Source organism: Myzus persicae, unplaced genomic scaffold, assembly GCF_001856785.1.
Source record: "Myzus persicae strain clone G006 unplaced genomic scaffold, MPER_G0061.0, whole genome shotgun sequence".
NCBI lineage: Eukaryota > Metazoa > Arthropoda > Insecta > Hemiptera > Aphididae > Myzus > Myzus persicae.
The window spans coordinates 9,792-74,840 of NW_019104329.1; the positions used below are offsets into that span (position 1 = coordinate 9,792).

The window sequence follows — 65,049 nt, forward strand, 5'->3', positions numbered from 1 at the left end:
ATGGTTCATTCTGTAACCAAAAAATATAAAAAATATTATAAGCACAGTTTTTATAGTTATTTTAAGTTTAAATTTGGACGAAATTACATCTGAAAACCAAGAATAACGAATAAAGTAATTTTTTGTAGTTCAAAAATCTTTTTAGTGGGTTCTTGAAACCTTTAGATTGCCTTTAAGTATGTTACTGTATTTTAAACACACGATGAAATTTTCAAATGCAATTTTTTCGACAAAAATGAATTTAACCTACTGTAGTAGATACTAATGCCTATAGTTATAAAATAAATTACTTAAATTGAGTTTAATTACAATAATATCATAAAATATACCTATTAGTTGAGTAATATTATGCTAACAGATCGTCTTTACTTAGAATCGTTTTTCATATACAATGATTCTATGTCATTAAATTCAAATTCAACATATAAATATTACAGTAACTCTCTAGACACCCATACTTAATGTACAGCAGAGCGTCACCCACTTGTAGGTTTTTTTTACCTTGAAATTAATGCTCCCCTTCGTATATATAAGTGATATATTATTTATGGCTATAACGTACATACCTGTAGCCTGCAGGATCATAAAATACCGTGTCATGTTTTCTAACCTTCCACCCTTCAACCATGATTATAATCGGACCGGTTCCGGTAGACAGCACAATATATAGTACTATAGTGGTCGTCGTTATAATACATATTATATAGTATAATACTCTTACCTATATGATGCGCAGTGTATACAGTATATACTACATACGAGTACATAATATTATTGATTTTCGTAAATTATACGCCTGCTTAACAACGTGACTGACTATTAATACAGTATACGGTTGAGAACTATATTTATTATATTATATATTATATAGTAGATACTGGATGGTCACAGGGAATTAAAAACTGTTCATTACTGAAAAAAATGTTCCTTCCTATAGTACCTACGTCTACATTATGTACATTATGCATCTACATAATGTATTAATGTGTTACATAGATTGAATTTATGCATGTAAAATGTATACCTATTTTAAAGAGGCTATTATTATTAAAATGCCATATACAAGAATATATTATAATTATTTAACATTTTAATTATTCTTTTGTCATTGTTCATTATACTTATCGGTGAAATATTACGTCTTAATATAGTATTAACTGCCGTATCTAGTGTTGTGTGTACTGGGTAGAATTATACAAAATTGCCGTAATAACAATTGACAAAATGTTATGCAAATAGCAACATTTTACACTTCGATTAGATATTTTAATCTTTAAAATGTAACAATAATATTATTAGGAAAAGATAATTTTTGCTATGGGTAAAATTTGGATTATTGTACATAATATAAAATTAGTGTGCCATACGTTTTCCTATATTAGTATATTTATTAATATAATCAAAATTACTTTATTTTTATAACAATATTATGTACTAACGTGTGCGCTTATATTTGTAATTATATGAGTACACCTATAGTAAGTTATGGATAACTTTGTACTAGCTGTTACATAGAACAAATTTAAATCACGGACAGTACGTAATATTATTATAATTTATAGGTACAGAAGCAACACAATTTAATAAAGTAAAAAATATATATATAATTATATAAAGGTGTTATATATTAAATTAAAATATTTGTTTTAGAAGTAATTTGTCAACAGTCAAAAAGGACATATCATTTGAACATTTGATAGTTATATATTGCATCAGTTTTTAAGTAATTTAAGATTTAACTCAATGTATTTGCGTGTCTATTATTGTGCGTGCGTGAAAGTGTTTGCACTCAGTAATACATACCAACTTAGTACCTATCTCAGTGGGTGTGTATACACTCAACGTCACAACTCATTAAACATTTTACGTATATGTATACAGTATAAGTGAGTATATTAAATAACACATTTAAAACTCTATGTTGTAAAGCAGCAGGTAGATAGGTAAATATTTTTAAAAACGAGCAATTATTAAAATGAAATGTAAATTTATCAATGAGAGTGTGTGCTACATATTTTATCATATAAGTTATAATAAACAGAATATTATAATGATTATGTGAAGCAATACTACAGATGCGTGGCAGCATCAGAGTTGGACCCGAAATTAAAATTCATATGCCTAGTAGTGGGCGCTTATAAATTGCGAGCAGGTAGTAAAAATAGTATAGTAAATTGCACCCGGGATTCTTAGGTTTCTTGTATGGGTTCTGTAAATTTCACCCGGGATTCATTGTTCCTAAAACGGGTATAGTCAATAAATTGCGGCCATAGTATCTAAATGTGTTCGGAAAGGTATTTTTAGAGCCAGAAAATGTTTGCGATTATTTCAACTATGAATTAATGCCTACGATGCCTGAAGATTTTCTTGCTATATTTTAAACACTTATATTTTATTAGCCGACTTCAAGCCGAATACATGACAATCAGCTTTTTCAACATTAATTCAGAAACTAATGCCTGCGTATCTTTCCACAGTCATTTTAATAACAGCTATACACCTCATTCTCGTATTTATAATTGTTTGATAAAATATTAGAGTTAGAATCTAAAATTTACGTACAAATTATTAGTATAAATGAACCTAATAAATTTCAAAACACAAAATCAAAAAAAAAGAAAAAAATTGATTCAATAATACAATGAAAACACTATTACGAGGGCGGAATATGTGTTGTGAAAATGATGTCTATGATGTCTTACTACTATGCTGATATATAACTTATAATTTTGTTACTCTTAACTATATTATATCATTAACCTATTTTTATTATTATTTACGGCATAAATTTACCCTAACAAAATATATTTAAAACAATTTATTAATCTCATATTATATTATACAAAAATGAAATTTCCATTTTTATTCACTTATTTTATTTATTTCAAGCAAACCAAAAAATCATTTTTTGGGGGGGGGCAGTGATAGTCACCTAATCATGGTGTTCTCGGGTTAATGCAAATTGTTTATCATAAAAAAAAATATTTCTTTTGGGCCTAATTCATTACACAACAAATTTATACCTGGAAAAAATCTGGTGCAATTAGCTAGGTATATAGAAATTTATACCTGAAAAATACCGGGAGCAATTTACAATTTTGTCTATTCGTTGAGAGCAATTTACGTTTGCCCTTAGTACCTAGTTGTAACCCAGATTTTTGTTTGTGAGTAGTATTGAAATACTATGTACTACACTAAAACTAAACTAACGTTTTTCTTCTTATTTCAACAGACTTAATCAATTAAAAAACTATGAATTATGATCTATTTTTGACACCAGGTTAATTTGTGATTAATAAATCATAACACCCAATAGATACACGAGGAATTAAAGGTAAATTGTTGTTTACTGCAGGTGCAAGGATGATAATGTGAACGCCCAATACATATTTGCTTGATACGAGAGTTGAATATTTTTTTATGACACAGTAATATACACCATAAAAATATAAATTAGTTATATTTAACTTTAAAAAATTATATGTACAAAAACCATAAAAATAACAAATCTCTGCTTTTTTATAGGTTCATAATAATTGATAGTATATTAAAGTATTTTTACAACAGTTTCTTTTCTTTTTTTTTTTAAACATTAATGTTTTAATAAACCATTATTTTTAAACATTTTTAATGGATTATTGTTGATGACTTTGATATACTCCGTCTAATTTCGAACTAATTAGTTTATTAACCGAGTTGCCTTTGTTAAATTTAGACGAGGGAAGAAAAATGTAACCTACAATAATTATTACCCGTAAGTCTGTGTATACTCGTCTGTATAAGAATTTTTAAGAAATTACCATATTCAATTTTAAATTATTGTTCTTATATTATAATTAACATAGTATAATAAGACTTAGAACATAGAACATAACTCTTAGCATCATGAGGTCAAAAGCCATTGAATGATAAATCAAAAAATAATTACTTGGAGTGTACGCTATTATAAACAATATTTATGCCTATAACAATTTTTGAACATGTTTAATTTTTTGTTTGAACAAGATATAATATTTACTACTTTTTTTTAGCTTATTAGCTTATTAGCTTTTAGTTATACTATTATAGCTCAACAATTTATCTACTTAATATAAATGTAATTTAAAGTGGAAGACGGGTCAAGAGGGTCAGCGGATGAGAGTATAAAATATTATTACCATATTATAATCGCACGTTGTTATCGCCATATTATTGAGTACCTTAAATAAGGACGATTTTACTGATCGAAATTACCCAGGTAATTTACTACCAGTAATTCTTAAGGTACCTGTTATTTTGTGCGGCCGTGAAGAATTCTCAGAATAGTTTAATACGGAAAGGATTCATAAGTACCTAAATACCTTTTTTTTTTATTTGACTTATACAATCTATAGTCTATACAATATTTAGTGTAATAATCATTAATCATAATAGATGGTTAGAAAGAAGACAAAATATAACAGAGGGACTTGAGTGGAGAAGCCGCCCACTGGCGACACTCCAGACCTACCTACCTAATAATCATTTTAGCCTAATTCCCTAGTATAAAATAATTACTTTTTCAATATTGTCATGGATTAATTGATTATATCAGTCCATTCCGATAAATATATATTAGATTTATTAATATGTTTTAAATAAATAATAATGTATTGTACTCTTTTTTTTTTTTCATAACTCAGAATATTGATGCACATTTGATGTACGATAATTTTGTGCTGGTAAACAGACGATGCGCAAATGATATACTGAACCCGATGTTTAAAATGTTTATCATTTTCTATGCATTTTAAAATGTATTCAAAATATGCTATCTCGTTTTAAGTTACTTAGAGACATTTTCAATTTGTATACTTGTTTTTATATAAGTGTCAATAAAATGTGGATCGTTGAGTTGAAATGCTTGAAAAAAATAATTTAACATAATTAATACAAAGCTAATCATAAGTTATTATAATAGAAGTTTATAAATATTAAGATTAATTGGCACATTTTTGTTTTATAAATATTTTAAGTTTTCAAATTATTTTACAGTTAAAAAAATTATAAAATATTATATTTTTAGCTAAGGCTTAATAATTTAAAACAAGGATTCTCATAAATAGTTCATAATGTTACTAAAAATTTTATAAATATACAAACACAGTACTTTTTTATAGGCATTTAAGTTAAAATTTTAACGAAATCACATATTAAAACTGAGAATAACAATGTTTTGTTATTATATTGTACCTAATTTAAAAAATATTATTCGTGGATATTGGTACTTGAAACTTTCAGAGTTTATTATTATATCTTATACACACAATAATGTTTTCGAATGCAATTTTTTGGCAAAAATAAATAGCACTTAGGTATTGGTGTAGTATGATTAATGCGTATAATAATAAAATAAATTATCATAAAAAACAGCAATATTATAGGCTGACCGACAGTCCTCGCTCAGATTCGTTTTTCATATACAATGGTTTTATATCACTGAATTCAAATTTAGGTATATAACACATCCGTTACAATTTACAACGACTCTCTAGACTCATAATGTACACCAGTGCGTTTCCCACTTACCAGTTTTTTTTTTTTTATAATGACTAAAAAATAAAAAATTTCAAAGTCCAATTATTATATTGTGCAACTTCCAATTAATAGTACTGATAACGCTTTTAATCTCATATACAGACAATAGCTAGGTTCTGTAGTCGATGATAAACTATAGTGATGGGTACCAAAACTAATCTGCTATACGTTTCCAATGTTTCCATAACCAATTATATTTTTATATTAGACATTAAAAAAATGTAACCTATACACTTCATATTATGATTTATCAAATTTTAAAAACAAAATACATCCATATAATATAAAACGATGCTTTGTGTTCATGATATTATCATACTGTGCGTTTAGTAATATTTGTAATGCTATGAAGATAGACCTTAATATATTCAATTATCTAACTCTTATCTCTAAGATAAAATATTTTAAATGTTAATATAGTTTTTTTTTTAACTTAGGTAATATAACACCACATGAATTATTAGTCTCAAACGATTGAAATTGTATATTATTTTAACCACACATTCAGTATAGGAAGTTTACTATATAGGTCGCAATTCGTCGGTATATTTTATTTTATGGAGTATACTGTATGTAATATAATTTTCCCGACATCGTGGCGTCGAAATTCTCGATCTCCCGCCGACAGTGTTATTTTACATTTTGGGTTCGCCCGTGATAATTTAAAAGTATGCCGGTTTGACACGCCACATTGTAGTATTGTACGCATTTACGACCCCTGTCACATTGTAAAATCCAATATATTTGAAAAGGGCGTGCCCAGGAGAATAGCAGCTGCAGATGACGACGGGTGATTCGAACCAGGCGGCGAGGCATTATGGGTGTACGATATTAATGTTATTGATTGCAACGAGAAAGCGTGACGTGAACGCACTATAGCCTTCTTTTCAATATAACCACCCTCCGAGGAGAGACGCCGCCGAATTCTTCCCTGGGATATATAATAGTATTATTATATTTTATACCGGTGCCGAAGGAGTTTGCTTTGAACAGCGCCCATACAAAATAACACGCATTTCTACCACGACGCACATAGTATTATCGTGGTATTATCTTATTATTAGAAACCTTCGTCGACCCTTGTCAAATAAAACACTTTTGTTCATTCGGTATTTGTGTAGGCCTTCTTCGCTCCCCGGTCGGCTAACGATCGTTATTTCTATATACATTTTAAGTGGAATTTCATGTTTGATTCGAAAATAAAATACAAAGAAAAAAGATAAGAAAATGTTGTACTATAAAATAACGACGTGCATTTCGAGGAAAAAACTAATGGAATAAAATTAATTAAATAGCTGCCAGCTTTATAATAATATTATTATATTATATTATTATATTTTGATAAATTCATAGTTAAAAACCGGCTAAGTCGCTCTACTGTCCATATAGATATCGAGTGCACCTCGTCATTGAGTAGGACGTAACTGCCAACTGTTGCAACAGTAACAGGTGACTGCAATGAATGCGTTAAATTTGAACATAATAATAAATCATTGCCTACAAAGTATGATTCTTATTCGGAGGCAGTCTCTCAAATTGTATTTCTAATTTATTTTTTATTCGTTATATTATTTGGTATATTAAATTTATTTTTTCCAAAAACTTTGTATACATTAAATTATTAATATAAATAACAATTCCGACGCATCGTAATGCGGTGTGAACAGGTTTATGGTATAAATAGCTTAATTGCAGTCATAATTGGTATAATATTTTATTTTTATAAGTATTATAATATACATAAATGATATGGAAAAAAGTATCAAATCCCTCTTAGACAACAATTGTATTACTTTTAATGTGTATAAATAATATATAATAATATGTTACTTTGCCTGAATAATGTTATTTATTACTACATAATAGTTTATTTTATGTCTATATTATTCATCACGAAACCTGATAAACTAAAATGTCTCAATATATACGACTATTTGGTATGGACTAGTAATTGATATCAATAAGGTAGCTGCGATTTCAGAAATGTTTATCATCATAAATGTTCAGCCGCCAAAATAACTATTTTTAAAACTACAATACTGTTGTTTTTTTTATCACTAATTAATATTTACAAAAATTTGTTGCTATATATAAAATTTAAATATTTTCAAATTATTTAATTGATATTCACTTAGAGATGTTTGTATAAAATATATAATCATATGATTGATATTTTCAAACTTTCGTACATTTTGTATCACTTAATTTACTCATCTTCTTACAGAAGTGTGTTACATTTATTTAAAGAAATCCATTTTTGTAAAAAACTGTTGAAACTGAATCAGACAATTTTTATATTTTTAAATAGCTATCAACTTGCTTTATAATAAATATACATTAAACAATTAGTAAAACTTCATATTATTCTTCAAGCGTTCAAAAACCATTAGTACACGTATTACGTCGACAGCATAATATAGAAAATCCAAAAAAAAAAGTTAATTAAAACCAAATTGTATATACCATTGTATGAAAATATAATATCTGCATGAAAAAATTATATTTTTTATCATTTCATGTGAGAAAATTAAATCTTATGAAATGCGGGTTAGTGATGGATGTTGCTCTGCTGTATAGTATGTTTCAAGTGAGATGAGTCACTGTAATGGATGGTGTTAAATTTGACTTCAATGATATAAAATCATCGTACACGAAAAACCATTCTGAGTGAAGACTACATAACTACATACATGCAACCATGTCAATTAAATCATTTGAAATTCTATATTAATTAGCCACAGAATATTTCAAAGATAAATTAATTATAAAAAAACAAAAAATGTTTAGTTTTAAAAATAGTGCTTTTGGCCACCTAAAATTATCAATTTATACCATTTGCGTTAGCTAGAACCCAGACTTAAATTGTTAAAAAAAAAAAAATTAAAAATATGAATAAGAAAAATAATATACTAATTATTAATTTAATATCATTCATTAAAGTATACTTATATTTGTATCAGCTATGTATTTAATAGAAATGTTGATGAGAGGAGCGAGGGAGTGAGTAAGTAATCTCGAGACGTAAATAAATTGTAAGTGTGAATTGATAAACACTATAGTTATAAGTTATAACTTCTTATGAGTCCTCCAGTCTTCTACAAGTTGCAACTATATTATACTATTAATTATACATGGGCATATAATTTAATTGAAAATATTACTCTGTAAAGAAAATTATTGAGTACCTAATTAAAATAAATTACTTTCTTATTAAAATAAACATTTTTTTATTTAAGGCAATTATAATTAATATAGTCTTAGAATTAAATGGGTTTCTATAACACTGATTAAAATAATTAACGCAATGCTCTTTAATATGCATTATACATTGAAATACCTAAATGTTATACTATTTACTGTTTGATTATTACAAAATAATAAAATATTTTCATGTAGTTTAGTTATTCGCTGTAACACAATTTTTGTTTAACGATTCTCGATACAACAATATAACTTCTATCAAATCATTACCTTATCATTATCCAGACTTATAGAGTATTAGTAGAATCAAAGTGAAATAATGAAGTAAATCTTTAGTTCTTAAAGTTAACGATTAATGTATTGTGCATTATTTACTCTCAATTATAGACGTATATTATACTGTCTTTAAATTGTTAGTAGTTTAAATGTTTGACTGTAATAATTAAGCTACGTAATCATTTAATTTCCAAATAGTAATAACTAATAACGTTTTACAACTACTAATATAATAAAAGACCACAATAATTTCTTGTCAGCAAGTAACTAAATTGCAATGATTAAATTTTAATACTGAGGTATTATTTAAGGGGCAACATTTACACAATTTCTAATCTCGTCATAGCCGATCGTGATTTATGTGTTAGTTATAAATGATTATTCCTTTTAGTGAGGGTGAAATTCAATACGGGTACCCAGTGGCGGCTCGTGCCTAGGTGTGCAGGTGTGCGCACACCACTTAGATTAATATAGATATAAAAGTGAAACTGTAAAATAATAATGTATAATATTTCATTAGTTCCAATAGAATATCTATTAAACTGTATTTATTATATAAAAAAATAAAATTTAAGGACACAAAAACACAGCAATTATTATTATTATTATATTCCTAAAATTTAATTGAGTTATATGTAACAAATACACACCACTTGGTGAGCAGCTCATTCTGAACACCGTTTGTCCGTGTAAAAAACGTTTGGTTGTCAAATAGGGGAATCGGCAATTATATGTGACCATGGTCGACAGCTCCTACTGCAAACTTTTTAGGCGGTTGCACACGATAAACACACACGCGGTGAAAGATATCAACGCAGCGCGTGACGCGCCTCATTGCAAGCTTTAATAAATTTGATTTTTTCAATATTATTAGTTACTAGTAATGACATGTTATCTGTCATTAAATAAAATAAAATATACTATTCTATCCTATCAAATGTGTAATATTATAATGTATTTTATTTTTCTAAAACCGTGTATCAAAATTAAAAATGCTAATTAATATTTAATATTTTACTAATTCCTTTTATACTTAGAACTGACTAATTTTTTTTTTAAATAAACTGTTGCAATAATTGCACACCACCTAATCTTTGGGCAACACGAGCCGCCACTGCGGGTACCACTATCGTACGCGTATACAAATGTCAATAACTCGATAACAATATAAAATTCTCTATAAGAATTTTAAGACAACTTATGCATGACAAAATTAAAGTTATAATTAGCTTTGTCTGATTTTTATTCTGGACAAATATTTGAATTCAGTAGAAAATTGTCTGTAGATCATATGAAACACATTTGGTTTTAATTTTAATTATGATTCGAAAAAATTCACACTTTCAAGTTTTTAATTGCAGTTTACATTAATATAACATTTAATTTTTTTAAATTGTTCCAATCAAGTTATATACAATTTGATGTCGAGTTCAATTAGTTTTTGATAGTAAAAATCAGACAACGTAAGAAAACTTTAATTTTGTTAAGACTAAAGGTCTTTTGAACTAAAATTGACTGCTGCAGCGAGGCGCCTTAATACAAAGCAATAAACTATAATCCCAAATTCAATTTATAATATTTTGGTAGTTTATTTTGAATAGTATGTTCTTATGAATCTATATTAAGAGGGCTGGGGCGTAATCCAATCCATTCTAAGGAGTAAAAACTAGGCATTTTATATTGCAGTACATTTGGGCAATGTCAATGTGTTGGAAGTAAATGAAGATAATTGTGTGTAATTCGTAATAGTGTACTCTCCGAACTACACTATCGTCTATTCGTCTAAAAACCGGTTTGATGTTTTAGCCGTTGTCATTGGACATGCTGCAATTTCCCCGAATCTACAATAATACTAATGACGATAACATAATAATATTATTATTATTCATTATTATTTATGCCTAATTAAATGGTAATAAATAATAATCAATACTATCTTAGTAAATTGATTTACAATACTACAATTCTAATACTATAACTACTCGGCTACCGTAATGTTCCGCACAACTTACTATTCCCGAATAACGCATAATATTATTGAATATCTAAGCATAATAAATATAATATCTCTAAAATATAAGACCTGCTATTACCTAAACCTTTATGTATTATAATATATTCTGTACATATTATTATAATACTAATAAATAATAATAGATATTTCAATACCTAATTTTATATTTAGAAAATTAAAAAAATTATCACTCAACTTAATTATATTAATTCAATAACTGTATTTTATACAAATTATATGATAGTTTTAACATTACAATTTTATCTGATAGTTATAAATGTGTTTAAAAAAATTAATTTGTTATTGTTTTTGTTCTCGTGAAATACTTATTTATTGGTTTATTCTTCAAATATACACATAATATTGGCCTCACTAGCTTTGTGTTGAACAAAATTACATATTGTGTTGTAGTCCTAAAAATATACATATTATCATGTATGTTCAAACTTCAAATTAACGAGAAAAATCAATTCCTGATAGTTTTTTCTAAACCGCTCTAATATCTTTTAGAAAAAATATCAGTTCCTTCTCATGTTAATATACGTTTATTGTATATTATAAGTACTATCAGGAATTGATTTTTCTACATGACGAAAATAAACAATCTGGAAGTTTTATCTAAATAAAAAGTATATTAATATAATTTAACTAAGTGAAAAAGTCTTCAATTTTAGATATTGAAATTATTCTCTGATTGATCTGACTCACTTATAAGCTGAATAAAAAAAATTGAAATATTTCATTATTTATAATAAATGTATTAATTACCATTTAAAAAGTCGGTTTTTATAGTTCATACAAAAATGTTTTAATTATTGTCTACTATACTTAACTCAAAATTTAGGCTGGATTGCAAATTTTTAAAATACCATAAAATTGGACTTCATAACAAAATTGGTTTATAAATAATCCACATAATATATAGATTAACTTCATTAATATTATCAAGTGGATAGTGTTTTAATGAAATTACAAAATAATAAGTGCAAAACATTTTATTACAGTTTATAAGTTATAATTATACAAAATATATAGTAAACATCAATTCAATTCGTTTTCAAAACGCTGTAACGAATTAGTAATAACAAAAATAGTATTATTATAATAAGAGAAAAACAATTTCTAATTATTGAGCGGCTTCATCCTTTTAGCGTATGGCCGTGCATGCAGTCTATGTGCGTGAAAAGTGTCCTAATAACAAAAAAAAAAAAAAATATTTTATTTTAAATATGAATTGCAATTAAAATTCACCACCATTAACACGTGGTATATTTCAATATCGATAATAGAAAGTATATTTTATAATCGCAGTTTCATTTACAATAATTTGTAAGTTTTAATCCAAAAGTCCCGAATGCTCATATTGATATTTTATGTATAATAGCAGTAATATGCCAATTCGTATATTATACATTGAAAATAAAAGGTATATAAAATATAGCTACGGTTGTGTATTATTATTGTTGGACTTGGTGGTACTCACATAGTGTTCCTTTTCGGTTTCTATGACTTTCCGTTTATCATCCAAAGACAAATCTTTCAACATTGCCACAATCAGGTCAATGCGATTTACCTAATCATATTCAATATTGAATTTAGTTTTACGTTACAGAAATATACTAATTAGTAATTTCTATTTTGCCTACGTCGTCAGTATATTAGTTGTTCTTAAAATTATAAANTCTATTTTGCCTACGTCGTCAGTATATTAGTTGTTCTTAAAATTATAAAGTCATTATATTATATTGCTCGGTCCTTGATAAAATGATCAAAATTTCGTAAGTATTGGACACCTTATAATACTGTTGGTGTCTTATTAATAAGCCGTAAAACTGTTGTACATCACAAGTACCTTTTTAACAATCGCTTTACGCTTTAGGTTAGTCCGTCTTTTGACCGCATCCATCACTGTCGGTTCGCAGTCCATATCAATGGTTTCAGTCACCGGCTGGTAACAGTAAGACGGTGTCTTTGCACTCCGTTCTTGATGTCCATCCTCCATTTCGATCGTCAGTTGGCATGTCGAAGATTCACTGTCGCTACTGACAATAGACGATTCACTAGGAGATGGACATATCCCGCACGCTGCGACTCCAGTCGACTTACATGTGGGATCTACGACGGCAGTCGATTTATTGGCAGGCTCACCTAAAAATTCTAAGAAGGCTTTATTCTGAGTTTTCGGGCGGTTTCCCAATATGCTCTTCTTTCGGTCGATCGTTTTGATCTCCGTAAAGTGAAGGAATGCCACTTCTCTTGGGTCCAAGACCGGAACGGGCTTGACCACGGCAAAATGTCGTTTTCCATAATGCCTGATAGTGGATAATGAATTCAGACGCTTCTTGGAAGAATCTTGGCCGTTAGTTTTAAACTTCGAAATGCGATAGTACATTGTAATACGAATGTTCTAATGGATTATAGGAAAAATATTGAAAGCAGTTACACGTCTCTGTTCAATGATTTTTATTAAAGTGATCGATGTCAAATATATTTTTTGTTTCTTATACATTCTTTATTGCCGGTTTCTATGTAAGTTAGCCAACAAAATAATCGTTGATTTCATTTCAACCAGCAAACATAAAAGAGTTGTATTCTTAAATTTAATATTGTTATACATTTATATCAATATAATAAAATGAACTCAGAAATGACTGCACAAATGAATTGAGAGTGGTACAATACAATTCTTAAAGATGCAAAACTGCATGCTTAATATGACTTAATGCCCATAACATATATGGCTTATGTTATGCCCGTTCTATACATAAAAATTGATTTCAGCAGAAGCAATTTAGTATTTTTAGTTTAATATTACAGTATATAAATGTGCATATTATTAAATAAGGATATTATCCGTATTGTCTATTCAATTTTTTTGTATCTTTATTTACATAAGTCATACTTTGGGAAACAATTTTCATAGTCTCTAAATAGATTTTAAACTGCTCTTACTTATTTTTTCATGTATGAAGAATGAAGATATTTAAATTTCAAGAATTCAAATCAGAATAACTAATCCGATTGTTTAAAAAAAACCTAAACATTTTTAGTATGAGAGCTAATTTAAAAACAATTATATATTCCTATTTAGTTATGAAAATGAAAAAAATCATAATATAATTATTTAAAAAAATACTTGAAAAGAGTTTGTTGCTTGATTTAAAAGTATATTACGTCAAGTTGGTACTTATATTTTATGTAAGTATTTTACCTCAAGTTACAAATTGCAAAAGTTTTATCAATAAAAACGTTTAGAAATTGTAGTTTTAGCTAATAAACGTAACATGCAACAATTTATTAACCTGGTTAAATTAATGTGGTGATTTTATATAATATACTTTACTTTGTTGTTCAAAGAATTAATTACTATACACTTCTGTTTAAGCACGTAATTAATTGTAATAATATGCAAAAGATGTGTTAGTCAAAGAATAATCTTAAATTTTTACTTAAAATCCCGATATAGATTTATTATACATTTTTATTATTTTAAAACCATACATAAAACCAAAAAATTAAAAAATTAAACCAAATAGAATCACAATTTTTTTTTTAATTTTGTACAAGATAGTATTTAGTTAATTCTCAAACCTAATCATTATAAAATAATATTATTTATGAAGCATATGTTATTATTGATCAATTGGGACTTCATAAAATACGATTAATTAAGACAAACATCGTTGAACCAATAGCTACACTCCGGTACGATCATAACCGTATTATAATTAGATTATTAAAAATCGACTAAAAATAAACTATGGTTGGTGCTGGCAACAAGAGCTGTATAATATAAATAATATCATAAATAATATTAGAATAAAATAAAATAAAACAAATTACAAGTTCAAAATCCAAAATTATTTATTGAAAGGAAACGTGGGAGTGGTTACGACTCCAATTGAAGACAAAATGAGTCAAATATATCAAATGCAGAAACCTTTATGTGGCGCGTCACTTTATGTTATTATTATTATGATTATTACAAGTTATCCGAGTAACTTTATTTTTAAAGGAAAATATTTGTAGAAAATGATGAGAGTTTTGAAGTGTAGAATTTCTCTCTTTTTTCGCCCTTCACTCGACGTGCGTTGTTTGTGAGATTCTGTAACGACCCGATAAGACGATACTCGTACATATGTGCCACAGCAAAATGGAGTTTGTGTGCAAAAATACAGTAGTCGTCGTCACCGGCACTGCCTTATTGTATACGTATATCTATTATATAACATATATTTGCGTATACATTTTCACTCAGAATCATCCGAGTCTATATCGATATTGCATTGAGTTGCATTCAGTGATTACTGAATACTGAATACTTATTAGTAGTTATTACTAATACACGATGATTAGCGGTGGGCCTGTATGGGTTGTTAGATTATCAATAAGACAAAAACACAAACTGCGATTAAAGATATTTTTCATTTTTTCATTGTGACACGGACTAATATAATATTATAATAAAACCTGGAAATTACAGTATTAGTAGTTGTAACAGATATGTAATAATATGTATCGATATCGAATATAGAAACATGGTTTTACCACCACTAGTCACTAGGCGTCCATGCGGGAATTCTAGATTTCGGTGAAATCGACGAAAACGTCGAACTAATAATAAATTATACAAAAATAAACGGGGTATTACACTATTACCACATAACTGTCTAGTCCTTCTAGCGTTATCTTCTATATAGATATTAATTCTTAATAATAAGTATAATATAATAATAATAATGTATAAAACAAATATAATATTACCAAAATAGTTTATAATAATTCATAATAATATCTGTAGCTATAAGTTATATTCGTAATTTCATAATATAGGTATTTAAATTTTACATGAATTAAAAAAATTGAAAACACATTACATAATAATTAAAATTAAAATTAACTTAACTTGTTTGAATGTAAAATTAACTCAAGTTAATTAAAAGTTAATTTAAATGCTCCTAAAGTTATTAATTAAGTTAATAAACATAAAAAAAAAATAACTTATTAACGCGTTAATGCCCAGCCTTGCTAATAATCATTAACTAGTTGTGTACGATTCCCGGAATAATACCGATTACGTTGATATGGGCATCATACAGTGACGCCGGATATGTACGTCTGCAATGTAACCTACGAGCATGGTTATTATTACTAACCTAACCTAACGAACAGCTAAGGAGTAAGAATTAGGCAAATAATGTGGCAGGTATATTCTGGTCGAGTCAATGTGTGCGAGTATTTTATGAACATTAATGTGTGTGCGCTGGGGCGCTGAGCCACAGCTTATCTGAACTTGTTTTCGCACTCGCAGGGACATGTATACTCAATGATTATTAAAAAGACTTCAGTTACTTTTCGAGTAGAAACATACCTAGGCTGTGACGAAATTGTAAGACTCAGGGTGGTGCTATTTTAATTCTGCAAAAGTCTTGACATTTATTAATATATCCTCTAGAGAACGGTTGAGGATTTTTTTGAAAATTGAATTTATTCAATACATATTATGATTGAACAAAAATATTGTAAAAACTGAAATGATATGATTTTATAATATTGTATAAAGTTCAAACTCTGAAAAAAGTGGTCCAACGGTTTTTTAAAAGGAATCTTGAGAAATTGTATTATTTTAACAGCATTAAAATCGAACAATCCAAAGTCTCGCCATTATGTCACAGCGGAGGGTTTAAAAAATTTTTTTTTTTTGGTCTGACTTGAACCACCTTGCATTAGTCGTGCATTTACGGAAATTAGTAAGGATTTCGAAATATTTTCTCCTCAAAAATGCGTTGTAACTCTTTTCGTTAATTCATTATTTTAGACGTTTTAGTGAACTGTAGCTTGTAACACACATTAAAAAAATGTACAAATCATGTATTAGTTTCACATACAAACGCATGTTGTAAAGGGGTATTATATAGCTTTGGATATAAAGCAGTTGAGAGAGACTATGATGTCGAACAATACGACTTTCAAATTGTATGTTCAACATCATGGCATGTATAATTCATCTACACCAGATACAACCAGCATATAAATGTTAGGTTACAAGCCATTTGGACCACTCAATGGATAGTAATTATACTTTAGAATATATAACCCTTCTTAAAAAAATTTGATGAATCTAATAATTTCCTTTTATTATTAAAATAATAATTCGAATAAACAGAAACCAATTCAATATTTAATAATGTACAAACTTAATTTCTGATACTATGACCTATTTAGATTTTTCGATAACAAATTATTCAAGGAAATATACAAGACTGTATTAAGTATTTAAGTACGGATGATAAATAATAATAATAATAATAATAATAATGGTTAGTAAATAATGGTGATATGATTAATTTCCATAATACGAATAACATACATATAAATATATTATAATATATAACAATAACAAATCTCCAACTCTATCCAAAGTTCTAATCAAAGTTATCATCTCAGTATGATAAATTTATCATCTTAATATTTTACTGTTTCCAACTTTTAACATTGTACATTTATAGTTTGTATCACACTGTTAAAGTAACTATTTTTTTTCTATTATAAATTGTGAATGTACCGATATTATTATTTAATATTAGTAGGTTTATTGTAATTAGCATATCGTACATAGTCCGTTAAGAATATAATGATAAATATACTGTTATTGATTTAATTTGTTCAATTCATTGATTAAGAACTTATTATTTATTTATCGATACTTATTGATTATTTCGACTATAATTTTATAAAGTTGAACAATAATTGCTTGAAAATACCGACAATTTATGATAATATAACCATATTTTAGGTACACTTTACAAGGAATGAGTAAAATAGTAAATATTATTATCATCGTGACACCTGAACTTGCAACCGCGAAACTTGTTTAGTTGTGTTATTATTATGCTATATTTTTTTATTGTAATTGAACATTATTATTATTGGACCTATACATCAAAATACAAAAATAATTGTTTTAACGTTTTTGCTTATATACTTACTGTTTATCAATCTGAATTACAAATATGAGCAGCTTAGATGGTTGTGAGAAGGATGCTTCTGAAACATGCCGTAGCTTTTCTACCAGGAATTTATAACATAGTTCTACCGCAGTCGTCTGTACAGCTACTACTGTATGCCCGTGAAGGTAATTGTTTTCGATCGCATGGCCCTGGTACTACGGGCCGCAGTTAATGATATTGTTTTAAAATGCATATCAATTTTTATAAATATTTTATAAATGTATGGACAGCTCAAGTAATAAAATCCATAAGTGAATAATTCTCTCAGAATTTAAATATATAATGGAATAATAATAATAAAACAATTATTCAGTTTTTATGAGTACAATACATTCTTTTTTTTCAGAAATAGATTTAAAAGTATATAATATATATCATAATCGTAATTAATATTTCTTATACATGTTGCCTTACAGGATGCAACAAGTGTAATAGTTGCACCCAAATATTCTAATTGATAACGCTGAACCGTCAGTCTAAAGACTAATGTCTAATAGTATACTCTAATAGAACTATTGTTAGTTGTTACAATAGGTAAATTATAACTCTGACTGCTTTACACCTTACATGGTTACGTGGATTTTGGTACATGTGTAAATTACTATTTCTTAAAATGTTTAGTTCGTGCAACTTTTTGTACTCTGCGATGCGTGTGTGTCAGTATTGTCACCCATACGGCTATGAATATAGGAGCTGCACTTGATCAATATTCAGCGAGGGTGCAGTACTGTGCACATAAGGACTCACTAAACTAATTAAAAGAACTCAGTAAGTACTGAAATACGATGTATTCTAGTGGCGTGTTGAAGGTAATCTTAAAAGTTCTATAAAACGTCTTAATAAAAGTGGTCAGTTTCAGAACGTTATATAAATAATAATTTTAGGCGGGTAGGTAATTATTTTATTTTTTTAATCTATGTAGGTATTAGACTTAATCATATTTAAGTCTTATATTACCCAATATATCATCATATATTTATGTAATAATATGATATAATGTACTGGTGATGATGGATAAGGCATTATATTTAATTTTGTATTTTAAGTATTAATATTACATATACATTATGACTAAAATTCTTAATATGTAATATTAATAAAGCATATTTGAGATTTGACATACCCACTAATAACTATTTTAAAACTAAGGAACATATTATGAAATTGTCACCGAACTACTGACGTCTTTTTACTTATAAAATATGTAGAGTATAGGTATAAGATGTAATAATTAAACATCTGTATTCAATCGAAAACTGTTGAGTTTTCTCAAACAATTTGTATTTGAATCAACAGCCTAGTTATAAATATTAATTTCTTATGATGCATTGAAGCCGAGGGAGTGGACGATCAACCGAACCGAAATATAAAATTTTAAACACCTATTATTGTAAGCAATTTTTCACACTTTGTGGTACGAAAATATAAAATATTTATAATTTATATTAATACCGATTTCTTTAAAAATATATAATAACAAATAATTGTTGAGCAGCTGCTAATCAGGAAACTTCCCGGTATCTCGCTGGCCTAATCTGCCCCTGTATTGTATACATTTTTAAGTACAAAATGAATTGGAAGTTTTCTTGAATTTGACTTTTTTTTTAATTGGACTTAAAATACTTATAAAAAAATGTGTAAATGTATCTTTAATATTTTTTAATTGGCTATAATAAAAACTTATATTATATAATAACTAAATATTTATATTAAAAAAATGTATACATCAAATTTCTATTCATAGATCAAAAAGTATCAGAATATTTTGAAAATGATAACATGTATAAAAAGGTCAATATAAATATTTTTTGATCATTTTAAATATTTAAGGATTTTGTTTTAACTTGCATCAAAAAACAATATCGATTTTTCAAAAACTTTTTTTGTATAAAAATTAAAGTTTCATTTTATTTTGTTTCTATTAGAAACTACCTTCAACGTTGTAACTTTGTAAGTTGAACATCGAAGAGTTTTTTCTAGTATAAGTATATAATATCTCATTTGTAATAATATGATTCATAAGTCATAACTAGTCTAAAGAAAAAAGTATAATAATATATTCATATGCTTATCAACAAAAAGCAACAGTGAGAACTTAGACAGCTTGGACTTAATAGCTCTGCATATATCGGCTTCTACCCAAATATTTAAAAATATACTTACTTGATGTAAAAATAAAAATATGAAGGATAGAATTTATTCATTATAAATAATTACTAATTAGTCTTGATGATATTTTCGTTTGCTAAACATTTTTATTTTTTTAAATATCACTAATTCCCTTAGTATAAAACTTAAGTATTGTACCTACTGGCTACTTCGTATTGCTTTAATTCAAACTTATGAATAAACCTAACCTACCAAACACAAATTAATGGTGAAAAGTTAATTGCTTAAAGGGGAGTCGCAAACATGTTATTATTATAAATATTTAATAGATAATATATTTTATTAAATACTTTTTATCATTGTACCTACTTAATTTATTATTTTAGTTATGCTAAATAATTTTTTTGTAATTTTTTTTTAAATATGCATACTAATTTTTATGGTATTATTGGTGTATTGTTTTGATCAGCCTTCGGTGTTCGTAGCAATATTATATTGTTGGTTACTACGAAAAGGAACGTAATATGAAAAAAAATTATCTGACTAAGTTCTGACTGCAGATAATATATTATATACTAATATCGATAGGTTCGAAAAAACAGGAGAATATATTCACCGCTCAAAAGTACCTGATAACTACAAATGCTGTCAGAAATCACCAATAAAGCAATTTTAAGCAGTTTTTTCTGTACCTAAAAAATCTAAAAAATATATGAATACAGCTGTTTTTTACAGACATTTTAAATTCAAATTTGGACAAGATTACATATTAACACAAATAATAACGTTTATCATTTAATAGTAATTCGGTTCCAAAGAGCTCAATTTTACATAGGTATATTTAATATTTTTCCAGCATCACTGATAATTTAAGAATAATATTAATTCGACTTACCGGCTACCATATTAATAATAAGTAATAATAATATAAAATATCCAAGACTGATATACCGTCTCCGCTCAGAATCGTTTTTCGTATACAATGATATGATATCATTGAATTCAAATTTAATACCATCCATTACAGCAACCTCTTAGACACCTAATGTGCAGCAGCCAGCAGGACGACATCTACTTACCCGCTTTTTTAATTTTCAATTGCTTACAATAATATCTAATTTAACGCGTTCCAAAATACTAGCCCCTCCCCTCAGAATAATAATTAATTTGTTGGGACAAAACCGGTACAACACTTGTGTGGCAATATATGATCAAGTTAAACTTAAACACATAATATGTCATAACGTAGGCAATATAGCATAAACCAGCTGTTCTCAACCTCTTTATATTCGTGTACCACTACGTAGTTTGAAATATTTTACGTACCACCTGAACTTTTTTCCTTATTACTAACGTTTACTTTTATTTTGTATATATAGAATTTTAATTTATAATATTTTATTGTTTTATACTATGATCTTTCCGAGTACCACAGGTTGAGAACTGCCGTAAACAAATCATAACCTTGATCGTTCATACGTACGTCAAAAAATAAACTATCTATCTATTATTATAACTATGATCCAGAATTGAATACATTTGCATATCTATAATATTATTTTCTAATGTTAGACAGTAATAACTTATTATAAATTAACCAAAATTGATCTGTTACAATTTGATTATAAAAATATTTTACAATTTCCGTAGTTTTTGTTATGCCTTGGGAAGCTATTGACTGCTTTAAAAAAAATCAGAAATAATCTGATAACGTATTTTAATGATGACATACACTATTCGATATTATAAATTATTAGGTAGTATAATATATGTAAATATAACAATACATCGCAATGTAGGTAAATATTTCCGGAGGTAGGTAAATATAAGTTATAACTACTGTGCGCGACAAGAAAACCGTAGACATGTTATAAAATGTATATTTTAAGTGCACTTACATTTCCCATGTTTGACTCTGTAGGTAATGTTAAGAATGTAATCATATTTAGTAACTGGCAATCATATTAAAAAGCGTGTAAGTGGGTAACGCTCTACTGTACATCGGGTGTCTAGAAATGGAGACATCGATCTCACAAATATAGTATTGATTCGGACAATTTTTTAATGCATTATTTGTAATAAATATCATAAATAAAAAGTAAAGTAAATGTAGCCGAATACCGATGAAACATTCTGATAGAATAAATTGATAAATACGATCTACATAACTATGATAGTAGGTACTTATTTTAATCGTTACATACTATAAATTATTATATTATTATTATTTATTAGTTTTTAATATATGAATTCAATTTTATTTTATTGACTGTAGTCTGTAACGATAAAATGAAAGCAAAAAAATTAAGTAGGTATGTTATGGTATATGAATTCACAGATGCAAGACAATTCGTTTGAGTCAAAACATCCTTCGAGTCGAAATAATAATGTTCTTTGGGAGATCATATCAAAAAAAGAAGATTGTTTACTTAAAATTATGTTTTGCGTTATCTTCACTGGCTCTTACAGCAGTGCGTTTACAATAAATATTAATTGAATTTTTTTTTTTTTTTTGCTAATGGATTTGAAAAAATTCCTTGACAATGCGTCATATTATACTTTTCATTCTCTTAATTTATTTTTTAGATGGTTTTGATAGCTGTAGCACACAAACACACAATACCAACATAAATGTTCATAGATATGTAGACTAAGTAAGTAATTATAACATTATTAATAATATTAAAACTATCTGTCTTTGATTTTGTTGCTTTCATTTTCTTTCAATTATCTGTAAAACTACAAAATAATCACGAGTTGCACTCACATATTATAATATAAGTTATAACATCTCAATTTTTTGTTCAGAAGTACCAATTTTGTATTGTTGGATTGAATATTAGGTGAATTGACTGGAAATGTGTAGGTAAAGACAATATTTAAGTTTTTTCGCTATATTTACATTTTCAAACGAATTATGAGGAGTTTTATTATATTAGTTTGGTGTTCTCTCTTAATTCTTGACATTACATATTGCCTTGTTATTATTGTACAACAAACAAATAGTTTCCTTGCTCGGTTTTTTACACAAAACGTAGTTATTAGTTGTTTCAATTGGGTGCATTTCCTATTTTTTTGATAAACTGTATAGCTGATTGATATGTCACGAGAAGTGATGTAATACAATTAAAATAAATATTATAAGTTGCGAATGATATAGGATAAAGGTTGCAAGTCATACAAGAGTCACGAGCTACGTGATATATTGGTAAAAAATACAACAGGAAAAGGAATAATATTTGGGTAATAGGTTCTCACCTATCATTTTATTAGTATACACTATACACGTTAAGGCGCGAGCAACGGTTTGGACACCCCTGATATGTGATATAGGATATTAGTTTTATCTTTCACAGAATTTATATCGTAGTGTCGTACAATACTATAATTATTTATTAATCTAGCATATTATATATAAATCATTGGTTTTACATAAGCTAGTTGTGATATTATACATACTCGCTGTGGAAAGATTGAAGTATCCAATTCCTGATTTTGCAGTATTTTAATCAAATTATTTCGTACTCAACCCAAATAATGTGTGTATAATTACATCTGAATATAAATGTAAAATTAATCACTCAAGAAATAAATAATTATATTTTATCTATTTTATGTCCTTTCATTGTGCAAATAACAAATATATAAATACACAATAAAAATTAATAATACCGAAAAAGTAATTTAATATCATAATAAGTAATAATATCGTGTTGGTATACTAGGAATTCTTTAAACCTATTTGAAATAACTAATGAGTAATGAGTAATATTAAATCAAAGAGATTTACATAGCTGCGTGATTGATATTTAATAATAATAAAAGTTTTAGTAATGGTAGATAATTATAATAGTACGACACGCAGCTGTGTAAATAATATAATATGACCTATGAGAACTATTGTTGTACTAAAATTATAAATTGCTTGGACATCTAAAAATATTCATAACTCCCTTAAAAATTCAAATATAATTAAAAAAACCATAATATGGCCTAGATATTAATCTTACCTTTAAATTGTATAAAAGATCAATTCACTCTAATTTTTAAACTGATGGAGCTAACGTGATCTGCTGAACTTACTATTTGCCGTGTTAAACACTTGTAAGACGGATACAACAAAATATGTTCGTATAACGTCCTCTTAAAAATAATACAACATAATATATTCAACTTCAAGGTGCCACCAATGTGCCAAGGGCGTCTTCCTCTCTCATGTCCTTCTATTTATTTTTATTTTTATTTTTATTTTCATTTTATCTAATTTGCTTATTGTATTACTATAAATATAGATTGTAAATAAACCTACTTTTGTAATAATAATAAGAAATATAAATGTACATTCGAATTAATACATATCTAGTTGATACTTGAACATTTTTTTTATTTACATGTCGAATGACAAAATGCTGTTTTTACTACTATATAAATCCGAGTACACAATCTGAGCAAATCTAATACAGCATCGTTCACCGTTCAGGGAACGAGCATTTGTTGTCTCTGTCTTACAAGTGCGTAACATGGCAAATATACGCTCAGCAGGTAGAGTGAATAGAATAATTATGAAACCATAAGGTAAGTACATTATGTGCTTGGATTTTTACGATAACTCAGCTTTTAAATGAGTTATGAGCATTTTTAATTTATTATACACTCAAAACTTGGTAAAAAATTTAACTATTTTAAAAGCCCCATATTAACACAGATAGTGTTCTTATAATCAAGTTTCATAAAAGGTAAGTTCACTCTAATTTTTAAACACAGGAGATTGGAGTTTTATTGGTTCAAGTGCTTGGTAAATTATCGGTAACTTTTCTACTAGGAATGTATGAACGTCGTACGACTGTTGGCTCGCTACAACAATCAAGCTATACAACAATTCAGTTTACTGTATTTAATTATGCTAGATCACACATGGGTGCATGGCCCTGGTAGACGGTATCACACAATCCATGACTGATAATTCTGAATAATAATAATATTATGTTTTTGAGTATTTGAGATTTTATTATGATTTTTTAAATGCATGGATTATGAAAAAAACCTACTAGCATTGATTTTATAATAATATATTACAATATAAATATAGTCAACCAAAGCTATAAAATACATACCCATTATGATGGTTTAATTATAATAATGAAAAAATAACTGGGAATTCGATCCGTTGAGGTTCTGAGTGTACCTTGTCATCGATTATGTCAATATAATGGATGTATTAAATTTGAATTCAATAATAAATCATGACATAGGTACGAAAAATGATACCGAGTGGAAAAGCAGAAGGTTCGTGTGAGTCTCTAATACTTTGAATTTATAAGCAGCTGTAAGTAAAACCTACCAATGCAAAAAAAAAAATTGTAAGGATAAATTAACAGACACACAATCGAGATGAAAGGACTCTATAATACGCTTGTAGATATTATAATAAAATTGTAGAAGTAATAAATAGAGCTAGAATTTTGGTGAATTGCATTTTTTATCTTTAAATGATATACAGTTCTAACCAAAAACAAAATTTGTTTCGTGATATAATAATTTAGAATTTTTAATTTTCATTATATTGCATTCGTCCTATTTAGTGTGTTAAATGCATTTTAATGCATTTTTTAGCTCATTTTTTAGAATTATTAAGTAAATGTTGTGTATTTTAACTAGTTATTGTTTATTTTAAGTTTTTTTAATATGTGTTGTATAGGAAATCTCAATTAGTACCTAAAGTACCTTTATAAAAATAGTATCTTTGAACTTATATCGTCAACATACCATAATATTATAGCAGTTATACCCGTTTTCAATAAAATTATTGTCACCTGTCAGCGACTCGGGAAAATTGAAACTATATTAATAAAATAATATTAAAAATATTTTAAAACTGGTATATTTGTCGGTGAATTGGGATTCGGCAAAGTGGGTTTGAATCAAAAAAGTAATATAATTAATTAAATGTAAAAGTCAAATTTGAATATATTTGTATATTATAATTTACTTCTGAAAACAAATTTTTACCTTTTTTGAGCATTATAAAAAATGAATAAATAATAATATTTATTTTAAAATTATATTTTTTTTCTCATATAAGTACATTTTTTAAGTTCATTTCTTAGAATTTTTAGGTCATTTTGTATTTTTTTAGTACATTTATGTGTATTTTTATGTTATTAAAATTCTAGCTCTAAGTTAATACTATTAACTCAGAAAAAACTGATTGTTTTCTTTTGTCGTATATGTTTTTCCTATTTAATAATTATATTAAAACTTTTATCCACACAATTAATTTTTACTGTTTAAAAATTACATAAATAAGGATGTAGAATGATCAAGCCAAATCCAATAATACACGACTACACTAGAGTTAATTATAATATAGTCACATCGCATCATTTCGTCTCATACGTCATAATTTATTATTTATGGCCCATAATGAATATTTTGTCACATTTCACATACATCCAAAGTTATAATACTTATGGCTATAATACATTTGGGCATTTTATCCAAAATGTTAAGGCACTATTTTTTTTCTGGTATTGAAACACGTTAAGGCATTATAGCATACACAATACACATATATATATGTATTGGTGTTTATTTAGGTGCCTGCGTAAATTATAAACCATTTTAGTGTAAGTTATATTATATAAGTTTATATGTTAGAAATCATAATATATTATGACTTTGAATTAAAATTAAAAATCCATCATAATGAAAGGCGCGTTGCAATTTCTTTTAATTATTATTCAATCATATAATTTATATTATTATTATTATTATTATTATTTTACTGATAATTATAAAAAATTTACATACTTAATACATTTCTCAAGTAATTTAATTATTGGTATTATATTATTAGAAGTGTATATTGTCGTGAAACGTTTTTACATGATTTTAAATTATCAAAAATATCATTTGTACCTTTATTAATTATTATTGTATATTATACTTCTTTCATTATAGTGACTAAACTTAGTATATTTAAGACTTTTACTTAATGTTAGTTACTGTAGTAATAATGATATTTTCGATATGAGGTGCAGCGTCATACAGTTCCACAGCTAGGCACCCGGAGATTCCGCTGAATCGCATTCTATGGCCACGATTCGGACTAATGCGACCACCTCGCGCAATTCGCCGTCGTTCAGCGTGAGATGCAATTGCAACGAGCACCACGCGCAACGTACACCTTATTTGCAAACTGGTCCCAGATTACTGTTTGAGTTCGAGGTTATCAATTATCACACAATATGTCAAGACATATTATGTCCTCCACCTCTATAAATATCAGACTCAGACGATTGATGAATATAATACTAAGGTGGTGCGTCACAAATGACTTCTTCAAAGTGCAAAAAAAATTGCAATGAATGAGTTTTCTACAATAAAAGACACTTTATGTTTTGACTACCCTCAGTATTGAAACAGAATTTATCAATTGTTTAAAGATCTACTAAAAACATTTAACTTAAAATCAAGACGATTTGGTGGAATAGGCCATGAAAATGTGTACAAGACTAATGAGTGAGAAAAAAATTAAATTAAAAATATTATAAAATATTTATATGCATAGCATTTCAATAAATTATGTACTAGTATGTAAAACCTATTTCAATTATTATTTTATTTATGAGCTGCCCGACTCACAATAAAAAAATGTCATTAGCCCTAAAACATTTTTCATTACAAATTAAAATGTTTGCCAATGAGTCAGGCAGGTATTCGTCTAGACACATTAAGTTTAGTGATGTTTAAGGAATGTGATTATTGGTAGATAGCTAATGGCATTAAGTAGTCGTTTCAATGTATCATATCGTATGTCGAATTGTTTAAATTGTTAACAAAAGTAGTAAATACCTACAATAAAACCTTACTATTTCTTTTCACGAAAATCATGTTATATTGTTATCAAGATAAAAGTTAAAATAATATTCATTTACCTCGAATTTAACCATCTATTGCCTGAGTCATAACATGTGTCAAACTACAATACACATACCTATCCAGTTATTATTCACTTGAAAAATTAACAAATGGGAAACGCCTAAATTATACACCGAATATAGTTTAATATTATTATTTACCTATGTTTCGAAAATAACTGGTGATTTTAGCCACTGTTTAATTAAATTAATATATACCTGACATAGACACTTACTGTCTATACTCTATAGGTAGGTAGGTTGTAGCACCTACACATAATTGGTAGCAGACGTGGACCTAGACATTTTTAACAGGGTTTGTTTGAAAAAAAATTGGTTGGATATACATACCTTTCTATTTTATGTTACGTAATTTATTTTATTGGTAACTTAGTTGAGAGGGAGTCCCAGGGCACACAGAACTTCCCCTGAATCCGTGCCTGATAGGTACATATTTGTAATTTGGTACGAAAACGTAAGTACACAGTTAATTTTAAGTTTTTCGTATTCGTATATTATGTGATGTAGGTAGATAGCCAGATAGGTACCTACTATATAGCTCAATACTTAGTAACTATTAAATTGGGTAATAACTATTATTATATTACTTACATCGTAATGAAATTTTATTGATATTATTATTATTTTTAAGTAAGTTGTGACCTTTTTGAAACTATATCAATAAAAAAATAGGAGGGGCATTAGATAATAATCTTACATTTAAATTTTATAATAGGTAAATTCACTGTAATATCAAAACTATTTGAAGTGTTTGGGGAAGTTCACTGTTTATCGATGATGGATAATAATAACGTACAACTTTAAATACTCATCTCTCTCTTTAAAGTTAAAATATAATAAAAAACCCATGAGAAGACCTCCGTCTCTAATCTTGCCTTAAATTTGAATAAGAGGTCAATTCACTCTAATTTATAAGCTAAATGAGCTAAACGTGATCTGCTGAACGTAAAATTTTATATGTTACGCTCTTGTAAGACGGAGACAACACATGCAGGTATAACGTCCTCTTAAAGAATAGCTATAGTGATTCCCCTTAAACAATCAAAATATCACTAAAAATGTTTCAATCGCATATGAGGTGTTTATCAAACCAACATAAATACTAATGTAGGAACCTATATACGACAAAGGTTGTAAGAGTATAAATTAACGACGGATTCCAAAAAAAAAAAAAAATGGATTTTATCATTATACTACAAAAAATATAAAAATTCCTTACTCATACGTGAGCTGGTTGTCTTTCAAGCGCTTGGGTGGGAGAATGGTTGGTGGGGATACCGAACTATTATACTTCATAAAACTGTTTGTAAAATACGGGAACCCCGTCATTTTGAATCAATCGGCATTTTTCCAAAAACGCTCGTATACGTCTTACAAGATTCGAACTTAATTACTTTACACTTCGTTTACACCGGACATTCAACAAGTATTTATATTTTAATATTACGCAAGCTGCATGTACATAACTACATAAGCATTAAAATACATACATTTTAATCACAGTAGACACCTAACACTAATTATACTTCGGATTTATTGACATATAAATATTTAGGAAAGAATATATTTTACATTTACTAAGATAATTTTTCACACCATTTACTTTCCTATAGGTACTTTTGATTAAATATTGTATTTAAACTCCATATTTTGTTTAATTTATAAATACTTACTTCAGCTACCGGCGTCTAACTGCATATTTAGTTATTTGGCATACGATTACAATAAAAATAATACGCGGGCTGTAGTCGAAATGTTTTTACAATTCGTTATGAAGATAATTAAAAATTAATAGGTATCCTTTAAGTTTTACATTTTATGTTATTGTATACCCATACAACAATAACAAAAAAATAATAAACTCTTCCATTTTACATTTTTTGTTTGAGGGAATTCTACAGTTCTGCACTATATCGTTTTTTGGAGCAAAATATAAAATATATATACGCATTCCAACTTACTGCCTTGAGTTTTAACCCATAACATTTTTGAAGTAATATTTGAATTTATAACTAAGTCTATTTTGAATCGTTTGAATAAGAGTTATAAAAAAAAATATTAAAAACTGTAGGTAATTTTTTCCATTTAAATTTCGAAGAATACTAATTTTTTTATGTACATACTTCAACTAAGATTTTTTCTTTTTAAGAATAATAAATAATATAGATCAAGGCCCAAAGGTTTTCAAAATTATTATTAGAGTAGAACTCAAATCGGTATCTTGGAATTCTGTAAAAAACGGTAGTGTGGGGTTCCCTTAAAACTTAAGATAACGTTATTGACCACCGTGTACTCAGGGGCGTCATTTCAATATTTTATAGGGTAGGGCACAATAATGACTGGCCCTATAACTTTAACACTTTTAAGTATATATGAAAAAAAGGAGCCCGGCCCATGCAGGGCTCTATAAGACACTAGGTACTTAAAAAATTAATTATTAGTCAAACACAGTATACAGTACACACTAACCTAACCTAACCTAAGTTAAATCAAATTCAAAATGAAAAATTCAACAATCGTTATTGTTGAGATAACGAATATAGTTCCATAGAATAGAATAATAATAATAATAACGTATTAATTAATACATATTTTGTATTAGTATAAGGTCTATGGATATACCACAAATTTCTATTTTTATATTATGTAGTATATTCTAGCATAGTCAATAGATTTAAGATTATATTGATTATAGAAAACCCTGCCCGCTTAGACCACAGTGGGCCACCGGCCCATTTGGCTACTTTAAAATCTAGGGTTGGGAAAATACATACTCTTGCCCCCCCCCCCCCCCAAAATGATGCTCCTGCGTGTACTATATGTATATTATATACTATCATTGTATATATACAATTATGATTTTAGGTGCCTTATGATAATTTATGTGTACATAATGTCTTAACCTGAATTTTATTGTAACATGATCTTTACTAAATGGATTTTATAACAAAATAAGAAAACATATCATATTTTTAATGTAAATGTAGGGATAAATGGTTAATTCATAATTTGTAAATTGGTTTTGTACTTACATGATAATATAAAACCTTAAGACAAGAAGAATAAAGACACGTTAATTAATAATATCCATCTAAACTCTAAAGACCAGATGTTTATAGAATAGGCAGTGATCTTAAATAATTATTCATCTTCGTTAAATTTTGATGTGTCCTGTACTTTACTGTACTTTATAACTGAATTTTATATAAAAATATTATTCTTAAAAAAATGTTGATAGTAATTGTGTAGGTGGGAACATTTAATAATCAATATAATCTATGTTATTTTACTTCTATGATATAAACTGTACAACTTATTTTGTCAAATACCTAAACACTATAATATTATTATTAACTGAAATGTCTTAATTATTGCTGATTTTCTTTTTCTAGTGGAGGAAATGAAGCAATTAGCCAGAGCATTAATTAATAAACCGACATACGATGAAAGACATGATTTATTAGAAGAAATGTTGGATTATTTGTCGTTTGAGTTTGCTGATTGCTACTCTCTGTTGGTTAGAGAGATAAAAAAAAGGGAAAAGCAGGCTAATACTCCATTCCTTATAACTAAGTGGAAAAGCACTTCAATGGAAAACCCAACAGTTAAGCTCCACGAATCATTGCTTTTAGTAAGACAGCACAATATTATTGCAAAAGAACGGCATATAGAAAATGTAACATGTATGTTTAATCAAACGATTGAACGAGGTATAAATGTTAATGCAGCATTGAAAATATGCAGAATAATTAGGGATTCAAAACACTTAGAGGACGTCTATGAGTAAGTTAAGAATATATAATTTTCCTAATGACTGTTTTACTTGTTTTAGAACTACAATCATATCAAATCTCTTGTCTAGGCGCACAAAATTTAAAATTCTAACGGTATATCGAGTATGCCAACTTGGAACCAATGAAAAAGAAGCTTATATCAAAAGTTTATGGGATGGTGGTTATAATGATTTTGAACGATTGAGTATCCAATGTGACCAACAAAAAGACACACCTGTTTGGCCAACTGCGCTGTATCCTTACAAATTATTCCCAGCAATTTAATTGTAAGATTTATATAATGTATTAATTATATTATGTCAACTTTTCAATTGGGAAAAATAAATAATTTTAACTATTTAAAAATATGTTTCCACTAGAGGTGGACTCAATACAATTTCGCAATCTAATAGCATACTGCAGTGTCTGATCGTCTGCAAATATTTCCAAAACAAGCGATTCTTAATCAATCATTAGTCGAACCAATAATGTTGTGGCTCAATTCAAAAAGGCTACTTAATTATAAATGGTTTTTTTATTGAACTTAGCTTCAATGAAATTGTAAGAAATAACAGAAAATATTAAAGTTTTTATAGTTCTAAAGTTAATAAAAAAAACTATAACAAAAAAAGGGTTAAAAAATGCTTTTGAAACAAAATTATTTAGAGATTAAAAACCAAAATGCGAAAAGTTGATACTGCTAATTTATTACAATTTTATTAATAATTGATATCGAATTTGAAAATACTAATAATTTCCAATATAATTTCAGTTTTTTTGATTTTACAGTTACTCCAAATGAACAGTGTGAATACATAACTTATGTCCAAGATATACTTATTTTTCCTATGCAAAATAATGACTGTACCGGTGACCAAATACAAAAAGACATAATGGCAGCCATGAACAATCTTCTGGACAAACCTATTAGTCTATTCAGGACGTCAATTAATATATATATTATATTTAAATTCTATGATCTATGACCTCCAGAAATTTAGCATTCACAAACGATCAAGTTAGAGAAACAACAATTTATACTGAAATGGTGAAAAATAAATGTTAAATGTAAAAACACTAATCCCGGATTAAACGAAAAATCAGTAAATTCATAAAATAAAATTAATCACTTTTCCCTCAACTCATCATAAAATAATTATTTTTTATCCAAAAATTAATGTTTATATATTTTAAATAATTCTTAATCTAAAATTATATATTTGAAGATAATATTTCAAATCGTTTGCATGCAGATAAATGATATTCAAAATAATATCAATTATAATAAAGATTATTATTAACGAATTGCATAACATTTTTGCATCAAATTAAAATGTAGACACATAAATTAGATGTATTATAAATTATATTGTTTTTTTGTGTTTCGTTATAATTTAAAAATATCAGTTATGTTGCTATAGTTTTATGTTACTTTTAATAATATATTTACTATTATTTATAATTTTTAGATGGTAATTTGATTAAAAGTGCTATTAATTTATATTATTTTTTTTAATTTTAATTTTCTTATCTTCTAATATTTAAAAATGAAGTTACGTTTGATCATTCTGTATAGAAATGATTTTTAACTGGTGTGTATCGTATAATTACATTAACGTGTGCTACCAAATGTTATTAATTTATATCGTAGGTACGTTGTTACATTATTGATTATTATGGAGTAATGACGAAATGGTAAAACCACAGTTAAGATTCTATAACATTCTCTATTCACATAATATAGGTTTAAAAAAATTATTTTTTTTAAATCAATTAATTGTTTTAAGTGTGATGCTATTTTTATTGATCTAAATTCGGGTGTCACGGTCGTTGTAAAAAAAAGGTTGAGAAGAACTGATCTATAGGCTCAAAAACTACTAGTAGGTTGGCACTAGTCACTAAAAGTTATTCAATAGGTTCTTATTTCCAAGAGACTCGGGGATCACACATATATTTTTATGTAGCTATATATCGCGATTGGTTACCCGGGCAGATGAGGTAAAAATGTAAAATCATGCATCAAATAGTCATTTTTTATGACCTCAATTAAAGAAACTATATTTTAAAATCTAATATTTGTTTCTAGCTTACATACTCAAAATATACTAGATTGATTTAGACGAAACTCTAAGAGATTGTTTTTAAAAAATATTTCAGAAAAGTTAAAAGAGTAGTTTAAACTTTAAACCACGTTAAAAAATATATCATGACGTGCAAAATAAATCCAATTCGTAATTCAAAAGATAAGAGTGTTGTCTGTGGTTCCAGTTATTGACACTTCCACCCAACGCTTAACAAGTCTGGTAAACAAACCTTTTTTAAGGATTGCGTCCCGGACAAAATTCGTGTTACTTTTTCATTTTACATTTTTTTTAGTGGTACACGGTGGTTTCCAAATTGATTTTTAATTTTGTAAATACTTTTTTATATTTGTATCTAAAATAATAATAATAAATTATATATTTATCATTAACATAATATTATGATATGAAACCTAGTTTTTATCACAATTTATGGCACTGCATGTTGGTTTCTAAAATGTTTTTTTCAGTATGAATATTTTGCTTAAAATAAATCTATATATTACAATTTTATAGACACGTTCCAAATTAATTCGTAGTTAGTTACCTACTTGTGATATAATAAAATTATAATACTTTGACTGTTTGACTACTAGTTTGACACAATCTCATCGATTATAAGAATAGCAAATCTACGAGGTATTTTAATTTTGATATAAAAACTAAAAATTGGAAAAATATTAGATTCTGAGAGGAGCGATGATGCATGCAATTTTCACAGAATGAAAAAATATTAGTAATTTCTATGTAAAATACAAGATAATATTTTCGAAATATTGCGATTCTTTAAATATTTAAGGTTCAAATTTGTAACGAAATAACATATTAAAATATATAATTAAGATTTTAGTTATTTTGTTTAATTTAAAATTATTATTCGTGGGTACTTGAAACCTTAAGATTACATAATGATCATATTGAATACAGTGTACACACAATGACATTTTCAAACGTATTTTTTTTGCCATTTTAACATTTTTTAGTACAAATTCCTAATAGTAAAATAAATAACATTAATTCCAATGATATCAAACAATTTACTTAGTAATGCCTATTATAGGCTGTCTTCGCTCAAATTCGTTTTTCGTACCTACATAATGGTCGTTGAATTAAAATTTAACTCTCATCCATTACAGTGATGCTCTCCAAATGTACAACAGAACGTACCCGGCCATTTACCCGCTTTTTCTTTAATTGATTTTCTCAAAAGTTGCCAAATAATATCGGTCAATATTCTTGCACGTAATAAAAGGTTAAAATAAAACTTATGAATTCTTAATATAACTATAAGAGCCCTACAATGGATTCCTGAAATATAACAATTCAATTCCTCATCTTATTTAAAAAATTTAAATCAAAATAATAATGAACATGTTTTACAAATGGTTATAAGTTATAACAGTACTAAAATAAAATACTAATATAGGTATAAGACGTGGAAAATTATTTTTATATATATTGCAAAAGGTTTTTTTTGTGGGAAAATACGAAGGATTAATAACGTAACAACAGTACCTAATTAATAATTAAGATATGCGCAGACAATATAAACCACAAACATATAATGTTAAGCTACTAAACTATGATATAAAATACAAAAAAATTGATAGGTTAAGTTATAATTATAGAGATCAAACCACAAAATATGATTGTGACTGTAACTACCGTGTGCTAAAAATTAACATATTGTGAATTGTGATATAAATGTATTCCATTGCACAACATAAAATAGTTTAAAATTAGATATTATAAGCATGCGTATAGGCAGAAGTTTCAATTCGTAGGCACTTCCCATGGTCTTACAAGATCAAATTCAGCAGATAGGCAGCCAAGTAGTTTATTTTCTTTGTTTCTCAATTTAGCCACTAATTTATATTTTCCATAATAGAAAATTTTGGGAAATTTGTTGTCATCTGCAATAGCTTTAATATCTAATCCTGCTGTTGTATATATACCCTGTAAATATTCAATAATTAATTATAATTTACTACTTATAGACTATAACATAACACATTACGTTTCTAATTAAGTATTATTGAAGATAAGTAGATTTTTAAAATCACTATTTATAACTAACCTACGATAATATTGTTTTCATCTTGTACACTTTCACGTTCAAAATAATCACATAAATTAAATCGAAATACTGTATAATATTATCTTATGACTTATAGGTATTAAATTAATAAACATTAAATATTACCGATGGTACAGGACAGTTTCCGGTTGGGATTTTAAAAGCCTTTTGTAATGAAGTCCAACAATTTCCCAAGATAGCCTTCATTTTTGAACAAGCCATATTAACTATGTAAACAAAAGAGTTTGGTTTCCAACCTCCGGTTAAGCTCCAAGAAGATAGGTTATAGTCAAACTACAAAATAAAATGAATGCATAAGATACAATGTTGTAGGTAATCTTGTATGATATGACTATAATGTAAATAAATAAATAAAGTAAATAAATCATAATTATTTTATTTAATCATTTTTTAAGTGTAACTTAAAATAATTCAAACTTCTTTACAGAGGGTACGAAAAAATAAATATATATCCTCTTTCACGACACACATAATACCAAAATGGTCAATACCATGAGCTATCAACTACAATGTAACAGATTCAATGACAAGTCAGAGCATCAGCTTATTTATTACATTTTTTTGCCTAAAAAATGTTTTAATTTATACTTACTTATTACTTATACACAACAAGCATTTTTTTTTAAAAGGTGTTCAAGTGGGTACCTGTGTAATGTACAGGAGACGTCCATTGAATCACTGTAATAGTGGAATGGATGTGTTAAATTTGAACTAAATAATACATCATTGACCTTTGTTCATTGTATACAAATAACGATTCTGAGTAGGGGCGGTCTGTTGGCCTATGTCAAGTATATTTCATATGTTTTTGGCACGGCTATTGATACTATGGTTGCGGGACGTTCACTTGTAATAGTATCTATAGTCATGGTTTTTTGATATTACTCATATCATAATACTCTTGAACATTTTATAATTTTTTAATTACAAAATAATTTGAACATTTTCGAGATTTTGATTAAGTTTTTCAAAATTTTAGCTTCAGGCACTCATAAAAAACTATTGTGGATTTACTCTCAGCTCTTTTCTTCATTTCCACTGACAACGGCTTATGAGAAACGTTGTGTTACATTTTCAAGTTTTTTGAATAAATAAGCAAAACATATTTTAGCAACAATAAAAAAAAACAAAGGAAACTCGACATTTTCTTCATGCCTAGAAGCCTCAAAAAGAGTCACCATATTTCAAAGATCGTGCATAGCAATTGGTAGTAAAAACTTTCAGTAAACTCATTTCATTTTTAAGAGTTAAACCAAAACCCAAAATCGATTTTGTCAAAAGCCATAAATTTCAATTTTTCCTTAATTTTTTTTTTTGTTTTTCTAGACACTTTTGAAAACAGCTCAAAATTTTTACATTTTGCCTTCTGGATGGACCAACTAGATTTACTTTCCCACCAGCAAACGCTTCGCTCAGAATTTAAAAATTAACCTAAGTTACTTAGACTGTGAAACTTTATTAAACATGGTGCCTGATATTTAAGGAAAAAAGCCATCTTATTAGAAAATATGAAATAAGTATTATATTGGTATTGTTTATTTTATAAATATATTGCGTTTTAATTACCATACAATAAGACTTGAGAATAAAATATAAATGTTGAGTAAACTTACTATTAATGAATCGTCTAAAGGTGTTAGGAATGTTAAATTCCCTTTCACTTCCGTAATATTTCTTGTTTTTTTACTTAAATATAAATTCATTTTTAACTTTAAATCTTGTGTAGTTTCACAAGGATGCATTGTGTGAAATACAAATCTATATTCTCCCTGTAATAAAATTAAACAGTTCATATTTAATGTATTGATTATAAAAACATTATATAATATATAATCGTGTTTAGAACATTCAGGAGCTATATTATTTACCAATGGCAAGTTTGGCCTATGAATGCTTTTTGATCGGGTCATATAAAAAATTCCAACAAGAACAATAATTTTGGTTAGGTACATTTTATTTTCTCACAATGACTAGGTAATAGAAAACAATATTGATAGTTAAAAAATGTGAGAATGAAAATTATAAATTATTCCCATTTTTTTTTTTTAATGATGCATGCATGAGTGGTGTCCTTAAATTACAATATATAGGATGTACATATCTATAACTAGATCTACCTATGTAATATGTATTGTATTCAATCATTTAATTTTTGTGAGAGTTATAGGAATAAATAAGTGACAACAACACAACGTTATATATTGATTATATTGAATACAATATACAAATAATAATTATGTTTGTAAACCTAACATAAATGCCTAATTTTTGTTTAATTAAGGTCCGCTATATGGAAATTGAATCTAATTTTCTGATTTACATTATTAATTATACAAGTTACATATTTTATAAAATGTAATATGTTTATATATAAATGTTTACCTACCTAATCGTAATAAGACGTCACATGGGTAATATGTTATATTAGTTTAATATTGTTACTAACTAGGTAGGTACATTATAAACATAATCTCACTATATTTAAAATAAAATGTATTTTTACCGTTTACTATGCACTTTACATGAACTTTAGCAGACCTACCTGAAATGCCTCGTGTGGAAACTTAAAAAACCCCTCGCGGTCTCCTTGACAACGACCGTAGCTATTGTGGGACCGACCAGATCGATAATAATGAAATAAGTAAAGAAGTTATTGCAAGAACCCTATTCCGCAACACCCTAGCTTATACCTAGAATGGCACGTGCCAGGCGTCCAGGCGTGCACATAATAGTGTAGGTACTATGTCTGTAATTGTGGGTTATTTAGGAATGTGAAAATAAGGTCTGAACAATGTTGAAAGTTGTTTCAATGCCCAACAATCTACAAAAAAATATGTTAAACATTGAGATAACTTTCAAAATTGCTCAGACCTTATTTGTAAGGTACATACAACTTTATTGGTTTCATTATTATCGATCTGGTCGGTCCCATAATAACAGCCGCAGCCGTTGTCAATGAGACTGCGAGGGGTCTGGGAAATTCCGACACGAGGCATTCCGGGTAAATGGCTGTATGAGCTAATACCTCTAAGTGTGGGAGAAAGGTCACAGGAGCTGTTAATATTAGATGTTAGACAGGGCCGGAACTACTTTGGGGCAACCGGGGAAATGTCACGTGGTCCCTTACATAGGGGGCTCCTGGCAGGGAACGGAAAAATATTCCGCTTTATGAGCATTTTTTGAACTAGCTAAGCAAAGTCTATTTTTGAAGTAGACCGTTTGGCATTTCGTCGGCGTATCTGTTTGCCGTAGCATATGAAAATATGCGCCCTGATAATCAGTGTAAAATTACCAACATGATTTGAAGGTAAAAAATTATGGGGTAATGCAAAGCACACATAAATAGTGACCGACGACCAAGTGCTATTTTAATTGTGGTCTCATAATCTATTTTAAACTAAAAATACGTTCGTAATAATACACGACAATGAAGGAATAACAAAATGATAAACGAAATAATAACAAAAAATACGGAGTATTTTCTACGATGCATTGATAGTCGTCTGTACTTGTTTGAGCGCATGATTGTGGTACCAATTTATTGTGATACCCAATTATACACATGTTTTTCTATAATTGCTTCAATTACAGCAAAAACAAAACGCTAAGCCCTTACCTAGGTGGTGCCTCAAAAAAGAGAGAGAAAAAAAGAATAAACGAAAAGTTAGTTAACCAAAATTACATTGTGATTGTCAAAAGCTTCAATGGACAGCACAGATAAACAAAAGTTTGTGAACTCACATCTTATAAATTTAACTATTCATACCTATTTCTTAGCTTTCTTGACTCCGGTACTCATTTTTATATAAGTTATTTACTTATTTAGTTTTAGCTCAAACCTAAGCTGATGAATTCTACAATAAATTTTCAAATGACGTGTCACCTTCGTTTTCTTAATAATTGCTGACCATAAGGTCCATGTTTGATAAATAAATTATTCTAATAAAATGTTCCAAAGAGTTGGCACACTTTTTGTTCATTCAAAATGCTTCAATTTCATCGAGCTACGAGTATGCAAACGTGTGCACGAGCACGGCCTTTCATAATATGTTTCTGGCTGTTTCCGTGACTAAGCCAAAAGCTGGGCGATGCTTAACAAGCTGAACTTGATGAAGAAATATTTGCGAATCACAATTACACAAGAAAGGCTGAGCAGCTTGTCATTACTGTTCATTGAATATCAGAGTGCACACAGAATTGATTTTAATTAAGTTATTGACGAATTCGCTTTAATTAAATCGAGAGAATAGAGTTTCTAGAATTGAAGTTTATAGACGTTCGTGAGATAAATGGATACGCGAATTTTCCATTACAAATATAGAGATACAAATAGGTACCTACTCAAAGTACTTATGATTGTAATAAATTTTTGTGACTCGTTATGAATAAATATAATATACATATCATGTAAAAATGTTAATTGGATTTTTTTTATGACCTGTGCATTGAAAATTATTGATAAAATTGGCTCCAAATTTAATTCTACCCCGCGTCTCCATCAGTTCAAGTTCCGGCTCTGATGTTAGACAGACACTTAGATATACCGAATAAAATTTAACGTATATAATATTATGTTCTAGTATAATGTATTTTACTTTACCAATGACCTGATAGTAACTAGCAATACACGACGAAAGCGATAAAACGAAACTAGTTCGGTATGTATAGGCATATCGAACAGACAAAACTGCTAAAGGATTATTATAATTATTATTGTTATTAATTTTGTTGTAATCAGAATGGTGGTACACTAATATACTTATATAATAATTAATAGTACCCTGTCATAATATAGATGTATGATAAATTGATAACACACACACGTCTGGGATATCTATTTACGTATTTTATACATATAATTTATGTACCAATATTGGCAATATTAAAGATTAAAGAATGGGCAAGTTACTTAAAAATTAGTATCGCGATACATCGATACTAGATTATAGACTATACTACAAATCCCGTTTTCATACTGTTAAAAAATATTAATTATAATGAAATTACCTTTAAATATTCTTATGAAATTTTCATCTTCAACTGTAGACAAAGGTTTTATACCAAGGACAATGTAAAGTATAATATGTTCGTCTAATTTTTTTTGTTTATCTACGGCACTTTTATATTCAGTTAGTTTTTTTTGTTTTGTTGAAATTTGAGAATCATCATTTGATGTACTTGCTCTTTTACGTCCACCAACTTTTAAGTGTGAGTCGTATTTTTCCAATTTAGTCATGTGTAATCTCTAAAAAATATAATTAATTGTAATTATTAATTAATATTAAAAACTATATGTATTTTAAAAATATAAATTATTTAATATTATGGTGTACATATTTTATTGGTGCTTACTTTCAAACGCAGTCGAAAATTTGACGTAGAAATTATTGCTTCTTAATAATTCTTCTTTCTTTTTTTTCTCTTCGCATATTATACATTTAGCTTTTACATTAGAATTCACGTTTGTTATTTCATCAGAATTTAATATTGTATAAAATGTCCCGTCTAAGGATTTTGGAACATTAACCATTTAATCATCCTTATTTTTCAAAAATTAATAATTCAAATCTTAAGACAATGCACAACACTGGACAATAGTAAGGGGTCACTACTCAAACACTGAGTAGATGCATTATACGCCTGACACTGACAGAAAATATAAACCAATCGTCGGCGACCGGCGAAATACGAAGTTATATCGCTGATATGTCTACAGTTATATTTTATCGGCAATCAAGAGTCTTCAAACACCAGTTACTTAAATCTAACTTAGATTATGATTAACTAGTAATTTGAAAGTACTAACTACAAATTATAAAACTTGTTATTGGATAATTAGGAAAAAAAGTTACATAAATAAAACATAATTTTTGAATGTCGTTTTATGATTAAGACACTAGATACAAAAGCATTTAAATACACAATACAAGATAGTAGATACATTAAAATAAAGTATCTCGATACAAGATTCAATTGTATCTCAGATACGTATTTTAAATACTAGTATTTGAGTTATTGCCCAATGCCCAGGCCAGGATTGTAGATACTTAGCCACTTAGGTAGGTATTGCAGGTAACTTGTCTTTAGAACAACACAATAGTACAATACTAAATACTTGTCCGTGTAGTATTAAGATAATATATTATATAGGTTATCAATACTTACATTATAATAGTAGGTGTTTAGATGTTTACTCGATACTCGATAATCAATACATTTGATTATTTGAATAAAATTAGTCCTGGTTTTTTTAAACTTATGTATGTATAGTAATATACAATATATAATAAATGGTTAATAATATAGATTAGATTAATAATAACTTAATAGCAATAGTAATATTTTACTTATTAGGTAGGTACCTATTTTATCTACATATTTTTTTACATAGCATAAACTACAGTTATTAACTTAATTATTATATTTAATATTTATATTAGTATTGTAGTAGGTATTATTATACTACTATACTAGATATTGAATTATAGTAATTGTGGTATAATTTTAATGATTAAATCTAATGTACAAATGTACAGTAATTTAAAAGTCGTATAATTAATTTAATTTGTTTTTTATATGACTTATTTTCTTTTATCAAGAATATTAGTAATCATTTCGAAAATTACATCAGACGATTTTTTCCTAGTAAGGTTATTTATAAATTCAGCAGATGAAAATGTACGTTTGACTGCAGGTATTAAAGCACAGCCTAAACGAATAGCATTTTTTGTTTAAAATAATATAATTATTAATTATATTTATTAGTACAAATTTATTTTTATAGAACATGATCACACACCTCTTGCACCGGCTGCCCTACATTTATGTATAACCTTAGGATGACCATTGCATTTACCTAACCTGAATATAAAACTACATAGCCTTTAAAAATAAATGTTTCAAAGTAGATATTACTTTAATGTATCAAGTATCTTTCGATGACATATTTTTTACTCGATACATTGACTAAAAAATGTATTGCAAATTACACTACAAAATATACTTCTCACAGCTGCATTGGGATATAAAATAGCAGATACAATAATTGTATCCAAGATACTGCCCAACCCTACCCAGTGGAACCGAACCTAATTTAAGGGGTAGGTATACCCCCTTGTATTAATAGTTTTGAAGTATAAAACATTGTACAATTTTATAAATAATAGGAGTAAGTAAATAGGAGCGGAGGACGTAATATTACAGATAACTCGAACTAGTCTATTCATATAGAGTTTCGTAGCGTGCACAGTTTGATTGTGGTAAAAAAGCAGATAACTATGTATTTATAATTACTATAAATTCCCAATGGTACCTATATAGGTCAAATACATTTCTAAATACACATATGGAAAAACTAGGACTTAAAAAGGAAAAACGAAACCATAGTAAATCGCCTCAAAAAGGCCTCACATTCACAACACATAACCTCCTCATGGCCAGAAACAACTCTACCCCCCCCCCCTCCCTTACATGAGAATTATGTGGATTGAAATTCTCATTCAAACATTTAATAACTGAATGTCTGAAGTTCGAAAACTCGAGAAATAAACACCACATACCTCATCTTAGAGGGTCTAAGAGAATACCTCCAATCAAATATCAACATCATCAACTTTCTATTCGCGTTCACGTTCAAGTACAATTTGAAAAAAAATGTTCTCTCCAAACACTGCTATAATGTAAAATATATTTAAATTAAATGCAAATTAGAACTAAAGACCTAGTAGTTGATGTTTCAATAATCAATAAAAAAAAAAATTCTAAATGTACAACAGCAGCTGCAGCTGGTAGTTGGTACATGGTGTTTTACGAAATCCATACAAAATGATATCATATAAACTATACTATAGTATATAGTATTATAGTTATTAAATTAGTTATATCCGGAATTATAGGTATATATTTTTGTAGTACAAGAATATATAATTTTGAATAAATTTAGAATTATTCGATTTATTTGAACAAGACAAAAAATACATTACAATATGAAATAAACTATTATATAATATTACTGAACATTATATAGACAGGAAAAATTGAAATTATTTATAGATGTATGGGTAATTACACTTATAAGTTTATAGCTCAAAAGTTATTCAGTTATTGATCACTACGCTCAAACGACACACACTCACACAAGGTTCATTATGTAATAATTATTGAATAGGTACAATTATGTGTCCTTAAATCTGCATAAGATGTAAAATTGGCATTTTATATTTTTATATTTGCCAAAAGTATTTGACAGGGATCTCAGCTTAATACTGAATTGGTGTGAAATGTAGATTGCGTCCCGCGACATCTATTAAAAAACATGACGTAAAGAGATACACAATAATATATTAGCTTGATAAGTAGGTAAAGGAACAAAAATAATTAAAATGTTAGAAAATAAACAAAATATAACTATATAATTATTTAGTACACAAGAAAATTAAAAGCATTACTTGTTTAGACTTTGTGTGGGAATTATCTTACAAATGTTTTTCAGTTATTTACTTATAGTTAAATTATTATTAACAGTACATATTTTAGCTCATTTTCACTCATGTGTGCTTAAATAAATAATAATTTCAATTTTAAAATTATACCTTCAGAATATATCTCAATGATATATGATCAATGATCCTATGAGGCCAAGTATGTATATAAATATAGACTATAGTCTATAAAGTTACTAGATTAGTAGGTCATCATTCATCAATGTTCTTTAATTCTGTACAGATTAAAATTCATGTTTTTTTTAAATTTTAACTATTATTTTTAACTTGTGACTGTCAAAATATATGCCTTATTGTTTTGTACCAAAAAAACAATTTCACCTAACTTGATTTTATACCAAGTCTAAAATCATTAGTGTCTTAATGTTAATATAAAATACATTTTAACTAATATTTTCTTTGTGAAAAAATTAATAAAATTGATATTTAACATAGAGAATAATAATAAACAATTCATTTGTTTTTTTAAAAATACAAATACAAATAATAAATTTAAATACATTGATAGAGAAAAATAGAGGATGCTATACATTCTCCATATTTTATTATTTCTGTGTAGCATTCATCATACACTCTGCATTTTGAATACAAGTACTTGTGATTTTTAAAATTAACTAATTAATAGTAGCTGAATAACCCAGCTTTGCCTATATGCAGTTTTTTTTTTTGTGGCAAATTGTGTACCTTGACATATTTAAAAACAATTAAAATCACAAATAATACAATATTATTTTATTTAAATATTTTAGTTAAGAACTTACAAACTTACCTACTATTTTTATTATATACAACAAAACAATATATGAAACGTGGAAAATACACATTTAACTTAAATTGTTATGCAAATGTAACACATAAACAATAAATGAGAGTACAGATTTCATCTTAGTTAAGAATCCTTCAACATTAATAGTAAAACATTCATATTGATACACATAGACATAAGTGTACCATAATTATATATATTTATTAATTATTTATTATAACATCAAATTATTTTAAACATTATAATGTACCAGTGGTTCCCAACTAGGGGTAATTTAGATATTGCATGGGGGAATATAGTAATGATTGAATAACAAGAATTTTGTTGTTAAAATAATTATGTCACTTTACAATCAGTAAAATTGAAAACAATAAATTAATTTTTGGACAGTTGTCCATCGATAACAATTATACGAGTATTTTATAATGATTGACCTCTCCACAAGTAATCTAATATTGATAGGTACAACATTTTATTATATAGTGTAATAAATTGTTATTATGTATAACTAAAATAAAAGAAAAATAGGTCGTCTAAACGAAGAGAGGAAGAGAATTTTAGAAATTTACATGGGGGACGTAGAATAAAAGAGGTTGGGAACCACTGTAATATATTTATCTTAGCTTGTAATATAAAAATTTAAAAAAACAAATAACTTAAAAAATAAAAGTACACATTAAGCTTATATTTATTATTTTGCAAGACCATTGTAATGATATTACATTTTTTCAAACAGTTTTCAAAAATATAGTGTTACTGGTATTTATTTGGTTACAAATTAAATAAATAAGGATACAATACAAACAAATTATATGTTTAAATTTTAACTAATTGTAACAAATATGGTTGTCAAAAACAGAATTTAAAAGCCTGGTTAAAAAAAAAATAATAATAATATAATTACTATATTTTTCTCTAATTGAGCTTCAAATAATCATCAAAATGAGTAAAACTTAACAGTATAGAACAAGTAACATTTTTAATTAAAAACCCATAATTCATCTAAAATACCAAAGGATGGCTTATAGGTTTAAATAAGTTACTTGATTTTAAATTTAAACATAATTGAAATGCCTGAAACACTTTTTACAATAAAAAAATTTAGTATAATTTTAATCATAATCTAATATTTGATTATACATTTATAATTGACAATAAAAAAACATAATTTTTTAAATCTTGAATAGAACAGCAATATTAAACTAAAAGAACCATTTTGAGATACATTCAAAGGAAAACATCCAAATAAGTAATATCTGATTCCAATCAATCTCAAACAAAGTTCCAAACTATTCCTATGAGACCAAATTTAGAAACTCTTTAATAAATGGTTTTCTATGAGCCCCTTCTACTGAAAGAAAAGACTTTCACAAATGTGATGAGTTTTGTATTGTTGTTAACTGTCAATAATTATTTTCTACAAAATTATGATATCAGATTCAATCAATTTTTAATACTGATAAAAAAAAGGTTGTATAATATGGAATGCTGATTTGCTTATATATATTATATTAGACTTCACTAAACTATGCTATTTATCTATTCTTTACTGTAATACTATACTGTAATATACTATATTAGGTATACTAAACTATGCTACTATCTAATTTGTAACAAGAAAAGCAAAAATAATTTTTTTTCAATACTTATTAAAGCAATCACTATTAAATCTACATACGATGCCCCAGTTCATCAATGCCCCACAACTCAAAAATTGGTTTTTTGGGTATAATGTGTTTTATATATTGATTCTCTATGTAATGAAACGTAAATTATAATATTGAAAATGGTCTCTCTTGGACAATAATTTAACTATATTTTATTGTGTTATTAAACCAAAATCATTATAAGATGGTGTAAAAACTCGAATTTCTTATAACTTGAGTTGTTAAAGTTTTGAACTGAAACATCGATAATATAATCATTCATCACTATAATCAGCGTAAATATATTTTTGTTAAAATAAAAAAAAAAAATTTGAAATTATAAATCTACTTCTTATACTATATTTCTTTCACCTATATAATGTTATAATTTAAAAAAATTAAGTTATTATTCACTTCTTTAGATTGCAGTGCATCAATTTGGAATCTTCATAATGAACTATATACTTATTATATTTTGCCTTTGAGATTTTTACTTCTGTACTGAAATCGTGATTTTTAAAATATGCTAAAAATAAAATGTAATAATAAAACATGATTATTAAGTACTATACATTTATTCTTTGCAAGCCGTACCTAATTTTTCTTTATTAGCATAAACCAGTAAATTCCATATATTCAGTTTAGTTGTTTGAAGCTCCTTCAAATAATTCATTAAAAACGACTCATATCCATTTACATGTAACCCCACTTTCAACATACATAATACTATTTCAGTAAATCCTTGAGATTTGAAAGTGCGGAAATATATACATCCAACAGGAATACCGTCTTCCATCATGGCCAACGTTTTTATTTCTCTAATTATTACAAAAAATGATAAATATATAAATATAAATACAAGAATTTGAAAATTTAGTTTGAAAGAATGACGTAAGTTGAAAAACAAATCTTATGAATGACATATCACTTAAAAAATTATTGTTTCTATTGAATTATATATAGGTCTAAGAATTTATTACAAATATTATTATTCATACAATGACTAAATAAATTTATTTGAATGATTTAATGAAGCGATAATAATTTTAAAAACAGAATTGAATTTGTCATCAAGATTACTTAAGATTGTTTTCCCACAATTTTGATTTTTTGATTATAACTTCTCCTCCAAAAAGTGAATATGAGAATCTTTTAGTTTCTCTTTGGTAAAATAACGTTTTAGGAATTTGGGGGGAGGGCTAATTTAAAAATGTGGATAAGTCGATTTCAAGAAGACTTGACAACAAATTAAAATCTGTTTTTATAACTCTTATCACTTCCATATATCAATCGGTATGCTTGTCGAAAAAACATGTCTTAAATCCTATCTTGCGCGTGTGTTAGACTAAGATAGCAAATCACCAGGAGAAATCCTTTAATTATACTCACTTATTTTCTTTTTTTTTAATTTTCTTTTAAACCTAATATATATTCAAAAATATGCTTTTAGATTTGAATTATGCTAATGTAGGTAATAGATTTAAATAGCATATCTATAACGCTATATTTTACAATAAATAAAAAAAGTATTAGATTGCTTTAAGATCTAAACTTTGTTAGTTGATATAAGTATATAACCAAATAAAATAATAAATTGAATTGGTTATCACTTATCACATACACATATTGAAAAGTTTCAACAATTAAATTGCATATGCATATTTTGCTGAATGGTTTTTAAAATGATAAGTTTCAATAATTAACTTTAATAGAGGTAACAATATACTTACTCATCTGTTTCCAATCTTGAAATGTATGTATCGGGAAGTCTAGGTAACTGAGTTTGGTACATATTTCTGAGTTCTTTTCGGCATAACACACATTTTGTAAGATTTGACGAACGATCAAATACTATCATTTCTATTCCTGCATGTTTGGCTTTTGCAAGAGTTTCAGGTTTATTCTGGTGTGTTATAAACCCCTAATTAATATAAAATTAATAATTAGTAACTACATTTAAAATTGAATAGATAGTAAATTATAAAATACCTAAGATTATTAATTTGTGTATTTTGAAATAAAATATGTAGTATAATTATAAATATTAAAATATGTAGTATTTGGCATCATTTTAAGTGGGTCACTTGTAAATGAACTAAATGTTATAATGAGATAAAAATGTTAATACTATAAGTTTACTTAATGTGATCACTGCCCATTGACAGCTATTTATCAAGGGTTCACTTAGTCAAGGGTCCACCCCAACCCTTCCACCATAAGTTGCCTTGAAACTGTGATATCTAATATTATAAACACAAAATACATTGTACTCAATATATATAACAAACATACCACATACACATAAAAAATGAAAGTCTTGGACTTCCTATCTCTGCATATCTCTTTTTTGGGGAGGGGTGCTTTTACAAGTCATTTAGACTCTTGGCCGCCAAAACTACTTCCTTCCATCACTTTCCATCATATGCCTGCTCCCAGTCCACTCCAATTTCTTCAAATAATTCCTTGACGCTATCCTTCCATCTTTTCCGCGGTCTTCCCCTTGGTCCTTTCCCCTTGCCATGTATGTCAATGCTAGTTTCAACATACTTCCATCGGTCCGCCATACATGACCTGCCTATTCTATCCTTGTCCCTCTGGTGAATTGGACCACATCTTCTCTTTTGTAAAACTGGTACAGTTGGGCGTTCGTTCTTATTTCCCATTTCTGTTCTGTATTGTTGAATACGAGCCCATACATGTTTCTAAGAACTTTTCTCTCAAATAACCGAAGTATTTTATCATCGCCTCTCATTGATGCCCATGTGGCACATGCATTGCATATCTCTAACCAGTATATATGTTACTGCCACCATTAGCCCCATCATTAACAAAATTCTAATATTAACATTTTTAATGTCTAATCTAAGCACATTTACTTCATTGGCTCAAACACTCGAAACACTTCAAATTAAGATACTATTGGTACTATGGAAAGTTCACTGATTGTTTGTTATTGAAAGAAAAAAAATGCAAGTGTAGTAATTTTAAATTTTATCTTAACATTTATTTTGTTATGTATATTTACCTTTAGAGATGTGTTGGCACCAAAATTAAGATTTAAACACTCAAATGTATCCATAATATTATCCTTTGCTACATAGTTTTTAAACATTTTATCATAATTTACACCTGGTATTTTTACTCTAAAATCATTTATAAAAATCAATTTTTATCAAAACTTATAATTTATACCTAGATAAATTAAAACTAATATTATAAGAAAATAATTAAAATTATCAGCATAAAAACAATGCTTACATTATAACGTTTTCAAATACAATACATTTACTCAAATTCTTACTCATACGTCATATTATTTTTAAATAATAAATATTTTTCAAATTTATAATCATGCAGTTTGATTTAGAACAAATAATATTTAGATATAGGTAATATTTTTACACAAATTATAAATTACCCATCTAAAAATTATTATCATATGATGTATTGATGTAATAATTATGATTTCATTTTTTAACAAAAAATATAAAAAAAATTTCTATGATTAATCCATCCTCTGAATAATCTGGACTGCTACATAATACGGAAAAAGGCAAAAATCTCTTAAGAATACGCCATATCTGCATATGTTATCTTCGTCATACTAATTCATAATATACCAAAATGTACGCTCAACAGTCTCAATTGAGTATTGTTAGCTTAGAGCGAATTACCTATTTAAAAAAAAATGTAATTAGCTTCCAGTAAAATACTATTAAAGCTCAAATTTACCTGTAATCAAACTTAAATGTAAGAACATTATCTGTGTTTCCCTAACACTCCTGTTGGTCTTTTACGATATTTTAATTTTTAAGCGAATTGTAATCATAACTCAGTTAAAAATTAAAATATCATAAAAAACCATCAAGAAAACACAGATAATGTTTTTACATTTAAGTTTGATAATAGGTCAATTTACTCTAATATTTAAGCTAACAACACAAAAATACGAAATTGAAACTGCTGGACTTGTATTATGATATATTATGCCTTAGTAGGACCAAGACGGAGACAATATATGCGGGTGTCGCGTGCTCTTAAGTAAATTAACTTAACTGCAGGTAAGTCTGATCGATCAAATTTTGGATCAACATCATATCAAACTCTATAAACCATAAATATGTAAAATGTGAATACTCGAGATGAACATTGGCACTCTAATTCATTTCACATTATAATATATGTCAACCATCAAGAGATTAAAAAGGATGTTTTTTTTAAAATTTTACTATAACTAAAAAACCACTTATTCACTCGGCCACCTACGTCACGCAGTGCTGTAGTGGAGAAAATGCTCGGTTTTTAATCAATTATTTTTGATCTATTATATAATAATAAATTATTTCACCAATAACAGTGATGATTACAATATTAGAAGAAATAACTACAAGTTACATTTCGTTTACGTCAAGTCTAGCATTATGAACAACACTCGCTCAACGACCACCTTCGCAAAGGGCCAAAATTACAACGCAATATCGTAAGTGTTATCATTAATTTTCAATTTTTAAGATTCTTCTTCGGTGCCGATATCAAACAAATGTTCAAACAAATTCTGGAGCACCCAACTGACAGAAAATACCAATGTAGTATAGCCCTATTCACCAATATCAACTCAACACCAACACCTACAGGCTTGCGACGTTACCTTATCAAGCCATCAGAACACTAAGTCAGTTAGCTGATCATCCAATAACATTACAAATACTACATAAGGATTATTTATGTGGATGACATGAAGTTATGTCTGAAGATGATTCTGTTGATATGAATTAGTCATATCATATACACCTTGCATGGATTTTGTGATAGCTCAGTGCTTGTCTTACATACGCCGTAGACGTCTATATCATTGTCATAGCTGACCTTGGCGTCAAAAACACGAGTGACTCCATTAAAGAAGATTCGGTTCCCCGTCTAGAACTGTGAGACTTGACAACTTATCCACGAGTTTGTACCAATCTTGAACGTACCATTAAGTCATGTGTACTTGTAGACTGTTCCATCATACCTCTTTATTGGGTAGCTAATGAGCCATATCGATGGTCCTCATTTCTGGCCAATCACGTCACTTAGATACAGCAACTGGTTCTATGCGCCACTAGGAAGCACGATTTCTCAGGTGCAACCCTAAAGATGTAGCCTCTCGGTGGCAAACTCATAACATATGATCTGTGGTGAAGATGACCCATCTGGCTACCTGATCGACCCAAATGACCCAACATTACTCTTCTGACATTCTGACACTCTTCGATATCAACTGTCTCAGAGGAACGTCCAGTGTTTATCACTGCTTGGTAATGCCGTAATCTCTGACATTATATCCACGTATTCGAGCCCAGATTTTGTCAGTTCTAACAACGCTTTGCGTGAACAGCATACACTCCTTCCGTTTAACCGGGTACAAAAAAAGGTACATAGTTGATGCTTAAGATATCTTAACAGTTCATCGGGCTTATGGGAGGCTAACGTCAAGTCCTGCAAGTACATCATGAAGCACCGTCAAGTATATACGCATAAAGAACTCGAGACGCTATTTGCCAGATAGGTGCTATAATGAATTTAAGAACTCCGAGTGCTATGTATATGGACTCAGCAACTACTTCTGGGCACTTTCTGATTGAAGAACCCTTACGGCGTTACTTACAGTGTCCAGTCTTGATTATGTCGACACTCTCTCCAATCGTTTCAACCACTAGGAGCTACTCCAGCAGTAGCAGCAATTTTGGCGACAGTGGTAGTCTAATTACCTGAACACCATACAACAAAGCCTCAATAGCGTCCTACTGATGTGATCTTCAAGTGGATAATTTTTTAAGAGTGATTGTGTGAAGGATTAACGCACATCACATCTTCAATTGCCATTGGCTAGAGTTACATCCAAGTACTTAGTACATACGACAAATATGGTGCGAAATATTACACATCTCTATATAAAAATTATTTCTCTATTAGTATTATTAAAAAAAAAAGACTTTCGCCTTTAAATCCGAACCCTATTGATTATCTATCATCATTCTCAAGATGTTAGTGGTTCTACATGCGATAACCTACGACCGTGGTTAATGGTTATACAATAATTTGAAGTTTTTGTACATACATTAAAATTTATTAGCTACCTAAGTACAAAATACTCTATTTTTGCACATAACAATACAGGCCCCTACTAATTATTATTGAGGAAAAGCAAATTGTATACAAAAAATTAGTTCTTTTTTTCAACATGCAATAACCCAATAATATTGTAGCATCTACTCCTGACGAGTACTTTCAGATTTCTATACATATACTTTAATTTCAAATACTATTAACTCTTAAATTCAGTTATTAGAATTTTATGAATTTTATTCCAATAATTAAAATACCATTTAAATAAACATTGTTACTCCATCAGTTATGTTAAAAATGATGAAAATAAATTGCATCAAAAGTTTACAAAAATTTAGCAAGCATTGAAAAATAGATAACTTAGTAGATGAATAGAAGAATGTCAAACAGGATATGATTATTGAGAGATGGTGAAGGAGTCTTCTACAATTAGTGAAATTGAAAATATTCCTTTTTAAAAGAAAATTGTGAATTTTATCCTATCTTGAAGAGAACTATCATTATTTATTAAATCTTTGACAAATGGAAGTAGACGTTAGGACCTGGCTATTTGGACAAAGGAACAATTGAACATCAAAAAAATAATACTAATAAATCAATCAACACAAATATCAATGTAAAAATTAAAACATAATATGTCAATATCAAAAAAATATATTTATCATAATTATAAGCCCAAACGGTCAGTATTATGATATTTAAAAAAAAAAATTTATAATTTTATATCAATTAAAATTTAATTTAATATTTTGGGAGATTCTACCTAAAAATTACATTTTAGTTTAAAATATATGAATTAAAGCCAATGACTGTTCATAATTTAAGACCAGATTTTGCATAAAATGCATGGTGCTATTTTCAACATCATATACATGCAGTCAACGAGTGTCCACAAATCATTACTTCATTGATTAAATATCAAAATTTTAAAGTGCATATTTTTGCATATTCTAACATTAGTGCATGTTCTGCATATTTTTTCATATTTTAACAACAAATCGTACAAAAATACACCTAACGATCTAAAAAGGTGTTGAGCAAAAAAATCAGATTATAGTACGTTTATATAATATAATTATCAAATATTTTACATCTCAAAGAATATTCGAAAGCTAAAAATAGGTTAGGTTATTATTTTTCCAATCAACATATTACATCAAATTGTTCGTACTTTTTTACTATTTATATCAGTATACCACTAATGTATCTACTATTTAATTTTAATAAAATATTTTTTACACTTTATCAATGATTAAAAATTAAATTGCAATCTAACAAATTACATTATTGTATTACATATTTGTTATATTATACATTTTACTTTTTGTTTATGAAAATTTTAATAAAACTCACAAATAATTATCACTGACAAAATTGAAATCAAATATAAAATGTAATAAAAATTGAAATTTTATTTTGTATCTTTTACATCTTTTTCTTGCATCTTTTGACTTTTTTTTAGTGCATGCATGTCTGCATGCATATTTTAAAATTCAAACTGCATACAAATCTGGTCTTTATTCATAATAGTATAATACAACAATAATGGTATGGTATGGTATCATATCATACCTTAAAGTATATAATTGAATATTACTGATCACCAAATTTTATAATTTTTATCTGGAATCACCCAAAATATTTCACCTCATGAATATACATTAAACATTTTGATTGAAATTGTATTAAAGTAAATACAAATAATATGAAGGAGAATGACCGTTTTTGATGTTGTAATTTAATTTTTGGCATATTATGATAAATATAAATAACAATTTTTGATATTGTATTTTAATTATTATTTTATTTTATTATTATTTATAAATATTAATTTATGTACCATATTTTTTTACATCCTAACAGCTATGTGCATTTGTTTCTGTTTGTCATTTATATGTCTATTCTAACAACAATGTGTATGTGTAGTATAGAAAAGATATTTAGGATGTTAGGTCTTGTTAAAACATGGTTCCGTTTAACAATGTGTGAGAATTATTTTTTGGTTCATGTATGTTAGGTTTACATAGAAAAAAAGTTAGAACTTAATTTAGCAGAAAAAGTTGTTGATGAATTTGGTAAAAAAAGAAGATTGCAATTTGTGTTCAATTATTTGGTAAGTGTAACATGTAAAATGTAATATTATATAATAACTACCTTTAAAATTGTATTGTGATAAATGATAATATTATTTTTGAAAATACACATAATACATTGGTAAATGTTTGAATATTAATACAAATTTAAGCTAACCGCCCTGAATTTTTGCCTGTGAAGTGTGAGTGCCCTTGTTAACAACTGATTCGATATACTATATTACTAATAAATTATTAATAATTTATAAACTGTCATAATAGCAATAAAAAAATGTATTTAGTAATACAAATTAAGAATGCTTACCCATTCAAACAATTGTCGTTTATTATTCCTGGCATATTGGAATTAATTACATGTGAATAACATTGACTAAGAGTCAGTTCATTTAATTTGATGTTTAAAGCATCTAAAACATAAAGTTGATTAAAATTAACAGAAATTATTAATTTGTGTAACTAAAATAAATAGCATACCTAACACTTTTTTTGGAAATGAAGTATTCAAAAAATTTGGATTCCATATAGGCGAATCAACTGCATACACTTCTCGTTCTAATGAATCCATAAATCTTAATCAAAAAAAAAATTAAGTCTTACTATAACACTATTATTTATATAGAAATAAAATGTACTTTTAAGTATAATTACCGTGGTACAATTTTCTTGAACACGCATCTTTTAGTGTAGGTACATTTTTTTGATTCATTGAGACACCAATTGGTGAGAGATGTTCTAAACACCTTTAAGGTGTATTTTAAAATATCCTGGCCAAATATTTTACTGCTTGTATAACTTGGTTTTATTATAGGACGATTGGAAGTGGGAGTAAGACAATACTCTTGGTACCTAAAAAATATCATTGAATTCATCATTATATAATGTATTTGGATACAACATTGTGTGTAGAAAATAATAAATATACTAAATACCTCTGATAGTAAAATTTATAACTGTTATTGTATCTTAATTTATTGGAAGATTGAAGCTTGTCTGGAGTAGCCCATATCCAACTATCAAAGTTGTTTGAAGTTATTTGGGTGATTTTAAATGCAACTTTTAAAAACTAAAACATGTAATTATTTATTATTATCATGGATACTTCAATATATTTCAAATAATAAGTCAATATATTTTAAATTTAAATATAATACAGCTATGATAAAACAAATATTAGTTTGTATAATTTTATTGAAGACTTACATAGAGATTAGGCGAAAACACATACAAGCAAAAATTCTTTAAAACATCAATTATAGTTGGAGACTCAAACGGTGGTTTTTCGATTGAATCTTCAATTGAAATCATGGATTCAGGACTTATATAATGTTTAATTTCCTAAATCATAAAAAACACAATAAATTATTGAAAAATTAGTTTGATAACACCTGATAATATTAATTTAACAATTTCTAATAATAAATGGTCACATTTATTTATTCATCATCTATAAACCATTGCACATGAAGTACCTGATTCATTACTTTAATTTATGACATACTAAGTTACTAAGCTTTTCTTATGTTGAACCTTGACTTAACAATTTACTTACATGATAAATGTAATCTTTACAATGTTTTAGTAAAGAATCTCTTTCAGCATCAGAGGGCAATTTTGACAGATGTTCTATTTCATCTTTTATATTTTCAAAATCAAATATTAATCTCAACAAAGCGTTTAACATTTTTTCTGAAGCATGTACCAAATGTGATACATGATCATCTAATAAAAGAAAACAAAAAATAATTAAAAGTCTTGAGTATATATTAATATAAATATACTATATATAAGCATATTAATAAAGGTTCCGTACAAAAAAGTAAATTATGCATTAAACATAATCATAATCATAAATCACCTGATATCGTTATCATTAAATTTCAATGTGCAAAATGGTAGTAACCATTCATTTTAAACAAAAGACAAATAAAACTATTTTAAATAATTTTGAAAACATCATTACACGATGGGCTCTTTTGTTATATTCCTTTCCTTTTGTTATATCTGTGATCTGTGCTGTGTCTACTCATATCGACTATGTTTCATCGATATTAATTCAAATATAGTTTCATTAAAAAAAGGATTAATCATTTGTTATAATTGTATAACCAGAATAATAAACTAATGATTTTTTCATAATATTGATATATTTTACTGTTAATTTATTAGTAGGCAGCAGACACTAACATAAATTATAGACATTTCAAGTATTTCATGTAGGTAGTTAGTGTAATTAATTATTTTATTCACTTTAAAAATTAATTCATGATATTTCACTTTATTTAACCATACTTAAATATAGAACAGAGTAATATTTAAAAATGTAAAATCAAAATATTTATCTAAATATGATTATGTAACATAATAACATTAATAAATATGTACTTACATAATTTATGGTTACAATGAGATTGGTCGCAAACTGAATTCATTGACGGTTTATCAATTTCCTCATTACAAATCCATCTATGGCAAACACAACTTAAAATCTAGAAATAAATTTAAATATTACAGTATGTAGCTCTACTACTCATCAATATGCAATAATATTAGTTTAAATATTTTTCATACACATTGCACAGACACTTTTAGTGTATGAATAAAATAGTTAGCTAATAGGTAATATTGTAATAATAGTTAACTATTTAAAATAGAATTTAAAGTTTTGATGGGCTACAAGCAGTGGCAGCTCATTTACATGTGCACAAGTGCAAGTGCCTACCCAAACTCAAGAAAAATTTTAAAATTTTAAAAATAAATCATAATAATACTACATGTTTCCAAATATGAAAATATAAATAATGAAATTCAGAATATGAAAATAATATAATATTTGGATTGGGTTATTGGAAGGCCAAATCGTTGGGCGGTTGTCCAGGCTGGAACGGTGTTGGTCTGTATAGTATTGGAGCGGTGCATAAATTGTGTACAGTGTAAAAATTTAAACAAGTGAAAGCACGCAACCAGGGATATAAATTATAATGGAATTGATGTGCACATTAGTTTCCAATTAAATTAAATAAGCCAAATAAATTTTTTCAGCAAATTATTTTTAATGTCGCCATCGAGCATCGGCATCATATTTATTTTTACTCTCACTCGTCTATTAATATATGTCCTTAAATATTCAAAAATTTAAAAAGAAATACATAAAAAAACGAGCCAATGTGACACTTAATGTCTACTGCCGATAAAGATCCCACTTTTCTTGTTTAATTATTTTTGCTTTCATTTAAATTTCTTTAAAATTTTGCATTTTATTTAACATTATTATTGTTATAACGTCAACTGCCTAACTATTGTTATTATATCAAGTATGTATTTGCCTATTTTGTATTCTAAGGGTACTACCTATAATTCATTGTTAATAAACAAATTAATTAATTAATTAATAAAATTAATAAATATATTAATAATGTACCCATATCATGTTTAGTATCAATACTGGGAATTCGTTTGTACAAAATTAAAACGCTGACTACCTGTAAAAATGTATAATATAGGTAGGTACCTAGTTAACGTGCGATTAACATTTATCTATTTACAGGCTACAGACACACAGACTCAAAATGTTTAATAAGCTAACCTATGACAAATAATAAAAATACACATAATAATAACTATCGTACCCGACACGGCATATAATTTGCGATCTTAATAAGCTTAGTCATTCTAGGTACCGCCACCACAATCTCCAGATTACGCTGTCTGAACGACAAAATCGTATCGGTGATATCGTCCATTTCCCTGTAGTTACTTAACAAAGAACAAGCAACAATACTTTGACGCTGTTTTAGTTGAAAAGTTCCGTTGTACCAGCCACCAGGTTAATTGTTTTGCGGACAAACAGGTACGAGCCGTATGCGTGACGAGTGTATGTATGGCAGCCGTACAACTATAACAAATACAAATTATTACAACAATGCACATTATACAATATTTGTAGCACTCAGACATCAATAATAATACTTAGGTACACGCCGCTTGGCAGTTGGTAGGTATAAATGTATGGTATTATAGTGCAAGTGTGCAACCAGTAACCACAGCACCGGCCGGCACCAAACAATGGTAGATAAGTCTCCGTAAGAAGCAACAAGCGTCGTCGAGGTACAAAATATATGTTGGTATATTTACGTAAATAGATAACGAATTGTATGATAAGGAGACAAGCAGGCCGAACCGCGGAGCTTCAAGATTACCGACAGAGATGGTGAGTAGGTACAGAATGGACTATGAAACGTAAACGAAAAACTTAATATGACCGGCCAATGACTTGCCGTCGCTAACTCGCAACTCACTATACTCAGCTGGAGACGTGTACCGCGTAAATACGTTGTCAGCTGCAACCTACAACACCGCCCGTCGCGTTTGTTCAAAAAACACCTGTATAGGCGGCGCTCGACTGAGGCGCGCATACTCCTCCGACATCATTCCCCGGACGGGTGTACGTCCGCAGCAGAATCGGCTGACAAGCGGCCCGAGCAACCTTCGGTGCCACCTCCCCCTTCTCGCCACCGTTCACTGCGGCCTCGCGCTCCTCCCAGGATACAAACAAAATGGCGTGATTTCTATATCCCTGATTTGGGTCAAGTCTGTTCGATACCCTTACGCAGTGGCGTAGGGGGGGGGGGGGGTTAACTCACAAAAATTGTTTAATATTGACGATGTTTTCATTAATAAATTATTTTCAGATAAAATTTGTCAACAATTTGTTTAACCCTCCAAAAAAAAATTCTGGATACACTGCCCCTACGTACTTATTTGTGACTTCTCGCACCTATCGAAGGACCCGGCTATCAAAAAGTTACGGAAATACCAAATTATGCTATGTCGTTCATATCGTGGTCTGTCCGGTGTGATATGACATTAAGTTATAGATAGTGCTCGAATTGGGTGGGTGCATAGGTGGACGAACTTCCACTACGTTCTATTTTTTTTTTTGCCTAGACCACGGGATGGAACAAACTAACACCCGAAATCATTTTTATTAAAATGTGGAGCAATTCGAGCACTGGTTTAAAGACACTGTTCAAATGGAAACAAAATATTCAGCTTGTAAACTTATATTCATATAATGTATTTTAACATTACCTGCTTATTGTCAATATTGACTTATTAATAATATTAAAATTATGGCATTATAAAGTAAATTATGATATTAGCCAAGCTCTTTTGAATAATGCCATACAAGAAATGATAAAAAATTTGAATTAGTAACTTGGCATCAAACACAAGATAACACAAGATTGATCATCACATCTTGTTTAATAGGTAATACTGTGCACTAAATTGATTAATTATATATATAATATATTTATTAAATTAATTGTATTTAACTTAATATTCTACAAAATAATAAAAAGATAAAATATTACAAATACATATCTACAAATAAAGAAAATTTTATTCAGAAAAATCAAAGATTTATTGACTTTAGATACAACTATTATACCATACCAGTTTAATCCCAGTTTATTTTATTAATATAGTACATAAGTGTCTAGTTGGGTCCCTATTTTTTTTGGTAAATATGGCTTTGCGTCTTATGGACGCGTCACGTTAAACGGGACAAAATAAATTGAATGCATACGAAAGTTAATTATTTTTCAGATGTAAGTACAACGTAATTTTTTAAAAATGAATCTCTTTAAAAATGTACATGAAATTCACACGGACATTTTAGATTATTATTATAAAATCAAAAGTTTATAATGTTTTAACAAACTAACCTACTAATTAAGAACAGTTAAATGTAGGATTGTAGCGAACATTTATATAAAAATAATATAGATAGCCCGGTTATATGATATAAATATTACCTGTATCAAAAGTGATTCGAAAGAGATATTTCTCAACCTTTAAGAGAATAAATATATACAATTTTGAATTTCTAAAGGTCGTAACTCCATTTTTTTCGATTTTGGAATTATTCGAGATAAAAACAAAGAAAAAACGTATCGTATGATAAGGTCTTAACCCCAATTTTATAATTTTATCCTCTACTATCTTAGTATAAGGTCTATGAATTAAATTTATAATTAGAAATCGTGTAATAAATCGTGTAATATATTATCGGATAATGTATTATTGAATATGATGGATATACGACCTTATGACTATACGAATTTAGGAATTAGACAGACTAAATATTTGAAACGTGTTTTGCCTCTCTTGTAAAATTCGCCATTTTGGACTAACTACCTTTACAATTTAGGCCGACGATATAATTTATTATTATTATTATTAAGCATATAGTGGACAACTAAAAATTTAATTTTTTATGTATCCATCTCCCCTATCATGAATCCTATATGTTTACCAAAGAAGGCTGTAAAAACAGAAACTTAAAAAGTTTCCAAATAATAAAAACAAAATATAAACGTCTAATATTTCGTTGTAGCCTTGTAGGTCATTAAAGATATGCTCTCCTTTTGATTGACTGTAACTGTATTATAATTAAGTGATTGTGTTGTGAGTAGTCACCCAAGTTCACACTTAATTCAATAACTATCAAAAGACGATGATGACTACCACAGTGTTGCTAAGTTATGACTTACGACTAAACGCTCGTCAAATAAACCAGAGCATCCCACTTGCGCCCATCACACCATTTTTATAGCCCATATTTGTGGTATATAATTTGTACTACTATAATAGTAAAATATTACTTTTTTCGTAAAAGTAGGCATACTTTAATGGGTTTGAACACTTTTTTATTACTTTACTTAATCAGTGCTTGTCCTGAGAGAGGATACGCAAGGGGACTGAGTTTCTCAAACTAAGATTGAAAACAAAATATGTTTGTTTATAATGTTAAATCTATTTTGGCAATACCGTTACCGTTAGATAAGGTTGGGCATCTTCTGTGGTGTCTACTTAATCATCCTTACATGTTTCTTATTTTTATTAAAATATTTAATACTGATTTCAATATCTTAGACAAAAAATATACATACATATAGGAATAAACAGCTAAATTAATTTAAATATAAGATATCATATGTTATCATTGATTCATTCAAAAAAATAGGCGCATGTAATCGGTACTAATTGCTTGCAAAAGCCTACCACCTAGTACGCTTATGGTTGAAACCTTTAAACTAAGTATAATACTTTATGTTAAGGAGGTATGTATGGTTGGTTTGTGGTAGTATAATATTATGATGAAGCTCTCATTATATTACGTATTTTGATTTAAAATTATCAATTAATATTCAGCATAAAAATTACAAACTTCCAAAATTGTTTTGCTGTTTATTCTATTGGCTCTTTGTGGTGGGCCTATAATACGTCCTCTGACATAAATAATTCGGAAGGGTAAGATAAGACATCGAAAGACGAAGGTGGTGAAAGGTCAGACACGTGTCTGTTTTCGATGCTATAGTATTGATCCACTCCAAAATAAAAGGGGTGGCTAAACCCACAATTGGGTTGAGTGCACGAGGAGAAAGATAGGGACGAGCTATATACATTGAAATATCGTGTGGTTTATATATTACATATTTATTTTTTTACACTCATAGTATACAAAACTAATAATATATATTATTGTACCAACCTAATGATTATTTATACATAGGCCGATGAAGAAAGCATATTCAGGGACGCACCCAGGATTTTTTTTGGAGTGGGGGACTAAATTCAAATCGTTTTCATATATGAATAGCAATAATATATTGCAGTTGGATATTTATTCAAACACCTGTATGCCTTTAAATTGGCCGCTCATAGAGGAAAAGCCATCTTAGCCTTATCCACGTAAAAAGTTTTAATCAATCCCAAGATTGTTTAATGTTTCTAACAGGACATCTGATAAGTTTTAATGAATTGTAGATAGAACAGGAACAAATTTCAAAAATTGCTCAACAATTGTGTACTCATTATTCCTCATTAATTCAACAAATCTTACACATAAAGAAAATTGTTCTACGGTTGCTACGTCTGTAGTTGCATCAAACAAGAAGGAAAAAAATTTAGTTTTATTAATTTTAGTAACTAATTTTTGAATAATAATTAGATCAAAAGCTTCAATAATTTGATTTTGTATATTCCAGCTCATATAAGTAGCATTTTTACCACAAGTTTAAAAATGCTTCCTTAAACTTTCATCGTGTAATTCTATTCTTGCCCTCAATAAAGCACGAACTTTTCTATCATTTTTCTCGGGCTCTATTTTTGTATCAAAAACTCCATAATCTTCATGCGATCTTAAAGACAAATTTTGACACCAACATAAAATCACTGTTTTTATAATTGGTTCAAGTTTTACTGAATTTTTTGGTCGTGTTTTTGAGAAACTTTATCAATTTGTTCATAGGTTGGTAGCAATATTCCACCCATGATATCAATAAAAGTATCATATTTTAAAGTAGCATCTTTATGATAATTTAAAAGTAAATGTTTTTCAAATCGTTCTAAAGCATTTTTCCAATTATATTATCCTGTCTTTACCAATTGACTAAGTGGCTGTGAAGAACAGTAACCAGTATTCGAAGGGCGGCAAATAAGACACACGTCTATAACAATAGTTACTATTTTCCAATTTCGAATACCCAAACCATTCATATTTTGTTAGCCAAAATCGATCAAATTTTCTATTTTGAGAACCTATATGTTAAGTTTTAAAAGTATAACTATTACCGGGAACCCACATATTTTTTTGTTTACTTATAAACATATATCATATTGTAGTACTATGTTATTACCCGATTACCGTCATCTAGATGAACATTACATTCATTTGATGTAGCAGTATTATTTACTGTCGATGAATTGTCTATAGCGGCTGCATATTGTTTTTGGACTTGTGGTGTGGTGTGTGGCTGAACTTTAAAATGATTTAATAATAAACCAGAATGATGACGTTTCATTGCATTGAAATCTACTTATTTGAATCAACAAAATACAATAAACAACTAACAAAAAATAAATAAATAAGTTATTGAAAAACCAAAGATGTCGACTTGAATAGTTGTCCGACAATACTAGTAACTATAATATTAAATAAGTAATAAAATGAAAGTTGAATTTATCAACGCAACGATATGTCTGCGATAAACCAAATTGTACTGATACAAATGTAATATAAGTCGTTTCCGGTAATCTACACAGTTTCGACTAACGACGTGGCGTCGATAATAATAGACAACAGAGGTGGTCTCTCCTGAGTCCTGAGAACCAGAATAACAGGTATAAAAATTTATATATTATATTATATCTAATGTTTCAATTTCGATAGTTGATTATTTGTTTACATAATAATTTTAAAGTCAATATATAGCTAATACAATTATCGAATTGTTAAGGGTAATATTTTTTTTTTTTTGAAGGGAAAGTACATATGTACAAGAATTTCGTTTATTTATTTATTCGTCTATAGGTAGGTACCTAAGTATAGCAATATTATGCCAATATCATTGGACTTATAAATACAATGCACGTTGAAAAATGCATGTGCTATTTTTATATGTACGAGTATATACATATAAGAACAATGGTCAATCGTCAATGATGCTTAATACTTCATTAGTGATAACTGATAACACCGGGACGAAAAAAGTTAAAAGCAGAGTGATAAGCGTGCATTGAAGAATATAGATGTATTTACATATTTTAAGTAATTTAGAGTTGTATTAATTCAGAAAAAATAAAACGTATAAAGTATATAATATTAAGTGTGTTTGTTATATTAGGTATCTATTTATATATACAAATACAATCATTTATACTACCTTTGTAAGTTATCCATAATTTTTGCAACCAACAACATTTAAGATCTGCTACCTAGTTGCAGTTTTTTGTTACAGGACAAACACATTTATTTTTTAATATATATATATATAATTAAACAGTTTTAAATACCCGAGACATCAATTAATAT

At 27.7% G+C, this 65,049-nt stretch overlaps 2 protein-coding genes and 1 pseudogene across 2 annotated transcripts; 1 reads left to right on the forward strand and 2 right to left on the reverse strand.

Annotated features, from left to right (window-relative positions):
- The first annotated feature begins 18,060 nt into the window (after positions 1–18,060).
- Positions 18,061–32,945, forward strand: LOC111041200 (annotated as a pseudogene).
- A 2,532-nt stretch (positions 32,946–35,477) lies between these two features.
- On the reverse strand, positions 35,478–37,993 carry LOC111041202. The gene is made up of 4 exons (XM_022325415.1): positions 37,927–37,993; positions 37,672–37,827; positions 36,164–36,331; positions 35,478–35,916 (listed from the first exon to the last, which is right to left on the reverse strand). The coding sequence occupies exons 1-4, from the start codon at positions 37,966–37,968 to the stop codon at positions 35,734–35,736; spliced, it is 549 nt and encodes a 182-aa protein (XP_022181107.1). The 5' UTR covers positions 37,969–37,993; the 3' UTR covers positions 35,478–35,733.
- An 8,563-nt stretch (positions 37,994–46,556) lies between these two features.
- On the reverse strand, positions 46,557–59,550 carry LOC111041201 (histone acetyltransferase KAT2B-like). Its single transcript, XM_022325414.1, has 14 exons — positions 59,139–59,550; positions 58,799–59,064; positions 57,559–57,658; positions 56,722–56,891; positions 56,373–56,507; positions 56,102–56,235; positions 55,821–56,018; positions 55,647–55,741; positions 55,477–55,579; positions 55,330–55,387; positions 49,997–50,071; positions 48,702–48,892; positions 47,566–47,789; positions 46,557–47,497 (listed from the first exon to the last, which is right to left on the reverse strand). The coding sequence occupies exons 2-14, from the start codon at positions 58,910–58,912 to the stop codon at positions 47,382–47,384; spliced, it is 1,713 nt and encodes a 570-aa protein (XP_022181106.1). The 5' UTR covers positions 58,913–59,064; positions 59,139–59,550; the 3' UTR covers positions 46,557–47,381.
- Positions 59,551–65,049: the final 5,499 nt, after the last annotated feature.

Coding starts and splice junctions, on each gene's coding strand:
- LOC111041202 (XM_022325415.1), bottom strand. CDS start 37,968: ATGACCCGATCAAAAAGCATTCATAGGCCAAACTTGCCATTG. Junction 37,828..37,926: donor ATAGGCCAAACTTGCCATTG/GTAAATAATATA, acceptor ATTTTATTACAG/GGAGAATATAGATTTGTATT. Junction 36,332..37,671: donor CTTTAGACGATTCATTAATA/GTAAGTTTACTC, acceptor TTTATTTTGTAG/TTTGACTATAACCTATCTTC.
- LOC111041201 (XM_022325414.1), bottom strand. CDS start 58,912: ATGGACGATATCACCGATACGATTTTGTCGTTCAGACAGCGTAATCTG. Junction 57,659..58,798: donor CAAATTATATGCCGTGTCGG/GTACGATAGTTA, acceptor ATTTATTTCTAG/ATTTTAAGTTGTGTTTGCCA. Junction 47,498..47,565: donor TGCTAATAAAGAAAAATTAG/GTACGGCTTGCA, acceptor TTTTATTTTTAG/CATATTTTAAAAATCACGAT.